Source organism: Chenopodium album, chromosome 18 (assembly GCF_948465745.1).
Source record: "Chenopodium album chromosome 18, dcCheAlbu1.1, whole genome shotgun sequence".
NCBI lineage: Eukaryota > Viridiplantae > Streptophyta > Magnoliopsida > Caryophyllales > Amaranthaceae > Chenopodium > Chenopodium album.
The window spans coordinates 45,686,432-45,758,520 of record NC_137851.1 but is presented as its reverse complement, the minus strand read 5'-3'; the positions used below and the strand labels follow the sequence as shown (position 1 = coordinate 45,758,520).

At 36.7% G+C, this 72,089-nt stretch overlaps 2 protein-coding genes and 1 long non-coding RNA gene across 4 annotated transcripts; all 3 read right to left on the bottom strand.

Annotated features, from left to right (window-relative positions):
* Positions 1-1,991: 1,991 nt before the first annotated feature.
* On the bottom strand, positions 1,992-4,748 carry LOC145592450 (uncharacterized). Of its 2 annotated transcripts, none has more exons than XM_081648898.1 (3): positions 4,466-4,748; positions 2,827-3,297; positions 1,992-2,721 (listed from the first exon to the last, which is right to left on the bottom strand). In XM_081648898.1, exons 1-3 carry the CDS (start codon positions 4,574-4,576, stop codon positions 2,068-2,070), a joined length of 1,236 nt encoding a protein of 411 aa, XP_081505024.1. In that variant the 5' UTR covers positions 4,577-4,748; the 3' UTR covers positions 1,992-2,067. The 2 variants fall into 2 exon arrangements, with proteins under 2 accessions (XP_081505024.1, XP_081505025.1); XM_081648899.1 differs by having other exon boundaries at positions 2,827-3,350; positions 4,466-4,595.
* Positions 4,749-23,658: 18,910 nt separating this feature from the next.
* Positions 23,659-36,555, bottom strand: LOC145590934 (uncharacterized). Its single transcript, XR_014102211.1, has 3 exons — positions 36,298-36,555; positions 24,721-24,792; positions 23,659-23,768 (listed from the first exon to the last, which is right to left on the bottom strand). It is a non-coding gene; the product is annotated as an uncharacterized LOC145590934 (long non-coding RNA).
* Positions 36,556-54,187: 17,632 nt separating this feature from the next.
* Positions 54,188-55,132, bottom strand: LOC145592217 (uncharacterized). The gene is made up of 2 exons (XM_081648676.1): positions 54,733-55,132; positions 54,188-54,675 (listed from the first exon to the last, which is right to left on the bottom strand). The coding sequence occupies exons 1-2, from the start codon at positions 55,130-55,132 to the stop codon at positions 54,188-54,190; spliced, it is 888 nt and encodes a 295-aa protein (XP_081504802.1).
* Positions 55,133-72,089: the final 16,957 nt, after the last annotated feature.

Genomic DNA, 72,089 nt, shown 5'->3' with positions numbered 1-72,089 from the left:
AATTATAAGTACTTACTAAAGGATGATTAAGCTCCATGATCAAACAATTTAATCGTTTGATTCCGAATTGTGAGGAAACAACAATGGAAATAAACAACTTTGAGAGGGCCGAGGACCTGAGGTTGAGAAACATCATGGTCGTTATGGAGACCTAAAATTGAGAAGGAAAGCCTGTGAAGAAAAAAAAAAAGCACTAAAGAAGCAACAACGAGCCAAAGGGGATCGTCCTACATCCAAGTGCTTCTGTATCTAAAGCAGCACAAAAACTAATCAAAAAACTAATGAAGCCAATGCTCCAACGCCAGGCAATAGCAGTTCACCTCACTCGAATGTTATTAGTACTGAATACTGATAGCCATAATTGATAACTGGTATCATTAAATGTGTCAACAAAACAATACAGAGTAAAAATTATACCATTAGGTTCAGCATAACATAAAATTAAATTTTTTACATAATTTTCTGCCTAAGCATTATGAGCAATAACTTAATCAATCAATCAAAGCCTTAATCCCAAAAGTGGGGTCGGCTAACATGAACCAAATATGATTATTCCGTGTAGTCATCAACATAAATCTTTCTCCTCCATCCCTTACGATCCAAAACTTCATCCTCACGTAAATCCATGCACTTCATATCCTTCCTCACTCCTTCCAACCAAGTCATTTTTGGTCTCCCTCTTCCTCGTTTAATCCCTCCATGATCCCACTCTTCCACTCTTCGCACCGGTGCACCCACGGGTCTCCGTCTTACATGTCCAAACCAACGCAGACGATTTTCCCTTAATTTATCTGCAATGTCTGCCACACCTACTTTCTTGCGAATAACCTCATTTCTGATTCTATCTCTTAAAGTGTTTCCACACATCCACCTTAACATGCGCATTTCCGTAACCTCCATCTTTTTAATATGCTCTTTCTTAGAAGCCCAACATTCTGTACCATAGAGCAACACTGGTCTTATGGCAGTCCTGTAGAATTTTCCCTTCAACTGTAGGGGAATGCTGCGGTCGCATAACACTCCCGTGGCCGCTCTCCATTTAAGCCACCCTGACTTAATTCTGTGGGTTACGTCTTGATCAATGTCACCATTCTACTGGATGATCGACCCAAGATACTTAAAACATTCACTCATGGTCAAATCCTTTCCATCCAAACTCACCACTTCATTGCTTGTCCCCCTCTGAGTGCCAAAACGACATACCAAATATTCAGTCTTACTCCGACTTAGCTTAAACCCTCTAGATTCCAACCTTTGCCTCCATTGCTCCAACTTAACATTAACCCTGTCCTTAGTCTCATCCACCAAAACGATATCATCCGCGAACAACATACACCATGGAACCTCATCTTGAAATGGTCTAGTTAATTCATCTAGAACCGTTGCAAAAAGAAAAGGGCTTAATGCAGACCCTTGATGCAATCCGATTGTAATAGGGAAATCTTTTGTCAACCCTCCGCATGTCCTCACATTTGTTGACACATCCCGATACATATCCTTAACTAGGTCTACATACCTTCGTGGGATACCTTTCTTCAACATTGCCCACCAAAGTATCTCTCTTGGCACCTTGTCATATGCCTTCTCTAAATCAATAAAGACCATATGAAGATCTTTCTTCTTTACCCTATAAAACTCCATCATTTGTCTTATCAAATGGATTGCCTCCATAGTAGATCTCCCAGACAACTTAATAACTTAATAACTGTAAAAATTTCACTTTGAAAATTCTGCAGGCGTTACAAAACGAAGATTAGAGTGAGTAATATATGATCAATATCACTGCCTCTATCACCAAATTGCAATGAATGTGGAAAAATATCACTGCCTCTATCACCAAATTGCAATGAATGTGGTAATTTCTTTGGAAAATATCCACAGAATCTAATCGACAGAAGTAGTGAGGATCAGACAAGACCAGCACAAACTTTTTCCAACTTCACTCACAGTTCTTGAGATACACTATGATGATGCATCCAAATAAAATTGGGTATGGAAAATTAGGATAATAACTGACTGTTAAACTTGGTCAGAAAATGTCACAATCACAGGATATGGTACAAAAAATCAAATAGACCAAGTTGAATTTAACATTAAGGCAGGAATTTGCTTATTCCCATCCATGAAGTAAACAAAAGCTGGTTGCAAGCTCAACCTCTTACCCAAATTGAATTTCAGAAACGCTTCAACCTGAAAGTGGTCCCACCTTTTTGGACCTTGGATTGTCCCGCCCAAACTTAGGCCCCATCCAATCTCATCTTCTGGAAAATCAGACATGCTAACTGACCACTGAAGATGATTGGGATTATCGTTCTTCATTTGTAACCACCCTCGAACTCTGGTGCTTTCATCAAGTTCAGATTCAAGCATCATGGCAACTGAGTCTCCTGCAACTGGGAGTGAGACTGATATTGGCTCCTCAGAATGCTGCTGGCGTCGCAATATGCCAAGTGGTATTGCCAAGGCTCCAGCACTGGCCTGTTGTCTTGGTTTTGGCACCTGGTGAAGGCCAAAGAGGGAGAGCTTTGCACTCCTTGGGAGCTGACAGACGATCTGACCAAAGGTGCTGAAGCAATGGCCAAATGAACCTGGTAGATCAACAGCTAACTGAGCTAAAGAAGCAACAACATTTGATTTTTTTACAGTGACACTAATTGCACATCCATGATCTTGATGCAGCAGAGGTGGTCCAAAAGATGAGTAATCAGTAAGGCCTTTCTCCTGTCAAATAAAAGAAGCTAAAATGAATAAAGAAGTACAAATTAAAATTACATTAGAAAAGAGCGTCCAGCAATTTTCTCTGCATAGAAAAGTTATTGCATATACCTGATATGAAGAAAAATCCGTTGAAGCTGACAAGTCTCTACATCTAGCCCCCATAGGAATTGCGACCATTGAACACCAGTCAGATATATTCGCTGTGTAGCTTACTTTAGCAAGGGAAAGAGCACCTTCTAGAGCATTGCTAGAACCTGTATGATTGGTCTGACAAGAAACGAACTGAGCCTCAAGAATATCATTCTTGCGGACTTTGGTCTCGAAGGAGATTTTCGCTTTTATTCCTGTTTTAACTCCAGCCCTTTTGATTGCATCAACATTCTCCTGGTCGAGATAATCTGCTAAGAACAAAGTTCCCATCACATCAATTTCGCCCCTCACATTGGTCCCATAGTCTTGAAATGGACTCCCCTTTGAAGTCCTAGAGAAAGTAAGCATTCTTTCCACTTTGTCCTGTCTGTCTCTAAGTTTCATCAAGTCAGAAAATGCTTCTCGCTGCAAACGCTTCAAGATTTCAATCTGAAAATTATATCATGGCAAGAGTTGTAAAGCCCCATCAGACGGCTTGTTACCTATGAAAGCAACAAATCTGTCAAACATCAATTCCCACGCCATGACATCTAAAGCCATTCAGCCTTTATAGACGCCACACTAGGCAATGGTTGGCAAAAAGTCACATAGCCCAAATCAATATAATCATTCAATGGGAAGACAACTTTTTTGACAACAATTCATTTCATTTTTTACACTTCAACATCTAATCCTGCATTTTTTTTTGTAAAAGTGGCAGCTTGTTTTTCCCTGACACAAGTCTTAATACAAACCCTTATGAAGATTGTCTTAATTAGTGAACAAAATGCTGTACATACATAGTGTTTGTATTATATATTATCATGCTAGTAGGTACTTTGATGACTATGATGAGTGGCAAATAACAGTCAATTTATGCTAAAGCATTTGCAATAGTTGTCGCTTGGTAGATGGTTTGTACTCATCTATTGAAACAAAGAGCCAATCACTCACATCGACCCACGGACAATACAAGGGTCTAAATGATTATGTTCAAAGCTTAAAAACATACAGCTACTTCGTTGAAAGGCTAATTGACATCCCAAATCCCTTAGACAAGGGCCTAAATGATCATATTCAAATTTTAACATAAGCACGAAACTTCGATACCACGGAAAGAAAAGAAAAAAAAAAAATCCTTACAAACAACAGGAAAGCTACCATACTCAAATACTTACCTCTTTCAACAAGGAATGTCTCAAAATTGTGCACCCAACCAACAACATAGCCAATAAAGAATATAAACGTGGACCAATGATAATGTCCGCGTAAAATCGGCCAAAACAAGAGCAATTCAAGCAATTAAGATCGAAATTGACACAGTCAAAGCAAAAATAACTAAAGACATTTGTAAATTCGCATACCATAGTCCATAAAGCAGGAAACAAGATCAAATTCAGCATTTAACAACATTGCAGCATCAAATTGGAGAAATTAATAAGGCCTATTAATGAACAAAAATATATACGTCGACTAGCTCGGATGATGATGCCCGCGTAAAATTGGCCGAAACAAGAACAATTCAAGCAATTAAGATCAAATTTGACACAATCAAAGAAAAAATTACAAAACAAATTTGTAAATTCGTATATAATAAACTGAATTGAGAAAAAAGTACCGGGTTTTGATGGGACTTTTTCAGCCGGCGGCGAGTAATGCCGGAGATAAAATCTTGGCCGGATTTTGCAAATGATTTTAAATTATCGACAATCGAAGCAACTGGGTCCATTTGGAAAACCCAAACCCTAAAAATAACAGAGTTTGAAGAGTGGATTGGAAGTAAAAATGGTGTAATTTTTCGAATTTAAACTCCGTTGCGAGTCGTACGATAGAATAATGTTGAAAAACTTGAAGAGAGAGAAAGAGCGAGAGCATGAGGCAGGAGAGAGAAAAGAAGTGATGAATGCAGAGTGATGGACTGATAGGTTGATTAAGGCCCATTTTCATGGGCTTTTGTCTAGTACAAGAGAGTTCTCTTTTCTTTCCTTTTATTCGTTACTTATATACTTCATCCGTTTTTATTTACTTGCAACACACCTCTTTGGCACGCATTTTAAGGGAGATACTAGTTTAAGTCCCGTGCAATGCACGGTTGTTATTAACTTTTAGGAAAAGGTTATTGTATATTTTTATAAAATAAATTATACTCATAATATTAATTCAAAAATAGATATGACTTTAACTTTTATACCTAACTATATCAATGTCTTAGATTAGCTAGTGACACTTAGAAAAAAAGAGGCTTTATTCATTATTATTTTTTTTTTTAAAAAAATCTAAGGTTATATAGTACCTTACAACTTTTAAGAGTAGAAAATAAAGTGTGTATTATATATGTCTTAACAAAATGATTTTATTTTTAATTGAGTTAAACATTATTGCAAAAGTAAAAAATTGGATGAAAAAAAGTTAATAGTATTATCAAAAACTAAAATAATGTATAGCAATATTGTTTAATAATGCTCACCTCATTATTTTTATAAAAATAATACCTAATATAAAAGACTACATGTATGTAAAAATATATCAGTTAGGTTTATATGGAGAATTATTATTGTTAAGAATTTTAATTGGAAGAAAGATATTTTAAATTATTACAAAATGATTTCTTTCAATATATAATCTGCATAAAAATAGAAAGTAAAATTGGGCGGGAAAAATTTTAATGACATTGTGACAAATGTCATTTTAGATTCGCTTTTAGTATATGTTAATTGATTAGACTTGGTAAACGGATAAATTAAATCACAAATTTTTACCACTGATAAGAAGAAATGGATAAGTTGCTACGGTTAAAATTTCATAGCATAATTAATTCGTTTACCTAACCTAATCACCTCCTTGAAAAGCGTGATAAAAGGTGTGTTGCAACTATTAAAAAACAGAGGAAGTATTAGTTTTTGTACCTTTTTTTAGGGGTTGTTAAATATCGCCCTCAAATATCTAACTAATGCCCGCAAAATAAAATAAAATTACGTATTTATCCTTATAATAACGATTGTAAAAATAATTAATTTTACCTCAATTTCACACTTTTACTGCACACAAAACTTTTTACCATTCTCTCTATTGGTCAACGGCCACTAACGCTCATCGAACAACCACCCCAACCACCGTGAGTTTCAAAATCAAACAAATTTTTTAAATTTTGCAAAATCAAATTCGTTAGATCTTATGGACAACGACGAAATACCAGAAACACAACATTAGACACTCGCCAAAGGCTCGTCAAACCGTACGGAATCGGTACGTCGCGATAATTTTTTTAAAAAAATTCGAAACCCAAGAAACGCCTAGAATTTTCGATTATCCTAGGCTGAAACGCCTAGTTTTTCGAAACATCCTAGGCTATTCGAAAAAACTAGGCGTTTCAGCCTAGGGTATTCTACAAAACTAGGCGTTTCAGCCTAGGGTATTCTAAAAAACTAGGCGTTTCACCTCAAACGCCTAGATTTTTCACACAACCATACGGTTGTTCGCATGAACTAGGCGTTTGAGCCTAGGACGTGCGAAAAATCTAGGCGTTTGCCGCGAATTCAGAAAATAAAAAAAATACATTTTCTCCGCCAGCGACCGCTTGTCCTTAATTACTCGTCATTACCGCGGCTGTGTAGATCGTGAAACCGGAGGTAAGGAGTTGGTGGTTAAAAGAGGAGGAGGAGGAGGAGGTGGTGGTGGTGGTAGTGGTGGTTAGTATGAAGAGGTGGTAGTGGTGGATAGTATGAAGAGGGGGTAATTTTTTTTATTATAAAAGGGTAAATTTGTAATTTTAGTTTATTTTGCGGGCGTTAGTTAGATATATGAGGGCGACGTTTAGCTTTCCACTTAATTTTCATGTTTTTTTTTATGCAAAATAGAAATACTATACTATATCAAAGTGATCTTAGTCACTTGAGCAAAACCAGAATAAGTAGGTGCATGAGTAGCAACCCAAACCTTATCCCTAATAACGTTTACAAAAGCATATAAAACATTAAGATAGTAGTTAGACTGGATTATAACTATAGACTTCCTAACATTCATAATTTGAGCAAAAGGTGAACTAGGATCAAATAGCAAGACATAGCTAATTAGTTAGATGATAGTCAGGGATCTCTGTAGCATAGGTTTCAAACACATCAGCAGGAGGATAGAAGTAAGTTTCCTTCTCCCCCTTCTTTACTCTAGTTCTTCCAATCATAGCCAGCTTGTCAGCCACAACGTTAACTGTCCTCAGAGCATGAAGAATATTGACAGTCCATGTCCTTTGGAGAAGAGAGGCTACATCTCTTATGATGTTTCCCAGATCAGTGTCCTTGTGTTTATCTGGGTTTTTCATCATTTTGGTCAGAGCATCCGCATCAGTTTCCAGATCAAGATGAGTAATATTCCTTTTCCAAGCCATAAGTAAGCCTTCCCTAATAGCTATAAGTTCAGCAGAAGCAGAAGTTATGGCATTGAAGTTCAAAGCAAACCCTTCCTGTGATATTCCCTTGTCACACCTGATCACACCACCTCCCCCTGCATTATCTAAATTCATCCATGATCCATCAGTGTTAAGTTTGAAGCAGCCTTGTTGAGGTGGAGCCCAAGTTCTCATAGCAGCAGAGCTTGAGGAAGAAGCAATATCTGGGTGGCCCTGTTTTAATTTCAGACGGTAGTGATAATCAACTAGGAATTTGTTAAAAGTGGATTTGATGAATAACATTTTTTGATCAAAGATAGCCATATTTCTAGTTTTCCATAAATGCCAAATAGCAATAGAGAAAATGGTTTTCCAAGAAGAATTTCGAGAGAAATTAAAAGCACGCCAATCTTGAAAATTAGAATTGTAAAAGGAGATAGCAGTAGGAAATTTTTGAAATATCAAGGACCAAAAAGAAGTTGTGTTAGGACAATCCCTAAAGATATGGACAGAGTCCTTAATTGGAGCTTCACATCTAATGCAAATGGGGTCAAAACTGATAATTTTCTTCTTTAGAGTATAGCCAGTTGGAAGGATATCCCTAACAAAGTTCCACAATAGCATCTTATATTTGTAAGGAACTTTGATTTTCCACATGTTCTTCCAAGAAAAATTAGACAAGAAAGTAGTATTAAGGTTGCAAATAGGGAGGGTGCTGTTGTAAGCAGATTTAATAGTAAAGGTACCACTTTTATCCTTAAACCATCTTAATCTATCTTGAACATCAACAAGTTTAGCAAGGGGATAGGCATAGATTAGAGCACAGATGGAATTAGGAATTATGTGTTTAACATCATCTAAAAACCAAGAGTTATTTCTAATAATGTTAGACACCCTCCAATGACCCTTAGAGTCAGGGATATTAATATTGGGAATAAGGTAGAGGGGGCACTCCCCAATCTAGTGATGATACCAGAGGGAGGTATCCTCTCCATTACCAATATTAATGATAATTCCAGCTTTGAGAATGTTTCTGCCAGCAAGTATATCCTTCTAGATGATAGAATCAGTGATTCTTTGGTTATAATCTATAAAGTTACTATATTTTAGATACCTTTTGGTTAAAATTTGGACCCAAAGTTTTGTTGGTTGAGTTAAAATCTTCCACCCCAATTTAGCCATAAAAGAGAGACTCTATCTTTTTAAATCTCTTATCCCTAAACCACCCTTAGCCATAGGATCACAAACAACTTTTCAATTAGTTCTAGGAATATATTTAGACCTATTAACACGGTTCCAAAGGAATTGTTTGCAACTTTTTTGAAGATCATTCAAAACAGTAGAAGGAAGAATATTAGTTTGCATTGCATAGACAGGATAGGAGTTTAAAACAGACTTAATAAGAGTGCATCTACCTGCCAAATTCAAAAGTTTAGCTTGCCAACCCTTGATTTTAGACCATGTTTTACTCAGAAGAGGAAAATAGTCAAGATGTCTTAACCGTTTATGAGTGATGATGATGCCTAGATACTTACCAAAATTAGTAGTGTTGGCAATGTTACATATATCACAAATTGATTTTGTCACATTATAGTTCATTTTTCTAGGAAAGATGGCAAAAGATTTTTGTATATTAATGGAGAGGCCAGAGATACGTTTAAAATGTTCAAGGACTTCCATAATTACATTTATATTTGAAGAAGTTGCTTTTCCTAAAAGGAACACATCATCAGCATAAAACAAGTTAGAAATATTAATGTCCTTAGCAAATTTAATAGGTTTCCAAGCTCCTTCATTAACTTTGTTTTGAATCATACAAGAAAGGCGATCTAAGCAAAGAACAAAAATGTAAGGAGAAAGAGGATCTCCTTGATGAATACCTCTTTGAGGAGTAAAAGAGTTGGTAATTTCACCATTCCACAAAAGGGAAATGGAGGGAGAGTATATGCAACTTAAGATTAGGTCAATCATATTTTTTGGGAGGTTGATACTTTGAAGAGTGTCCTTAATGAAACTCCATTCAAGACTATCAAAAGCCTTGGAAAAATTAACCTTTAAAGCCATTAAGTTATCTTTTTTAGAAGCCTTATTAAAATGATGGGCAACTTCTTTAATAATGATGATATTTTCTTCTATGGATCTATCAGGGATAAAGCTAGATTGAAAAGGACTAATAAGGTTGTCCATAATGGGTTTTATCCTATTAGAGATACACTTAGTAATAATTTTGTAGATAGTATTACAAAGGCCAATAGGTCTAAAATCTTTCATAGTAGTAGGGTTGTCACACTTAGGGATTAAAGAAATATAAGAGTTATTAATAGCACTAGGGATAGATCCTTTTGAAAAACAATCTCCCACAAAGTTGGTAATTTATGGAATTACTAAGTTTTCCCTAGTTTTTTTGATAAAAAATAGGTTGTATGCCATCAAGTCCAGGGGATTTAATAGGATCCTTGTGAAAAAGAGCATTTTTGATTTCATTTAAAGAAGGCAGAAGCTCAAAACTGTTTAAAACATAACTCTCTACTGTTTTTGGAAATGAATAATTTTGAAGGAGCACATGATCAGTAGGAACACTTTTAAAAACATTGACATAGTAATCTCTAGCCATTTGTTGAAGCAAAACTAAATCATTGATCCAATTTCCAGAATTGTCTTGAAGGGTTAAATCTTGTTCCTTGTGTTTTTAATATTAGCTAAAAGATGGAAGTACTTTGTGTTGCAATCTGCATTTTTTCTCCAATCCAAACCTGCTTTTTGAGCCCATATAATTCTTTCTATTTTGTAAATATGATTAAGCTCAAAAAGTAGGTCTTTTTCTAAAGAAACAAGAAAGGCAGAATAATGATTGGAAAGAGCAGTTTGTATACCATTGATTCTAGCAACTAATCTCTTTTTATTATTAGTAATATTACCAAAAACATCATAATTCCAATGCTTAATATTTAATAAGAATTCTTCTCTTCCTTTCATGAAGTCAAAATTATGAATATCCCAATTATTAATGAAAAAAGTGTTAAAATCAGGATGTTCTAACCATGCAGCTTTACATCTAAAAGGGAAAGGGTCCACCTTTATGTTTATCAAATAAAGAAATGAGAATAGGGTTATGATCAGAATGAGTACGAGCAAGATGTAATACCTTTGTGTTTGGATAGGTGTTCAGCCAGCTAGGATTTCCCAGAGCCCTGTCCAACCTTTCTTGAATCAAGTATAAGCCTTCTCTAGCATTATGCCAGGTAAAAGGGTTCTCGGAAAAACCTAAATCAACTAAACAAGCAGCATCTTCCAAACAGTTCAAGTCTGCACATTGTGATTGCCTAACCGAAGGCCACCTGACTTTTCTGAGGGTTTTGTGACTTCATTCAAGTCACCAAGAAAGAGCCAAGGAGTGTCATCTGGAGGAAGGAAAGACCTTAGATCATTCCATAATTTGTGCCTCTTAGAAGCGGTGGAAGGGGCATAGACAGCAGTGAGTAAGACTTCCTTACTATCAGGTGAGAATTTAAAAAGAGCATGAAAGTAATTTCTAGTATGCCCCTGCTGATAATCAATTAGCTCAATAGTGCTCTTGTACATCATCCAAATACCCCCACGCAAGCCATTTGGTTTAACAAATTCAAAAGCATTAAAGCCTAGTAATTTAGCAACTTCACAAGCACGAGTCCCATCACTCTTAGTTTCAAGAATAATGAAAATGCTAGGATTATGGGAAGTGATAACTTCCCATGCATATGGGATAAATTCATTCCTAGTAGCTCCTCTAACATTCCATAAGACAATATTCTTATTAAGATTTGGAAAAGATGGTACTGGATTACCATTTGGGAAAAGAGGATCAAATTTGTCCCACTCCTTCCAAGATGATGTTCGATCCATCATCACTATGTCATGCATCTTCAATGGGATGACCATCGAATCCAACTCCCTGATTGTGTTCGTTGTCTCCCAAAAGTTGACTTTGACTTGTAATCCCACCACCCCTTTGGTGATGTTGAAGATTTTCATATGGTGATCTGGGTTTTCGAGGTCTCCCTCGCTGTTTTTCGAAGAGAGATGGATTACCTGAGGATTTAAAGGAGGAAGGACCAATTGGTGGGGCTGGTAATTCGACCATAGTACTTGCTGTTGGTACCAAGGGCGTAGAGTTGGTTGAGGTGGTGGAGGGGGATTGGTTGGCTGGGTATTCACGGGTGATGGTGGGGATTGGTGGTTGTTCATTATTTTGGTAATTTGGAGGAGTGTGTTGTACATCAAGGAAATCTTCTCCGGTGTCGGAGGGGTTTCTATCGACGACCATAAGAGAGGTGCCGATAGTGGAGTCAAAAGAGGACGTGCCGAAAGTGGAGCTGACATCGGAGGGGGTTGAACCAGGCTTCGGATCTGAGATGGTGTCATTGTTGGAGTTAGTGAAGGATTGAATGGGAAGTGAGGTGGTGGAGACGGAGGGTGGGGGAAGGGGGTGAAGGGGTGGCGCATGGAGAGAGGTTGAGCGGTTGTGATCGAGGTTCCCTGGAGAGGGTGGGACTGGTTGGAGGATAGAGATAGATTGGTGGTTGGAGGCCTCCATGGCGGAGGAGTGGTTCTTTTGGTGAACCTTGCCGACCGGCAAGGAGGGCGAATTGGGGTTAATTTTCCTTTGTTCTCCTCCATTGGAAGGCAAATTCAAGGATTGGGTTTCAGTGTTTAGGTTTTCCTTGGTGAATAAATTCTAAGAAGAGGAATTTTAAAGGCAGGAATTGGTAGGAGAAGCTTCAATTGCCGTTGTTGTTGTCGACTCCATGGCTGCCAGATGGCTAATTTTTTCTGAGCTTAGGCTAATGGAGGGGGGGAGAGGAAGCGTGTGAAGCTAAAGAAGAGGGTTTTGTGGGATATGATTTTTGATTTCCAATGTGCATCTCATCATTGATATTGATTATTTTATTATTTAAATCATTAGAAGTGGGATCCTTTAAATTATCCAATAAAGCAAAAGTATTAGAAGTAGAAGGTTGAGCTGGAGATAGAGGAATGGAGTGAGTAGCAACCTTACTGGATTGTTTGGCAGAAATGGGTTTGGGCTTTGATTGGATTTTCATATTTGGGCTTATACTTGGTTTAAGGGAAAAAGAGGGGGTATTTTTCTTAGTTGGTTTAGGTGGGCTAGTTTTCCTTTTGTTTGAAACCATTGTCCAAGGGCCATAATTAGGATTTTGAAGGGGAACCAAGACCCTTGAATCATGGGATGAAGAAGTTGAGGATGAGTTAGGCAGCTCCTCTTTTGAGACAGTTGTAGTAGTTGAGATACTAAGGTTAGAGTCAACCTTTTTTTGTGTGCATTTATCTTTTGTGTGTCCTATTTTTCCACACAAAAAACAAAGACATTGGATATTTTCATACTCAATTATTTGCCAACTATTGCCAACCCAAACATTTGGAACCAAAGGACTTGTGAGATCAATTTCAAGACAAACTCTAGCATACCTTGCCCTTGTGAGGTGATCCGTAGCATAATCAACTCTTATAGGATTTCCAGCAAGTTTAGCTATATCAAATAGAGCTTCTTTGTCGTAATATTCAACCGGTAATTCTGGAAATTGAATCCAAACTGTCATCTTATCAAAAGGGTTCATAGATGGCTTAAAATTTGGCTTCCCTTTTGTGATCATTAGGTAATGATCAAGGACAAACCATGGTCCTCCTAAGAGGGCCCTTTCATAATCATCCTCAATAGAGAAGCAGAAGAGATTAACATCCTTGCCAAGATCAATAACCTCAAGAGATCCATTAGGTCTCCACATTGCTCTTACTCTTTGAGTTATGAACGAAGGTCTAACCGAAATGCCCAAACACTTCCCCATAAGAGTTAGTCTCCAAGGATGCCGAAGCTTATGAAGAGTTTCTTTGCCAAAGGAGATGGCCTTTGCTGAGACTAGTGGAGTAAAATACTCATCCTTATCCCATTCAGTTGATGTTATAACAATCTTCCTTGCTTAAGAAAACCATTGTGATGAAGACTTAACAGCTTCCCTGAACGAAAGCTTTTGAGCTTTTGGAGAGTTTAGAGCTTCAACAGAATTTCGATTCTGAGGAACAACAGCAGTATCTAACATAGGAGTGTCAACTTCTATGTTGTCATTTGTTAGAGAAGGATCAACTTGATTACAAGCTTGATCAACTTGATTACCAACTTGTTCATTTTGAGCTAAACCATCACCATCCAACATGTCAGAGTCATGTTTTTGTTGAGTGACCTCAACTGGTGGAAACTCCTTTAATTAAATCTAAAGAAAGAAAACTTGAAAAGAAAGGAAAGAAACAAGACAGGACAAAGGAAGAACCTATCAAGACTGAAACCTGAAAAAAGAAAAACAATTTGAGGAGAATAGCTAACTTAACTCAAACAAGAGTTCCCAAGGCCATCTTGCCTAAGAAAGATGAGAGTTCCTTGATGGCCCCTGAAAGAGAGAGAGAAAGCTAGAGAGAGAAAAGCGTACCTTTTTTTCATGTGCCATTGCCATACCCATGACTTTTCAACTTTTGCTTTGATCTTTGGCTAGAGTTTTATATTCATGTGCTTATTCGGAATTTCGGATCATACTTTTTACCAATATATAAAATAACATATGATGTTATGAAAAATATTTTTATACTAGTTTTTATGTATATTTATTAAATTAATTATTTAGACTTCTTAATAGTATATAATTGCAAATATTAATGGTCAAAGTTGTGCATTTTCATGTAGGGATGTCAATGGGGCTGGTCAAGTAATAGATCCGCCCCAATGGGACGGGAATAGATCCCGGTTTGGTTGGTGGTAGGGCGGAGATGGGGATAAAAACCATACCCACCATGGGTGATGGGACGGGGATGGATACTAGGTTGTACTCGCCCCGCCCGACCCTTCTCACTTCTTACCCACCCCACCCTCATCCCATACCCACATCTATATATTTAAAAAATAAAACTGTTTACTTTTATACTTTTTTATATTAAATTTATTATGTAAAATAAAGTAGTAAAGTACAATGTTAACAATTTTTTATTTTTTATTGTAAACTATGCTATGTAGTATTGTTGTATTTGGAGGCCGCAAATTCTTAACTACACACTTGTGCAGCTAAATATATGAACATATAGTAATTAAAATATAAACATATATGAACATATGGTAAATAAAAAATAAACATATGTTTTTTTTTTCCCTTTTTTATATCCTAACTTTCTCTCTCCTCTGTTTTCTTCTCAATTTGAAATTTTCTCTCTCCTAATTTATTTCTTTCTTACCTCACTTCCTTCAATCTTTAAACTTCTTTATCCTTCTACTTCGAATATTCTCCAATTTGTCATCTTCTTCATTGCAGTTGTGATTCTTGAAGGGTTTTTTTTTTTTTTTTTTTTTTTTTTTTTTTTTTTTTTTTTTTTTTTTTTTTGGTTTATAAATATGTGATTATGTGAATGTTATAAAATTGTTGAATTCTATTGCATTTGTGATTCCTAACCTACCATGTTATAGATCGATACTTAAAGAACCTAAAGGCTTAGCGCGGTCTAAAGAAAGAAAGAAAGGAGTGTAAGGATTTAGGTACCATATTGCGGAATTTCACGAATCATATTCGTTCGCACTTAAACAGGATTTACAAGCATAACATATAAAGAATCACATAATTCATACCTTTAACGCGTGATTTTCCACGAATGATTGACTGCAATGAAGAGAGAATAAGAGCCCCAAGTGTTGCTCCTCTACATAGTCCACGGGCAAGGATTGAACCTTCACTACTACTAGATAGTCGGACATGAAAACTTCTAACCACCTTCTACGAAAGGGGAGGAGAAAACTGGGTCACGAACAACCACGACCACCACTGTGCACCACACGCGTCATCGACGTTTACCAACGTGAGGAGAGGAGAGAGTGAGTGCGTTAGGCTTTAGGGTTTGGTTGCTTGCATATCAATTCTCAATTGACGTACTGCTTAAGTGTTATATGCAAACCGTAGGCAAGGCCTCTATTTATACATCACATGTAAAATTAGAGTCTAAATCAAGCTAAAATTACTCATCCCATATGGCCGACAATTAGTATTACATGCACCATGGTGCACCTAGAAATAGGTGCACCAGGCCCAATCCGTCGCCCAGCCTAGACGAACCTGTGCCCAACAGAAAGAAGCACTCGCCCAATAAAAAGAAGCCCCACCATTTTTTATTTGTTTCACCATTGAATTTTGATATTCTCTTTTTTCTTTGAAAATCTAAATTAAAACTTTCAACAACCATTTTTGATTTTAATATCTCCTCTTTTTTTTTTCTTTTTTTTTTTGGAAGATTATTTTTTGTTTCCCTCATTGACAGTTTTGATTTTCCCTTTTTTACCTTTAAATTACTAGAAGTTTTAAAATTTTCAACAATGGGGAAAACTCTACTTTCTCTATCCACTTTAATATAAAGCTTCTTGTATTTTGTTAAAAAAAATGGAGATTTGCTGATTTTTTTCTTTTTTTAATTTTTTTTTTTGGAGCTTTTTGACCAATTTTGGTGGATTGTGCAATAAAATTAGCAAATTTAATGTTACTCGTTCCATATCCATTATCTTCATATTTTTGTTCAAATATTTCCTGTTTGATGTTCATATACATTGTCTTTTATGTCCATATATATGTGCTATATATGGTTATGCTGATGTCAACAAAATATATATACATATATATATATATATATATATATATATATATATATATATATATATATATATATATATATATATATATATATATATATATATACATATGTGCTATATGAAGCAATAATTTGTGTATAAATTTTATCAAGTATTTTGGTATGAAATAATAATTTATTTGGATGTTGTGTATTTCTTTGTTTTGTTGTTTAATATTTATTTATAGACAACTACTGAACACCTTCAAGAAACTTCTGAACATCCTCCAGAAACTTCTGATAAGACACCAGAAGCAACACAAAAGCCCCCATAAACTTCTGATAAGCCCCTAGAATTTTCTCATAAGCCACCAAAAAACACTGAACCAACCTCAAAAACCTCTGAACCCCCTACAAAAACTTCTAAACCCCAATTACAAACCACTGAACACCCTTCAAAAACATTTTAACCACCTTCAAAAACCTCTAAACCCCAAGCACAAACCATTGAACACCCTACCAAAACCTCTGAACCCCCTACAAAAACTTCTAAACCCCAACCACAAACCACTGAACACCCTACAAAAACTTCTAAACCCCAACCACGAACCACTGAACACCCTACAAAAACCTCTGAACCCTGATAGGTCGTTGTACACCTATTAAAAATAAATTCCTTACAAAACCAACTAACAATGTAGTAGGGTAAGTAGGGTTGAATCCACAGAGAGATGACTATTTAACCTAATTTCTAAAAATTTGGTGAAACTAAACTATGTCACGAAATTCAGATAAAAAGATAGTTTAAATTAAAAATAAGAATAAAACAATAAATAAAAAGATCTAGGGTTATGGTTCACCATATTCATATCTCTAAATCTATCAAATATCAATAATAGTTAAATCAATCAATTATTTAGAGCAATTGCTAAGCCTGCGGTCGGGTCTTAACGCTCTCAATTCAACCTATGTAGTTCGGTCGCTAATATAATCAGAATTGCTAATTGTAGGTAAGCCTCTAAAAGTAAAATCTTTCGATTCAAACTTTTATTAACAATTATTACTCAAACAATTGATCAGGTTGCAGATTAACAATAAAACACTATCAATTAGAGAAATCAATCATCAAAATATCAATAATATTAATCAAGATTCATAATATAAACATGGATTCCCAAACCCTAGAAATTAAACTACTCAAACATGAAATAAATAATAAAAACTAAATCTAATAAAAAAAAGAACATAATTAAAGTGAAGAAATAAGATTACCTCTATAAATTAAAGTAACAAACTCAAGAACAAAATCATGGAGGAATCCATGGAATTGTCCATGAGAAACTAGGGCTAGAGAGAAAACTAAATGGAACGTAGGATAAAAAAAAAGATATCAAAGGCATAAGGGAAAATAATAATCCCTTGGAGTATTTATATTATCTGTAAACTAATATAAAGATAAATAAATAAAATAAAATAAGAAAAATAGTAATCACATAAGTCGTATTATGATTGGTCGACTAAGGCGACAAGTGGAATCATAGTCAAGGAAACTTGTGAAGGTGGGAAAACGAGGCCCATCACGAGCTGCCAGCCACGCCCAAACCAGCACCCGCTGGGTATCCATCGGCCAGACCAGTAGCTGCTCTGGCTGGGCGTATCGAGCTGCGGGCGCTGGTCGTTCGCTGGTTCGCTGGGCAGATTTGCAGTGGCTGTAACTTTTTTTCTAGAGATCGTATAAAGTCATGTGACCTATTGTTGGAAAGCTCTTCAAGTCTAGTTTTCAACGCAATTTGAATCGATTCAATCCAATGTGTATAACTCAAGTTATGATCAAAAGAGTGAGCAACAGTCACTTTTAATAATTTGCAAACTATCGTGTTGATTCGTTTCTAACTCGAATTCAATTCCGAAAGTTGCACAGCAACCCTTGTGAATGCCACATTCATTCCTCGTGCATATAATTCTCAACCTAAGCTTCCACAAACACATCCTTTTTTAAGCAACCTCGATTCATCGACTTTTCATCCTTTCATTGTCCGATTCTTCCAAAACCACTCCGAAAGCATCCAAATAGTTATAGAAACTACCTGAAATATTAAGAAAACACAAACGAAGCGTAATAGAGCACAAAATGGACAACTTATGCAATTGCGACCTAAAAAGCGACAAAAGACCTAAAAAACAACTATAAAACTAGCATAAGCGTGCCTATAAAACCTATAGAAATGTAATTCATCAAATTCCTCCAACTAAACCGTTGCTTGTCCTCAAGCAACACTAGACTCAAGACGGAGAAATAAGACAAATAGGACTTTTAGGGAACCAGAATAAGACCAACCTGACTCTCGAGCAAACAATCAAACCAAAGTTATTAAGACCAAAATTTAGCTCGGATACAAATAGAACCACTCAACATCATGATCCACAATTGAAACCAAACTTAGCCACAAACGATTTCCTAATCAAGCTAGTCTTCGCCGCACACCTGGTAGAATATAAATATTTGATGCAACAAAAGGGTAACTTAACGATAGCAAGAAATAACGTTCACTCAAGCACAAAACACACATGCCGACCAAAAGGACTTTATAAGCTTGTAATGGGGCTAAGGTAAAAGGGTAGGATAACATTTAGGAAAATGTGAGCGAGTAGCCAACTTGGGGAGCAATAACACAAACGCGACCAAATAATGATCTCTTCTCCAATTGACATTACCAACTTTCTCCAAACATAATAAAGAACCAAGATTGAAATCAACTGTACATCGTCATGAATAATTTTTTTCTTTCTTTTTTTCTTTTTCTTTGCCTTTTTTTTTCTAGTCTTTGCCTTTTTCAATGAAGTACATATAAACAAGCTTTTCTTTCTTTTTTTTTTATTTCTTTTTTTCTTTTTTTTTTCTTCACATCTTCAAGTAACACTTCTGAACTATAAATACAACTTTTTGTCAATCTTTATTCCACCATATTTTGCATAAATTGAAGCTTGATACACAAACAACGACACCACATCAATAAGCTCCCCAAGCTAGCTAGACTTGAGAATAGTAACCAATGGGGCTAAAGAGGCTTGTAATGTAGCTATATATCAATGAATGGGCAAGGCAACAACATGAATGAGAAAAATGGGAACAAATGTATCTAAATATCATCTGAAGGCTACCTAAAGAAAATGGCCTTTATCATATGCAGCATGTGTGAATCATAGTCAAATTATTAATAAATCTCAAGCCAAAGTCATTGAAATAACAAATTGCATCAATCACACAAACATAAAGTAAGGTGACCTAACAAGAGAATTGACTAGCTATACTTGATATGGGGCAACCAATCTTTCCACACACCATTCAATTGATTCACACAATGTCAAGCAGTCAGCAATGTATAGCACAGACTGACTGAATTTTAGAATTATAACTAAGATCAAAAGAAGCTCAAGTGAGTCAAACCAAATCCGCACACGGTTTGAAGTCAAAATATGAAAGGTAGACACAAGTATGCATAAAAAAATAAAAAATAAATAAAAAAATAACTTAAAAAAAAAACTAAGAAAGCAATACATTCTTTTTCGTTGTATGTAAACTCCCACTCCTAATGAATGGTACAAACCATACAACACCTACAAAGCAAAAGAACTAAACTAAACATAACTAACATGCACAAAGTGATGATGACAATCATCCTCCCCCAAGCTAAACATCACATTGTCCTCAATGTGAACAAAGAGGAATTAAAGCATAAATAAGGGAGAGGCACAACTCACAATGAGGTGGGTAAGCGAAGGGAGCGTCAAAGGTATAGACATACACCTCCACCACAATTGGTAGTACAGTTGTAATTGGGTAGCCGACATAGCCAAGGAACTTAGCTATGTTTGTACCTAGCAAAAGACGTCATCACTAGAACACATATTAGCATTATTATTTAAATAAAGAAAAATAATAATGAAATAAAAATAGGAAGTAGCAAAAAAATAAAAAGAAAATTGGGTTGCCTCCCAATAAGTGCTGGATTTTAAGGTCCCGCACGACCCTACTCAATTCGTCTATCGGAAGAATCCAATGCCTTAAGTAACTAATCATACGCCCCTGCAAACATATCATTGAGTACCACATATGGCTTGACTGCAAGCACACAAATCTTCACAAACAGGGGATTAAAAGAATAAAAAGAGAAAAGAGAAGAAAAATAAGAGGAAGAAAAATAAAAATAAAAAGAAAGGGAAAGAATTTACAACTTTTCTCTACTTGTTCCTTGGGCAATATAAACCTTTTAGAATGAACATCAAGGTCCACTTTGCCACCGTCATGCAATGGAGATACTCTGAGAAAGTTAAAAGAACATAGCATAGAGAATGAATTCTCAAGATCAAGACTCTCTACATACGGGGCATAAGGAGAAGGTAAGGTTGGCTCAACATCCATGATTTTATCATTAATCTCACTTTCTTTTAAAAGCTTGTCAACATAAGAGTCTTTAGCTTGAAGTTCTATAACTAATGGTTCCTCAACCACTAATTCATCACATAATGGCTCAGCATCCTCAAAAATATCACACATATCCACCTTGTTCTCATCCTGAACACCTATTAATTTATAAACGCTCTCTTGAAAATTTTCATTCTTAATCCACCCTTCATCATCATCATAAATGTATGGTAAGGAACTAGATTTTACAATAGAATGCACTTCATACTTGGGAGATGGATTTGGAACGTGCATGAAAGAGTTATTGTAAGAACAAGAAGAGGCATCGTGATCATATGAATTGCAATGGGGACAATAGCAAGGGGATGGAATATTGGTCAAATAAGTAAAGGAAGAGAAATTTTCTAGAGTTGGTTTAGCATACAATATCATTTCCCACTCATATATATCTCTAGCTAACAACACAATAAAATCCCAATCACAAGATTCTCCACTACATAATATAGACTCAATAATAAACCTAGTTTCTTCATTTAGACCCTCATAAATCACTAAGCACATATCCCACTCTTCAATTTCATGATTAGGACCAACAAAGTCACCAAGCCTATAATAATATCTCCAAAACACCTCATTCTCAAAAGAAAATAAATCCACAAAAGAGCAAGAGAAACCTGCATAAACAAGAGTTAGTAGAGAAAAAAAAAAAGAAAAAAAAATACACAGATTAGTCTCAACAAATAAGAAGCTAAATAAAATTAAGCCGTCTCCCCGGCAATGGCGCCAAAATTTGATAGCTTGTCGTACACCTGTCAAAAATAAATTCCTAACAAAACCAACTAACAATGTAGTAGGGTAAGTAGGGTCGAATCCACAGATAGATAACTATTTAATCTAACTTTTAAGAATTTGGTGAAACTAAACTATGTCACGAAATTCAGATAAAAAAAATAGTCTAAATTAAAAATAAGAATAAAACAATCAATAAAAAGATCTTGGGTTATGGTTCACCATATTTATATCTCTAAATCTATCAGATGTCAATAACAATTCAATCAATCAATCATCTAGAGCAATTATTGCTAAGCCTATGGTCGGGTGTTAACGCTCTCAATTCAACATATGTAGTTTGGTCGCTAACATAATCAGAATTGCTAATTGTAGGTAAGCCTCTAAAAGTAAGATCTTTCGATTCAAACTTTTATTAATAATAATTAATCAAATAATTGATCAGGTTGCAAGATTAACAATAAAACACTATCAATTAGAGAAATCAATCATCAAAATATCAATAATATCAATCAAGATTCATAATATAAATATGGATTCCAAAACCCTAGAAATTAAACTACTCAAACATGAAATAAATAATAAAAACTAAATCTAATAAAGAAAACATAATTAAAGTAAAGAAATAAGATTACCTCTATAAATTAAAGTAACAAACTCAAGAACAAAACCATGGAGGAATCAATGGAATAATTGTCCATGAGAAACTAGGGCTAGAGAGAAAACAAAAAGGAACGTAGAATCAAAAAAAAAAAAAAAGATATCAAAGGCATAAGGGAAAATAATAATTCCTTGGGGTATTTATATTACCCTAAAACTAATCTAAAGATAAATAAATAAAATAAAATAAGAAAAATAACAATCACATAAGTCGTATTATGATTGGTCGACTAAGGCGACAAGTGGAATCGTAGTCAAGGGCGAAGGGACGGGGGGGCTGGTGGAGGCCCAGCCTCCCCGGCCCAAATTTTTGGCCATGTTTCATAACTCTTGGCCCCCCTTAAAATTGTTATATATAGTATTAAAGACATATATAATATAATAAATAACGCTTGTCATGTTGGTTGGGTAATGATCCTTTTTCCCAAGAAAGCTGGGTTTGTATCCCATCACTTACTTGTTTTTTTAAATGAAGCTTCTTATTCAACGTGGGCTTTGATTTGATTTATTGAATGGACCATTAAATCAAATTTTAGGGTTATATGGTACTTAATTTGATAATTGTTGAATCTTTGATTGACAATTTTTCTACTATGAAAAATCATATAGTACGATTCAACTAATTTTTTTTTGTAACAATAAAATACTAGTACATTTTAATTTTTTTCCATCAATCTGTTGTTTAACAAGTCCGGCCCCCAGGACTTAAAAATCCTGGTTTCGCCCCTAATCGTAGTCAAGGAAGCTTTCGAAGGTGGGAAAATGAGGCCCATCACGAGCTGCCAGCCATGTCCAAATCAGCGGCCGCTGGGTATCCATCGGCCATACCAGTAATTGCTCGTGGCTGGGTGTATCGAGCTGCGGGCGCTGGTCATTCGCTGGTTCGTAGGGAATATTTGCAGAGGTTGTAACTTTTGTTCTAGAGATTTTATAAATTCATGTGACCTATCATTGGAAAGCTCTTCACGTCTAGTTTCCAACGCATTTTGAATCGCTTCAATCCAATGTGTAGAACTCAAGTTATGATCAAAAGAGTGAACAACAGTCACTTTTAATAATTTGCGAACTATCGTGTTGCTTCGTTTCTAACTTGAATTCAATTCCGAAAGTTGCATAGCAACCCTTGTGAATGCCATATTCATTCCTCATGCATATAAATCTCAACCTATGCTTCCACAAAAATATATCCTTCTTTAAGCAACCTCGATTCATCGACTTTTCATCCACTACTAGAAAAATGGTCTTTAGTATCAGAAATAAAGCGATACTGAAGGGCTGATTTCCGATACTCTTCTGATACTAGTACCTCCGTGGCTAATGTGTTGGTGTCAGATTTTTAATCCGATACTAAAAAGGCGTGCCTATAGTATCGGAAAAATCAATAGTATCGGATAACTAGTAACAGAATTTCTGATACAATTATCTGTTCTTGTAGTATCAAAATTGTTCAGTTACTAAATACATACTATGGTATCGAAACTAATTGATACAAAAGAGTAGGTCTTTAGTATCAGATTGGTTTCCGATACTAAACTACCCTTGTAGTGTCTGAAATTATTGATACTATAATTATTACTGATTTTGGAAAAACCCTTTAGTATCAAAAATTTCCGATACTAAAGATATACTTTAATACCACAAAAGTACTCTAATACTTGAATGTACACATATATGAGACTCTTTAATTTCAAATTCTATAGTATGCAACTAATTATTTATAAAATACTTCACAATTAAATATATAATACAAATACTTGTACAAAAGAATTTTTATTTTATATATATCTCATTATGTAGCTCTAGATTTAGTACAAAAAACTAAAGTATATGCTTGTAATACAAAGTGCATTTTACATTCTCTCAAAAAAAAAAGGTGCATTTTACATCACCGCCACCCCATAAACTATCGTACTAATTGATATCATAGCATAATGTTTTCTTAACAAAAGTATAAAACAGCTACTTGATCTCCAAAGAGCTATACACTTGCATCAACAACCTTCAAACTTGGGCATTCTAGATCATCACAAAGTTTAAGCTGTGTAGAAGGGGAAAACAAAAATCATCACATATAAGAGCCTCCAACAACATCATTAACATCATACAACAAAGGGATTAAATACTACAACTGTTTTGAACTCATATATCCATCTATTCTATCTAAGAGCTAAAACTAATACTTGTAGAAAAAACACATGCAAATTTCTCTTTAAAATTGACATAATAACTTGATGAATTACACTTATTTACAAGTTTAATAAAATTGAAAATATAATCACATGGAAAAAACGACACACATAGTTTCAAACTAATATTACAACAACAATAATGATGAAGAAATGAATTACTAATACAAGTATCATAACCACCAACGCATCAATGGTCACTTGTTTAAACTCGAAAATGAGCAGAGGAAAGTGTGAACTGAGCACTACAAGTCAACTAGCATTATTACTAAACATCATAAATAGAATTGAACACTAACATTATAGTTTCAATCAACATTCATAATCATTTAAAAGTTCAGATACCCACATCCAACATACAAATATATATATAACAATCAAATCAGATTATAAAAAGTACTAGATTTTCTGAACTAATGCTCATTTCATTTCACATCCAGATAATATCACAACAAGAAGGATGATGATGATAATAAAACATACTATTGTACCAATTAAATTAAAAACCGAAAGCGAAACTTACAGACAACAATAACGAGCAATATCAATATGATAGAAGTACCTTGATGATTTGACAATCCATTTTACAATCCTAATCACTAAAATCATGCTAAAAAGACCAAATTCATCATACATTTGACAATCCTAATCACCTACAATTCAACATAAACAACCCAATTACATTAATCCCATAAAAATTGGCAAACGAATGAATTCAGGGACAAATTGGACAACAGTTAAACATACATTAAAAATCCTAAAGCACAATTAAAAAAAATTACCCGGATTTTACAGAAAGTGAGAGCTTTGATTTGGTTTGAGACCGTCACCCTCGCAGAGCATTCTTCCCAGATCTGAACCAAAAAAATAAAAAATAAAAAAGACCAACTGTTTGGGTCCAATTTAATCCAATTGGGCCTAGTCATTAAATGATCCAATTAAAAGCCCAAGGTCAAGGTTCAACTCTCCAATTGTGCTAAAGTCAAGATTAGTCAACAAGGCAAGTCAATTGGGCCAAGGCCCACTTCTCCCATATATGCAAAGGTATAAAAGCCATCAATATCTCATTTGTACATTCATTCACACAAAGCCTCAAGCAATTAATTCTCTTGCATAGCTTTTTCTCTCTACACATTGTACTGACTTTAGCATCGGAGGGGCCTTCCTCGGCAACACCCCCGAGGCCAGTTTACGTGTGTTTGCTGTGCAGGAAACCCTCGGCCCAACATCACTTGGACCGAGCCCAGTCTTCACCACTTCATAGGACCTTCGGCAAGGTCCCATTGTTTTTACCCGAAACAATTTGGCGCCGTCTGTGGGGAAGACTTTCAAAAAAATCTTTAACCAATTTCAATCGTTCTACCTCAATCTTAGTTCCAATGGCTAAGAATCGCAAGAACAAGAGTAACGGTGCTCCTCCTTTGAGAAAACGCCGAAAGTCACTAGGAGGGGGTCCCTTAGAACGCCCCACTCCTAGTCCATCTCCTCCTCGAGATATGAGCCCCTCCGCGGGACCCGACTCTCATGAGGAGCCTAGGGAGAGATCCGAATCTCCTATCATCCAGTCCAATCATCCACCGAGTCCACCTCGGTCAAATGAGGACAACCGGTCCACTCAAAGGACCCAATCTCATGCCCGGAGTCAATCCCGGAGCATTCACACCCATTCTCGCTCTCAGCCGAGGACACCCTTGACGGGGCCCAACTCGGAGGAGGTGGTGAGAGCTATAGCGGTCCTCATGGAAGCCATGAAGGCCCAAAATATGTCGCCTCAACGCGACCGAACCCCTCTGCAAACCAGGAATCAGCGGAGGAACCTCGGCCAAGAGGGGGGGAAACCCTCCTCTTTCAAGGAGCTCGGCGAATGGGAGGAGGACACCTGGAGAACCGAGAGGGAGAGAAACAGGAACTCTCACTTCTTCAGGGAGCCTTCCACTCAGCTCACTACGAGTAGAGCCCATAAAAGCAGCAGTTCTGCCTCTCGGCCAGAAACTGTTCGCCGAAGCATTCACGACCGTCTCGGCGATAGGGAACGGAGCGTGCACAGCCGCCTCTCCTATCCTGTAGCCGAGGCCCAGACCTCCCAGCCAGGGACGAAAACCACTTCTACCTCTCTGAGAGGGCGGAGCGCGGTCCCTTCGGCTGGGAATAAGGGCAAGGCCGTGATGCTGCCTTCTAGTTCTCCATTCGAGCAGTGGATACTGGAAGCCCATGTGCCGACGGTTAAAATCCCGTCGCACATTACTTATGATGGAACTTCGGATCCGAAGGACCACATTGCCTCATACGAGGCTCACATGCACCTTTGCCCCAGGTCCGAAGCGACTTGGTGAAAATATTTTCCTACCACTCTCAAAGGGGTCGCGCAAGCGTGGATCTCCAAGGGAGTGAAAGAAGGCTCAATCACCGGGTGGGACGATTTGTCCTCCAAATTTAAGAGCAAGTTTTCTACGGCAAATCGCCGGGAGAAGACTACTGCAGAGCTTATGGGTCTGCAGCACGGGGAGGCCGAAAGCCTCCGAGACTATCTGACTCACTTCAGCAACGAGTTATCCAGCATTTCTCAGCTGGACCAAGGGCTGGAATTTTTCGCCCTTCAGACCGTTCTCAGACTTCATGGTCATGAATTCACCCAGGACCTTGGAGGAGGCACTGAATGCTTCGGATAAGTTCATCCGAGCTGAAGAGTGGAACAAAACAAAAACCCAACCTCAATCTGGGGGAGGGAAACAAAAACAAGCACCCTCGTCTGAAGGCCAAGGCCAGAAGGCAAAGGGAAAGGCGAAAGCCTCGGAACAATCTTCGGCCAACGAGTCGAAGAAAGAAAAATCTGCTCCTTTTGCGGGCATATACGAATCTTACACTCCGCTCTCTCTTCCGCGCGCTAAGATTTACAGCGTGACGAAGGAGGAGCAAAGTTACAGTAAGCCGAGACCACTCCCAGAGTGGTATCAGCGGAAAAATAAGAATCAGTGGTGTGAGTTCCACGAATCACCGGGACACAACACTGAGGAATGTATCCAGCTGAAGGACCAAATTGAGGATATGGTCCGGAAGGGGTACTTGAAAAAATATATTGCGGATCACCGCGAGAAAAAAGAGGTCGAGAAGTCCGAAAAAGACTCTCGGCAAGAAATTGACTTCCCCCGAAAGAACAGCAAAACTGTGGAAGGAAAATTCCCTCCAATCCATGTTATTTCGGGAGGAGCATGCTCTCGGAGGGAGCACAAGCGTCACCTCAGGGCTCTGACCCATCAGGTGAACCATGCTGACATTCAGCCACCCCAGTCACCGGTGCCGAACATGACGTTCACAGCCGCTGACTGTCGGGGGGTGACGTACCCTCACGAGGACCCGTTGGTGATCATCGCCACGGTGGCTAACCATGACGTCAGCAAAGTTCTAATTGACGGTGATAGCGGAGCAAATATTTTGTTCTGAAAGGCCTACAATCAAATCAAGCTGAAGCCCAAGCACCTCACGCCGGTATCTTACCCAGTATCCGGATTTAATGGGGCTTCAACTTATCCTGATGGGAAGGTTCTGCTTCCTGTCACCATCGGCTGCGATGAAGCAGTTAGGAACGTCATGACTGAATTTTTGGTCATCGACGCGCCTTCAGTGTACAACGTGATTTTGGGGAGACCCATAATTCACGAGATCCAAGGGGTTGTCTCAACTTATTATCAGCTGATGATCTATGTTTCAGACGCCGGCTTCCCCGAAAGGATCCAGGGCAGCCAAAAGGAGGCCCGAAGGTGCAACTACCTCAAGCCATCCACTAGCCGCCCGGGCGACGACGATGAGGATGAAGAGGAGAAAGAAAAAGAAAGAGAGCCGAGCACAAAAAAGCCGAAAGTTCTAAGTGCTTCGGCCCAAGGTTCTGTGCCCAAAGAAAAAGGGCCAGAAGAAGAAAAGGCTAACTCTTCATCTGAGCCGAAAGACTCAGAGAGCTAGCCGAAGAAGAAAAGGTCTGGGACGCCTGCTGATATAGACAGCAGGCTAGATTGTGAAGAGTCCAACCCATCAACAATGGACCTTGACCAGCAGACTGAAACGGTTGAGTTGACCGAAGGAGATGCTGAGAAATGTGTAACAATCGGGATGGACCTCGATCCGAGCACCCGTTGTGAACTTATTCAACTCCTTCGGGACAACAGAGATGTGTTTGCTTTCTCGGCAGCTGATATGCCTGGGATAAGTCCAGACCTCATCTCCCATAAGCTTAACGTCGACCCAACGTGTCGGCCAGTTAAGCAAAAGAAGCGGAATTACTCCGCAAATAAGAACCGAGACATCGCAGCCGAGGTCAAAAAGTTGCTGGAGGCAGGCTTCATCGAGCCCTGTCAATATCCAGAATGGCTGACAAATGTGGTGATGGTTCAGAAGGCCAATGGTACCTGGAGAATGTGCGTTGACTTCACGGACCTAAATAAGGCTTGTCCGAAGGATTTCTATCCCTTGTCGAGGATCGATCAGCTAGTCGACTCAACGAGTGGCCATGACTTGCTTAGTTTCATGGACGCATTCTGGGGTATCATCAGATCTTCATGCACCCCGATGACCGAGCAAAGACGCCATTCGTCACGAATGCCGGGGTGTACAATTATAAAATGATGCCCTTCGGATTGAAAAATGCGGGGGCAACTTATCAAAGGCTGGTGGATCAAGTTTTTACCGATCAAAAAGGCCGAAACATGGAAGTTTATGTTGATGATTCAATCGTCAAAAGCAAAAAATCTGATGACCATGTTAAGGACCTGGCTGAAACCTTCGCCACCTTAAGGAAACATCAAATGAAGCTGAATCCGAAGAAGTGTGTCTTCGGCGTGAAGTCAGGGAAATTCCTTGGGTTCATGGTTAGTAAGAGGGGGATTGATCCCAATCCCTCCAAAGTCAAAGCAGCGCTCGATCTTCCTGAGCCGAAAACAAAGAGGGACGTTCAGCGGCTCACCGGAAGAATGGCAGCCCTCTCGAGGTTCATTTCCAGAGCTTCGGACAAGGGGTTACCTTTCTTCAAAGCCTTGAAACTCCCAAAAACAAAAGAGCTCGTTTGGGAAGGAGAGCAAAAAGAAGCCTCAAGCAGCTTCGGGAGCACCTGGCTCAACTCCCAACACTGGCTAGCCCAGTAGAGGGAGAAACTTTGTATCTGTACGTGGCTGTCAGCCGAGCCACCATCAGTGCAGTGCTACTGAGGGAAGAAAATAAAATTCAGCAACCGATCTACTTCGTCAGTCACACTCTAACGGATACCGAGACTCGCTACCCTCTACTCGAGAAAGTTGCCTTTGCAGTAGTGGTAGCTTCTCGGAAGTTGAGGCCCTACTTTGATTGCCATCAGATAGTGGTTTTGACTGATCAGCCGCTGGAGAAAGTTCTCGGCAAAGTTGAAAAATCTGGTAGGTTGGCCAAGTGGGCTTTCGAGCTCACCGAATTTAGCATCAGCTACCAGTCGAGAGCAACCATCAAGGCTCAGGCTCTAGCGGACTTCCTGGCCGAGTGCTCGTACCAGGAGACGCTAGACGATGAAAAGAAAATCTGGACCGTTTTTACGGATGGATCCTCCACCGTAAATGGTTCGGGGGCAGGGGTAGTGATAACCTCTCCCGAAGGCAAATCCTTTGAGTATGCACTCAAATTGTCTTTCAAGGCTTCAAACAACGAAGCTGAATATGAGGCAGCAATCGCTGGCCTAGAATTGTGCATCTCTCTGGAAGCCGAGCATGTCTGCCTGAAAACAGACTCTCAGCTAGTTGCATATCAGATCGGTGGCAGCTACGAGGCCAAAGAGCCCTCCATGATAGCCTACCTTGCCAAGATCAAGTCAGTTATTGCAAAGCTGAGAACTTTTAAAGTTCAGCTGATCCCAAGGGGTCAGAATGCTCAAGCCAACGCACTCTCCAAACTTGCCAGTTCAACTCTCACTGAGCTGAACAGATCTGTATATGTGGAAGTGCGCCGAGAAAGAAGTGTCGACGAAGCACCTGAAGTGTGTTGCGCTGACCCAAAACCCAGCTGGATGGACCCACACTGAAGAGAACTAGCTCAAGGTTCATCGTCTTCAGGGGAGAGCTTCTGAAAAAGTCCTTCTCAGCCCCATTGCTGAAATGCGTGGGTCCAACAGATGCAGATTACATCCTTCGGGAGATTCACCTCGGCATCTATGGAAACCACATTGGGGGAAGGACCTTAGCCCACAAGGCATTGAGGGCCAGATATTACTGGCCCACCATGATCTCAGATGCTAAGGAGCTGGTCCGAAAATGCGAAAAATGTCAAAAATTTGCACCAGTCATCCATCAGCCAGCTAGAGACCTTCAGCCGATCCTTAATCCACTTCCATTCGCCCAATGGGGGCTGGATATTTTAGGACCCTTTCCAGATGCACCTTACCAAAAAAGATGGTTGATAGTAGGCATCGACTATTTCAGCAAATGGATTGAGGCTGAAGCGGCTTCGAATATCACAGAGCAAATTGTCAGGAAATTTATCTGGCAGAACATTATCACTTGCTTCGGTATTCCGAAGGTTTTTGTCTTCGATCATGGGAGGCAATTTGATAATTTACCGCTGAGGCGGTACACAGATCAGTTCGGCATCAAATTGGCATATTCAGCAGTGTGTCATCCACAAAGTAATGGCCAAGCCGAAGCCGCGAATAAACAAATCCTCAATGCTTTGAAGAAAAGGGTTGAAGATCAAAAGTCCAAGTGGATAGAGGAACTTCCAGGAACCCTCTGGTCACTTCGGACAACTGAAAAAGAGGCAACGGGCTATTCACCTTTTGAGCTGGTGTATGGTGCCGAAGCCGTTCTTCCAGTGGAAATCGGCTCTGAAAGTTTACGAGTGCACCACTTCTCGGCTGAGAATGAGCAACTTATGAAGGAATCCATCGATTTCCTCGATGAAGTAAGAGACTCAGCCCGAGACAGAATGGCTGCTTATAAGCAGAGAATCAACAAATTTTACAACCGAAGGGTCCATGCAAGGCCTCTCAAAATTGGAGACCTTGTCCTTTGGAATGCTGTTGTAGTTCAGAAAGGCCGAATCCATGGGAAACTCTCAGCTGCATGGGAGGGACCCTATGAAATTTATGATGAGCTTCAGCCAGGGACATACCGACTTCGTTAGTTAGATGGAACTGAGCTGAAAAATCACTGGAATGCTGATGTGCTTAAGAAATATCATGTGTAAACCCTTCGGGGCAGAACAATCTTTGTAAGTACATTTTGAATTATTAATGAAAGGTCTCGGAGCCACCATTTCTATAATTATTTGCAACTTTTTATTCTTTCAAGTTTTCTTTATTCTATCTACTCTTTAGGGGTTTTTTTATTCAGCCTTGTCTGAAACCTTCGCCTTCGGGTAACAGGGTTTCAGATTGCTGACAAACTCGTCTTTTTAAAGAACTCTGGTCTTTCAGCTGAGGTTAAACTTCAGTAAGACTTGTTCTCCAAAGACATGAGTCCATGGACAAGTCTGGGATATTGCCTTAACTGAGCCATGTATCCCAAAAAGCCATTATCTGAAACATTGCCTTCAGTTGGCCTTGTGTTTCAGATATCCATTTTTAAAGATAGACATAAAATCAAGGATACCAGCAACTATTAGAAATTTTTTATTCAGCTTCGTCTGAAAAGTTAAAGAAACCCAACTCAGTAATCCAAAGATTTGAGTCTTCAGATTACTGGGGGGGCAAGAAGCACTATCAGTGCAAGTTTATCTTCAGCAGAATTCTTCAAGCTTAAAGCTTTGTACTTAGCAAATTTTTGCGAAATTTCTCAAGTTAAGAAACAGTAAAGCATTCAAAATAAGACAAAGCAATTGAAGAAAATGCATCAGATTAATGAGAGAAATACTCAGAAAATGAGCTACAAGTCCAAATGTTCTAAGGGCATAATAAAGTATCGGCAGCCGCCCACAAGCGGAAAATTACAGCTGCCGAGGTACATACAAAAACAGATAAAGCAGTTTGTACATCAAGGCAAGCTGAAGTAAAAAACAAGGCAAAAAATTCAGAAGCAGCAAGTCTAAACTTGAGCGCACGATGAACCGCAAGATTCTAAAGACGACTGCCCGAGTTCCTATGCTTCAGCCCGAGGATTAGACTGATCAGCATTACTGGGTCCCATTGCGGCCTCAGTCCCAGCAGCGGAAGAAGCAGGCTTTGCACTCTGCTGAGCCTCCCTTTCTCTTTGTTCAGCCTCCATCTCCCTTCTTTCAGCTTCTTCTTCGGCTTCTTCAGCCTCAAGGATTTCAGCTTCAATTGGAGTTGGATACTGCATGTGAGGGTCTTCGGGATCCTGGATCCATTCAGCACATTTGGACCAGTCCAGCTTCGGCTCAGCATGTAGGCAGACTCTTCGGCACACTCTTACCCCGTTCTTGAAACCCATGTCGTATTCTTCCTGGGTGTAGATACGGACCTTGAGTAGGGCCTCAGCATCAGCCAACCTCTTCTTTGTCTCCTCCAAGTCTTTCTTGGATTTGTTCAGCTCGTCAGCAAGCTTGGAGGAGGAGTCTTTCTGCTCGTTTAGCTCTTGCTGAACTTCGGAAGCTTCAGTCTTTACTTAGGTCAGTTCATCATTTTTGACCCTCAGTTGATCCTCAGCCTCTTGGAGCTTCACTCTCTGAGCTTCAGCAGCAGTAGCAGCTTCTGAGAGTTGGACATTTTGAGCTTGGAGCGCCTCTTCAGCAGCCATTCTACTGGCTTCAAGAGCTTCTAGCTTTTGTTGCACTTCAGCTTGTGCAGCAGCTCCTTCTCTGATTCTTCTCTCAATAGCAGCTTTGAACTTGGAGATGTCCACTCCCATGTGCTTCTAAAGGAATTTCTCCCCTTCTATCAGTGGGGGAAAAACTTCCTTCTCCATAGCAGCGCAGAAGGTCTGAAGGGCTTCAACAACTTTTTTCTCATATTCTTCGCCCTTCTGCTGCTTCTCTTCAGCTGCTGCCTGCTTCAGCATAGTAAGCTTCAGCTCCTCATCTGCCACCTTCTTCTCATACTCGACAGCGTCAACCCTATCTTGTAGGGAATCTATCAGCTCTACAGTGAGAGTCTGATTGTGCACAAACTGGAAACAGAGGCACAAGTCAGTTTTAAAAAAAAAACTGAACTGAAGAGCTGAATTGAAAAATAAAGGCAAGGAAGGAAATTTACCTACATCATCAGCAGTTGATTAGACCTTGTTGGGTCTGGAACTGATCTTCTGGACTCGCCCATCCCAGCATTGGCCTTCAGCGACCAGATCCTCGCCCTATCTACTTCGGACAGGCCAGCAAAATTGCCAAAGTAGGCTGCAGCACCTTCTCGGTTCTGGCCCCATATGAGATCCCAGATGTGATCTGGAATAGGAATGCGGGGGGCCGAGAAACCCAATTCTCCATACTGCAGCGTCTGGAATGAAGGAAAGGAAGACGATGGAGCTTCCTGAGCCTTGGATGGCTCAGCTTCTTCTTGAACTTCTTCCTCCTTCTTCTCAGCAGAGTCAATGATTATGACCTCTGCTTCTTCTTCAGGGGTGAGGACGAAAGCCTCAACCTCTCTCGCAATATCAGCTGTGAAACCCTCAGCATCGGGCTTCACAGCATCTTCAGCATTGTGCTCAGCAGCACTCTCTTGAACTTCCTCCTCTTAGACCCCTCCCTTTGGATCGGGAGTTTTCTGATCCACCTCCATCTCAAGAGGTGGTGAAGGGGTCTTCGGCGGAGACAAGGGTGGTGGCTGGGGAACCCTCGGCGATACACCGCCTTCCTCGGGTTCCCTGATGTTGACGCCGATGGGCCTCGGCCTCGTCTGAAAGTCATGAGGGCCAATGATGGCCATTCTTCGTCTTCGTTTGAGAAGAGGTTGCTCGTCCATGTCTGATTCTTCAGATTCTTCTTGGATTTGGTCTTCGAGACGAGCAGGGGCTTTCCCTTCTCTCTGTCTCTTGCTCTCTTCAGACTGCAAAAGACAGGGGGGCAGGAAGAATGTGAGGTTAAAAAAAAAAAAAAAAGAGAGAAAAACTGAAAAGCTAAGTCTAAAAACTCACCGAGGTCTTCAGCAAAGCCTCGTCTTCTTCAGCTGCCCTGGCCGCTACTTCTTCTTCAGTAGCCCTGGAGGACCCTTCTCCTCCTTCACAAGCTTCAATCACCCGTGCAACCTCTTCGGCTGTACGGGCAGCTTCAGCTTCTTCATCTAACAACTGAAGCCAGGGATCTCTCTTCTTCCACCAAGGCTTTTGCTTCTGATACAGAGCAACAACCTCAATTTAGAGATGGGAATGATCTAGGTGAACTTCCCTGTGCTTCGGATCGGTGATAGAAGGGGCCCGATCAATTATGACTCTTTCTCGGTTGACGCCGAGACGATTGTAGTCAATGCCGACGTTAGTCTCGTTTCGCTCTGAGTATAAGAAAAAAGGAACAAAGATCAGTTCAGCAAAATAGAAGATGTTGGATTGGCTCAGCAGAAAAGTGCGAAGCAAAAACAGAGAAAAATAAATAATAAAGGCCTCGGCCCCAGCCGAAGAAACTTACGATCCCTAAACTTTCGGCTGAGGCCGACAACTGCTAACATGTTCTCTTGGAAAACGTAATGTGTATCCGGGAGCCAAGTCTCCGGGATATACTTCATTCGGCCGCCGCCCCTAGGGTTCAGCATTTTGCGGAAGATATGCTGCTGATTAAGGTTCAGATCTGGGCCGTTGTCTTCGGGAGGGCCCAGACTTCCCATTTCAGGATCAGGCTCAGCTTGATACCTGGGAGCGCTGAAGACGTAAGGGTGGTTAGGATCTGTGGGTGCCCTAACCCAAATCCATTGACCTCTCCATTCCTTGTCTGAAGAGTCGTTCGGCCACATCGTTAAATACTGGGGCCGGGACTCAATCCGATACCACCCAGGACCATGATCTCCGTGCCCACTTTGAGTGTTTGGCACTAGCCGATGGAGCTTTTTGAAGCAGTGCAGGTTCGACACATATCTGAAGAACTTACAGACCCACAAATACGTCATCACCCTTCGGATGCTGACAGGAGTTAGCTGGCACAGGGAAACGTTATAGTGGATCAGCAAGTCTCAGACGAATACGTCTAGAGGGAACCTCAGCCCATACTGAAGTTGTCTTGTGTACACCCCCACATATCCCGGGGGTGGACGATGGATTCTATCAGATGCCACAGGCATTCGGCACCAATACCCATCAGCTTCAAGGATGTCGTAATGCAATTCAATTTGCTCGGCAAATCGATATTCTTCAGCATTCCCTACCCACCACGGGTAGGGGCAGTTCTTTATAATGGAAAAAGCTACTTCGGCATCCTCTCACTCTGTAAATCCGGGGAGGATATCCCACAGGTTGGCGGGGACTTCTTCGTCCCGCCCAGAAATACTTGGCCCCTCCGATCCCTCAGGAGGCGCCGATGAAATTGGGTCGCCCTAATTCCTTTAGCAGGGTCAAGCCCTACTCTTTGTCCATTCCAAGTCCCAGTCCTGTTCCTGGGATCGGGAATTTGCCTTGCCCTTCTTGGAGCACGGGCCCTACCTCTAACTCCTCTCGCCATTGTCGAGTTTCGAAGAAAAAGTCGAAAAAAGGGGAAAAAGTTCGAATTCGAAGAAAAATAAACTAAAATCAAAGGAAATTACCTTAATCTGAAGCGGAATTTGCCGATCTACAAGTTGGTAATGACGAATTTCAGTTTCTAAGCTTAATGCTCGGGGAATTTGCGAAGTTTTAATGCGGGTTCTTGGGTTTTCTCGAGAGCTTTGGGTGCGTGTTTGTGAAGAAGTGAGGAGAGATAGTGCGCCTCTTTGATTATATTTCCAGAAATGGGAATTCTAGGAGTCCGCGCTTTAATTTCTCTTAAATACCTCACTAAGTAACCGTTAAACACATGTTCCCATGATCAACCGCCCATTATCCGTCCAACTTCCACAATTATCCATCCAACCGCCGTTATTTCATTAATTGCGGTTTAAATTCAAATTTTTGGATTAATTACATCACTTACTTCCCTCCTTTTTTCTGGTTAATTAAACCCGACCCGTCATACTTCAAAATCGGGTCTGGAGGCAAGTTGTTTGGGTCCAATTTAATCCAATTGGGCCTAGCAATTAATTCTCTTGCATAGCTTTCTCTCTCTACACATTGTATTGACTTTAGCATCGGAGGGGCCTTCCTCGGCAACACCCCCGAGGCCAGTTTACGTGTGTTTGCTGTGCAGGAAACCCTCGGCCCAACATCACTTGGACCGAGCCCAGTCTTCACCACTTCATAGGACCTTCGGCAAGGTCCCATTGTTTTTACTCGAAACACCAACTAAGATCTAAATTTTTCAAATGTAATCAACATTAAAAGATGGGTATTTGAAGAAACTCATACCCAAGAAAAATAAATCAAAACCCAAAAAATCGAAGAGAAAATGAGAGACGAGGCGACACCAACGAATTGAAGCCAAAGAACGAAACAATTTTTTCGCCATTAAGACAACAATAAACATGGCAGATTGATCGAATTAACAGAGGAAGGTGATTAGATCAAAGATATATAGGGAATAACAATGGCAAAAACCCTAGAAAACGATTGATAAGGTAAAAGGGGGCTAGAGGAAAGAGAACGAAAAGAAAATGCGAGAGAGAATTTGTGAACAACGGTGGTTGTGGATGAGGTTGCGGCTGCGGTGGTGGTTGTAGATGTGGTTGCCTTCATTTTTGAGGAGAGAGAGAAGAGAGGTGAGAGATGGCTTGAGGAGGAGTGAGGGATGGAGAACCAGGGTTTCATTTTACCGAGGTGAAATTTTAGAATGAAATGTTTCAAAATTTTCCTAAAATTTCAATGTACCGCCAACGCCAAGTAGTATATTTTTTCATTAAATGTACTAACGACTTTAGTATCGGAATAATTCGTTACCATAGGTCTCTATTTATAACAGAATTAATTTCGATAGTAAAAAAACCTATTAGTGTCGGAATGATTCTGATACTACATTGTCATTAGTATCTGATAAAAAAATTTTCGACACTATAGTAAAGTTTAATATTGAGGTTGAGTCAAAACCCAAGAAATAGTATCAGAAAAAAAACATCCGATACTAAAGAATCTTTTAGTATCGGAAATATTTACTAATACTAAATTTTCCGATACTAAAGATCATTTTTCTAGTAGTGATCCTTTTCTTGTCCGATTTTTGCAAAACCACTCCGAAAGCGTCCAAATAGTTATAGAAATTACCCGAAATATTAAGAAAACACAAACGAAGCGTAATAGAGCACAAAATGGATAACTTATGCAATCGCGACCTAAAAAGCGACAAAAGACCTAAAAAGCAACTATAAAATTAGCATAAACGTGCCTATAAAACCTATAGAAATGTAATTCATCAAACCCCTACAAAAAATTCTGAACCCCAACCACAAATCACTGAACACCCTACAAGAAATTCTGAACCCCAACCACAAACCACTGTACACTTTATAAAAACCTCTGAACCCCCTACAAAAACTTCTGAACCCTAACCATAAACCACTGAACACCCTACAAAAGCTTCTGAACCCCCTACAAAAACTTCTGAACCCCAACTACAAACCACTGAACACCCTTCAAAAACATTTTAACCACATTTAAAAACCTTTGAACCCCAAGAACAAACCATTGAACACCTTCCAAAACCTTTGAATCCCCTACAAAAACTTCTAAACCCCAACCACAAACCACTGAACACCCTACAAAAACTTCTGAACCCCAACCACGAACCACTGAACACCTTACCAAAACCTCCGAACCCCCTACAAAAAATTCTGAACCCCAACCACAAACCACTAAACACCCTACAAAAAATTCTGAACCCCAACCACAAACCACTGAACACCCTACAAAAAGTTCCGAACCCCAACCACAAACCATTGAACACCCTACAAAAACCTCTAAACCCCCTACAAAAATTTCTGAACCCCAATCATAAACTACTGAACACCCTACAAAAATTTCTGAATACCCTACAAAAACTTCTGAACCCCAACCACAAACCACTGAACACTGCACCCTTCAAAACTTCTGCACCTGAAGACACTCCTCGGAATTCTGCTCAGCCTTCAGACTTTCCTTATAAACAACTTCATACGTTCTAATTGCAATAAATAAACACAATTCATAATAACCATTACTAGAGTTCAAAAATAAAACAACAAAGTTTTATATAGGAAAAAAATTTCCATAATTAAGTTTACAATTATTTTTTAAAAAGCATATATACATACTCAGAGAATTATGTAAAATAGAAAGGTTCATTAAAGTAACCTAAATGTTCATAAAAATAGAAACTGTGTTCATAATATGATACTGCTAATAACAATTTTGATAATAAATACAATGAAAAGTGCGTTACTCGAATTATATGAACAAAATGTTCAAAAACATGATATAAACAAATTATATTCATAAAATACAAATTAAAGCACCAATTCAACAATTAAATTATAAATGAAACTGAAATCATCAAAAAAAATAAGCAATTAAAATCAAAATTCAAATTGAACATACTTTCAGCAGCTTAATTAACATTAAATCTCAAATTATTCAATAATTAATAAATAACAACTAAAATATATGAATATCTTTCAAATTGATCACATAAATTCTGTAGTAAGTAATCATATGAACCGAATGTTCAGAATCATATTAAACGAATTCTAACTGAATTGTTCAATAGTTTAATCAACAAATGATCAAATTCATCATAAATTAATAAAAAACAATGAGAAATCAAAATCTCATCACAAATTTCAGCAGCTTAATTAAAATTAATCAATCATTTGATCAATTCATCTATTAATCAATTGAGTTATATGAAATTATAACTAATTAAACCTAAAAATTATACGATCAGTTCAAATCAACAATCACTCAAAACAATATTAGAATCAATAGCAAAATGAAAAATAACTAGCATCAACAACAAAAAAAGCTAATTAGCGATAATTATCAAATAAAATAAGAAATCTAACCTGCAGTGTCGAGAACCTCATGTACATAAATTAAATCCATTGCGATGAACAATAGTGATGAACAAATTCAATAAAAAAACAGAGGAATCAACAATGGAGAAAATCGAGGAGAGGGAAATTATGTATGATGATTAAAAAATAAGAAAAGTTTAAAAAAGAAGAGAATCGAAGAGAAGGAATTGAGAAATTAGGAAATAATTTAAAGAGGAAAGGATGTACGAAATACAAGAAGAAAAAGATTGAGAATTTGAAAGAAGAAAACTACAGTTAGCAAACACGTGGCGTTAATCTAAAGGTGGACCGCATAGTTTAAGGTGCACCATGGTGCATCTTATAATTTGCCTATGGGCAATGACTCCATGAGGACCAATAATGAGCTTCTTTCTTTTGTTCAATCCATCACCTTTTATGCTTTGGACTATTTTGACTAGCCCAAAGATCATTAATCACGTCTAGGATGAACTTATTATCTCCATAATATATCTAGTAATTGCACTTGAAGAAGACATAAAAACCTTCAATTCAAGAGAGCTCAAATAGAGCTGTAGTTCTAGATCTGATGGTCAAAAGGCTAAAATTGTCTATATGATGAACCAAGATTAAATTTAAGGTGGACATTCAAATTTTAAGAGTTAAAATAACTACAATCAAACTTGTGTATAATTGTTGTAAAAAAAAAATTAAAAAATAAAATAAAATGAACACACAGTACTTTAAATTTAAACAAACTTTGCATCAAATGAACATTTTGTACACTAAAAATGAACATTTTGTACACTAAAAATGAACATTTAGTACATAAATAATGAACATATTTTAACGATTTATTTATCTTTATTTTACGTTAATAATTATATACAATGAATTTGAACGTATATGAATATATGAAAATCATGTTCTTTTTTAATATATTAAATGTTCAATTTTCTTAACGTGTTCACTTTTTTACGTGTTTATTCTTCTTATACTAAATGTTCATTTCATTTAATGTGTTCATATATTTTTATGAAATATTCATTATATTAGGTATAGTCCAACTATTCCATTATTGTATGATAAATGTTCATTTTTAATATACTAATGTTCCTAGTATAATTTTTTAACGTGTTCACCTTTTATTACTAAATGTTCATTTATTTAACGTGTTCATTTTTTTTCATGTTCATATATATGTATGTAACTAAATGTTCGTTTTTAAGGTTATAGTCTAGCAATTTTATGATTATATGATAATCATGTTCATTTTTAGTATATACTAAATAATCATGTTCACTTTTTAGTACTAAATGTTCTTTTTGTTTTACATTTTTATTTATTTATTACTAAATGTTCATTTTTTTTACGTGTTCATATAAATATATATATATATATATATATATATATATATATATATATATATATATATATATATATATTTACTTAATGTTCATTTTACAGAGTGTGATGCTTGCACTAGGGAGCAACTATTATTGTTGGGAGGCAGAGATTAGATGGGTCTTGGGTGGGGATTAAGTGGGAGTGGATATCCAAGTGTTGGGGGGGGGGAGCGGAGATGATTTTGGAATTAAACTCATCGGGGCAGGAATAGGGATGAATTTTGGGTCCGTCGCGGGGATGGGGATGAGTATGTTAGGTGGGGATAGGGATGGGAAAACTAACATAAAATCCGCTCCTTCCATTGACATCCCTATTTGCATGTGTGTGCCAGTTAAAGTATTGTGATTATTATGAAACGATGGGTGTAATTACTTTTTTTCTTTATATTCTTAAATTGTACTCCCTTCATTCATAATAATCTCAATATTTTCCTTTTTCATTCATTTCTTAATAATTGTAAGTTTTTAAAATTTGGTAAAGTACCACTAATATCTGTTTCATATTATGTGCAACATTTATTAAAAACAGATGATACATATTATGTGTTTTTTTAAGTCGACATCTTTCTCTATTTATCTCCTCATAACATGCATCTCTATATTTCTCTCTCAATTTAACACTCAAACAAATTTTGCCTCGAAATTCTTGTCAAGGCATTTGTTGCACATGATATGAAACGAAGATACTCCGTAGTATTTTATTATCTCTCTTTACCAAATCCACTTACACTACTTTTTATTATTATTATTTATATCTTTTACTAACAATTGAATCTGTAGTATATTTCCACTAAATATACTTAATATTATAAAAATTCTATGAATGCTATGGGTTTCTGGTTATGTTTCTAGGATTTACCTAAATAACAAGATCAACTATAGAAACGTAATTGAAACTCCTTAAGAACACTTAATAAAGAACAATGAAATAGAATAAGAAAGTTCGAAAGAAGAATTTCAAGTTAAGTTTAAATGGAGGCAATGAATAGTTAAATTGTTTAAACTTTAATTTTTAGCTAAGAGTCACCATTTCCTAAACTTAATTAATTAATATAGTTTGATTTTGTAATGAATAGTCATAACGATTATCTCCCTTAATTATTCGTTGAAAAATATCGGTTGCACACCCGCCCAATCAAAGTAAGCTCACTCCGTCAGGCGAATAAATTAACGGAAGTGCAATTAAACTTATATGCTCGATTTGGCTAAGCCCGCCTGATCGGGTGAATTAACTATCAAAAGTGTACGTAATTAGATTCATGCCCTACAAATTTTTCCCTAAACTCTAGTGTATGCAGCTTTCCCTACACCCCCCTTCAAATTAGGTCGTTTCACTGTTGCCAATACCACCTCACACACCCAACAACAATCTGATCTCCACGATTCCACTCACCAATGCAATAAGAGAAATTAAAAGAATTATGAGCACTAATAATAACCATATAATCCAAATATCAAAAGGAAAAGAAAAAAATAAAAATAGAAAAATAGAAAAATAGAAAAAAATAATAAATAAAAAAAAATTGCATTTTCATAAATCCGTAAAATATTGCAGAAGGATACCTAGATCAAGCAAAAAACGAGGGCAAAAATATCGAACTCTAAATTGAAATAGGAAAATGTATATTCTGGGTTGCAAGGCTATTTATTTGAGAGTCAAGTTTGCAGCTAAGCATGTTTTAGAGGAGATTAATTGTCGAGATCATTCACGCCTTGGAGCTTCGACCGTCAGATTGCAGTGATTTTTTCTTAATAATTAAGGATATTTTAGGCTTAGTTCCTAGTTTTCATTGTACTGTTTGATATTTTGCTAAGAGATGTGGAAATAGTGGGTTAAAATTAGTACTTTAGCTCATCTTCAACCTTTGGAGGTTGGGACTTGGGAGTGGAGTATAGTTGGGATACTATCTTATTAGTATTACTGAGTAATTTAATTGAGTGCCTTTCAGGATTATTTATTAAATATAATAACACAAGTTTCAAATTGAAAATGAACATTTATCACAATGAAAATGAACATATATTCATTAATATGTGAATAACCATATATATTAATAACGTTCTCCATAATAAATATCTACCAAAATGAAACTGGACGTCTATGAATGAACATATAATTATTTGAAAGTGAACATATGTGTCTTACAAAATTAATAAACATTTACAAATTTAAATATGAAATACCGTTGGTAGAAAATGAACATAGTTAAATATAGGAATGAACATAGTTAAATATAGGAATGAACAAGTATTAAAATCTAAATAAAAATATATCAAAAGCCAAATGAATATCTTTCTGTACCAGAACAATAGTTATGAAAGAACATTAGCTAATATCAAAATGAACATTAGTTTCATAAAGTTAAATTTTTAGGTTGGTGCATTATGAAAAGTTTCTATAAAGTTATTCCTTTTTCTATATTTCAGATTTTATTTTTTTATAACTGATTAACTGTTTATTTTTATAAGCGTTATAAATGTTCATTTCTGTAAGCGTAAATGTCCAGTTTCTTTTATAAAGAGTATTGTATTCAAATTATATTTTGAAATGTTACACGTTTTTGTAGAATTTTATTTGTTTCAAATACATCTTATTATTATGTTAATTTATATAAAAAGTTGTCAAAAATTCAATATTAAATAAAATTAAAAATAAATTCATAACATTAACAAAACAAGTTTCTAAAGTGTACATATCCTTCTTACCAATTGAACACCAGCATTTCTCTCTGAAAAAAAAAATGAACATCACCATTTGATAAATTAAGTATAAATAAAAGGAATATAGAATCATATTCTTGTATGGTTGTACCATTTTATAGCCATAAGATGTTCGTTTTGTGTATTTTCATTGATGCATATGTTCGTCTTCAACTTTATAACTTATTATTCTGTGTAATAAGTGACTATTGTTGTTTATTATTTTATTTTTTTAAAAAGTATTAGTAATAATCAATGCACATTATTTACGAAACGTGAATGAATGTCTATCAAAATTGAAATAACAAAATTATCAAAATAAAAAAGAACATATATCACTTTGAATATGAACATTTATTAATACGAAAATTATCAATATCGCAATAGATATACTGCGTACATTAAATGAATTGATCATGTTGTATCCATATGAAAATGAACATTTACCAATATGAAAATGAACATTAATAAATAAATAAAATGCTAATTTATTTTTTCCCCCATTTACGAATTACGACAATTCTTCTTTCCAGATTTAGGAAAGAAAAAGAAACCAGTTATGCTTATGATAAATGTCTATTAGAAAGAGAAATTAAAGTAGTAATAGAGACTAAAAATTTAAGAGAAACAAAAATTGATGGGAAAATCAATCAACGAGATTTGTGTTGATTGAATATTCCATGGAAATGACTAGGTCAAGAATAACTCACACACTTCTAAGTCACGCATTAACACATACGATTATTAATCTCTGCCATCGTCGTCGACGGCGACTTTGAAGTATTCCAGCAATGGAGTTTTGGGAATGCAGAAGTGCAAAACCATGGAGCCATGGTGGTGCGTAGTGTGGGGAGTGTTCAATTGTCAAATCATTACTTGCTAGAAATCTTAATGTTGGTGAGCGATAATTCGATGGTTTTGTGAAGCGTGTCATTTTGATCGAGGCTAAACACATCGTTTAAGAGGGAGTGTAGGTAGAGCTACATACACTAGATTCTAGGGATAAATAATTATTCATGCCCCATTACCCGATCGAAACTTATAACCAGCAAAAAACAAGTTTGGGTTCACGATTAATCGGGCCCAAGGTCAAAGTCCTTGGATTTTGTTAAAATTCGTTCATGCTCCAAATACTCAAACTAATACTCTTGTTCCAAGTTTTACTTCATTTATGACAATGCAGGACTTCTTTTCCAAAATCAAGCTATATAAAATAAGCTAACTTTTTCTATTTTACTAATGTGGGGTCTTCAATATCAAGCTATATAAACTAAACTATATATAAAAAAAATTCTATTCTACCAATGTAATTAAGACTTATTTCCCATTATTAACCCACCTATTATGATAACTACTCTAACACAACCATCTTTTATGGAGTCAATCCTTAGAAATCAACTTAATGCTAAGCATTCCCTTATTTGTCGAACACATGATGTATTGTTGTTTCAAGTTAACTTCTACTAGACATATTGCATACTTTTTATTAATTTCGATAAGTTAGGTTTTAGTCTTGAAAAAATAATTGTCCTATATATCTTTTATATTAATAATATAAAAATTCTATGAATGCTATGGGTTTCTGGTTATGTTTTCAGGATTTACCTAAATAATGAGATCAACTATAGAAACGTAATTGAAACTCCTTGAGAACTATTGAGCCTATTTAAGGTTGTATAGCTTATAGGCCGATGTTACGAACCTTACTCTCTTTAGGTTGTATATATACACTTGTGCATACTCTAATAGAAATACAAAACACTATTCTCTCTATTTCTATTCTTGTCATGGTATTAGAGCCCGGTTGGATTGTGTTGTGATTTGGGTCAGTATTATGGACAACTCACATGTGAGGGGGAGTATTGAGCCCATGAGAAAATCCACATGTGAGTGAAAGTGTTGTCCCACATTGAAAGAGTATAAAAGTGAAGAGGAATATTAGGATGTGTCACTACTACAAAAATAGCATAAGAATCCGTACAAAACATGCCAAAGAAACCAGAAAAGTTATGGTGCCTAGGTAGTAGGTCTCTTAGCCTTAGAGATCACAAAATTTGTCTGGTTTCTTAGATTAATCAAGGAGACCATTTATCACATATAACTAGTTTCTTAGCTAGATTTGAAATCTGATTATTGTTGAGGGAAATGAACCATATATTTTAGATATTCGGTTTCTTAGATGTAGTTAAGGCACCGTATATAAATAATATGTAGTCCCTTAGATTTATATAAGAAACCAACAATGTTGAAAATCCGGTTTCTTTGGTTCTTTGTTTTCATATACGTAATAATTAGAGAAACCATAATATTTATACATCAAATTAAATTTTCTTTTATATTTTTTTATTAAAATATGTATTACGTATTAATACTGTACTATACGTTGGTTAGGGTGAAGCTGTACAAATTGATAACAAATAAAATTGCTTCAACCTACTATACATATGTACCTGTAGACCTGTAGTATTTTATATTAAATAACCACAACAATATCAAATTGGGCTCAATAATTTAATACTTCACTAATTATATTTAATTACACACTGTACATTATGTATCCAACAACAAAAAAAAAAAAAAAAAAAAAAGAAGTTGATTATAAGCCAATAATTCACTAAACATCACTATCCATTTTCTAATAAAAAAATAAAATAAAACAAAATCTAAAATTCTCCAAAGTCTAAACTCTAATCATTGGCCTCCATAAGAAAAAATCCTTGTATCCCAAAATATATTTGATGTTTAAAAATGTGCAATAATCATTCATGATCATCAGCCATACCATCATCACTGACTTCTTTTTGCTTAAAAACATACGTAACCAAAGTGTTTCGTATCTCGTCTACATTTCTTGATGATAAGTAGCGGGAGCTTGGGGAAAGTACTGCAACAGAAATTATATATATTAGAAAAATGTGTAATACCTATACAATTATAGGGATTCAATGGAAAGGGCATGTAACAAGCCCCTTAAATGCGGAGATCACTGTAGTAAAATTAGCACTTGAATGGATAGAAATCATGAACTGGCATAAGTGCATACATCCTTATAACAGACTCCAAGATAGCACTTTAAGAAATTCAACAAGGAGACAACTACAATTAACTAACTTTCTATGCCATAAAATGCGAGAGTGAAGTATAAGACTAGGTACTAAACTATCATGGTTGTTGCAAATAGGGGACTCAACTTTCAGAAGTAGCAAAATGGGTACTAAACTAAGGGATAGTACTTTTCGGAGAGAATATTCTGACTATGTAACCTAGAATAACAGGTTATAACCTGTTAAACCCAAAAAAAAAAACTTAATTAAATAAATAAAATTGAGCAAAATGCCTTTACAAAGCAATACTTAGCATTGGTAAATTGGATATGATGCTTTCTCCACACACAAAAGTTCATTCCTCTTGAGATTTCAAGGATAGCAAGGACAACAAGTGATTTTTTATTAAGTTGATGAGATGTAATATAGAAATTAAACATCCAAGCAAACCCAAATGATTATAAGCATAATAGCACACATAATTTACGTTGTCACAATCTGAAAATTAAACATTGTATGTGTGTAAGTGTGTGTGAGTGTGCTTTCTCCAGCTTGATTTCTTGAACCTAGTATAGCATAACAGAGTTCAATCAGGTGCTATAAACCTGAAATGTTTCATCTTGTATACTTAACTGTAAGGGGGACAAGGCTCAAGAGTACTATAAAAGGCACATGATCTACAAGCTACAATTTAATTATACGAAGAGTCTAGATCCATTGTTTATACATCAAGAACAGCAATGCAACAAAACAAAAACCAACCGATTTTAAAATCATGCCACAATCACTTAACAAAGTCTCATAGAAACAACCATCTAACATCTACACCTTCCTACCACATTCGATCGTAGTCAAAAGAAAACAGAAAGTTCAAATAACAATACCTACAAACAAAACCATGCTTCAACAATCAACAATCAACAATATGAATTAATAGAAATATTAATTCCAATCCTTCAACAACCAACACATTTTTGGAATTTTTATAGAATTATAGCAATGTGGAAACCAAAACAACAAGATTCACACTTACACTAAACAAACTGAATAAAACATGAGGGGAAAAAATATAAAAAAAGGGTGGGAGACATACTACATTTTAATGCAGAGAGAACTTTAACCCGTCAATTATGTTTGCGTATAATGGGTAAAAGTATTGTATTTTATTAAATTAAAGTTACCTTTTCTGGAACTACTTGTTGTCTCCTTGTTATTATCTCTTGCATGTAGCGGCATACATAATATCCACAATCTTTGGTGTCTTGATATTGACGTGGACACTGTTTCATCATTCAATATAGATCATTTGTTCAAATATATAAATCATAATGAATAAAAAATTTTAAGATATGTATCACATACTTGTGGTTTAAGCCACAAAACCTCAGGATTTTTTTTTTTTCATTTTCTTGATATCCTTTCGATGAATAACGCTAAAGCTCACCATTCCGCTACAAAATTTTCACAAAAAATTAAATGGCAATTGATTATAATTATAAAATGTATTTTAATCAAATAATGACATGCACATACGCATTAATGGTTTGTCGAGCAAATTCAGGAATTTCATTTTCGGCTCCGGCTGGATCAAGCCAGAATACAGCTCCACGCCACGGACTTATGACAGCTAACCTCCAATGCCGACTACAAACAATATACGTTAGCATATCCAATGATATACAAAGAAATATATATATAAAACATAACTTACTGATCATGGAATGGAGCAAAGAATATTTGATTAATGTTTTTGCCACCATTGCACCCAAGAACATTACATAAATAGTCAGTTTGAACTCCTCCTTCTGTCAGGGTCAGCGGAGAAATAAAATTAACATCGCAAAAACCATACAACCCTGATATACTCTCCTTCTAACACTCTTCGCTCAAGTACCTTGCATATCAAATGTCGAAATATAAATTATCCAAGTATGTACCACATGAAGATCAACATGTGAGAAAAACTAACAAGGTCAATTATCTTACAACATACCTCATGAAAATCGACATGTGAGATGCCCTTACCTCTCTTTGAAAACACCAATCAAATACATCTTCATAATCAAGCCGAATTACCATCTCGTTGTAGAAAACATTGAACGGGATGTTCAAAATTATGGTCCTATTCCTCTGTCTCAATCCTATAGCTTCTTTCTTAAAAGCTTCCAATAAACCAGAGGTCACCATGGCACGATCTTTATTAGTGATGCTATACGGCTTTTTAGATGAAGCTTGTTTGGATGGCAATCTCGATATAGGGGTATTCTCATTGTCTTTAAGCTGATTATTAACCTTTAAGAATTTTGTACACCACAGTAAATAAATAAATTAGATGTAAACTAGAAATAAAATTAAAGACAAAACAAATTAGATGAGAATTGAAAAACTATTTTTTCAATGGCATTTTGGCACCAATGGAAACCCAGAAATAGCACGATAATGTATTAATTCTGCTTAGTATGTTGTCTGCTTTCGTGAAGGGTTGTAAAGAGTGGGGCTGAGAAAATATTATACGTATCAGATTTAGGAAGAAGATTTAATCATTAATGCAAAAAGGAATATACATATATATACAAAAAAGTGTACCTTTTTCTTTGAGAAAATTAAATGAGTCGGCTAGGGAACAAAACTATCCTTTGCTTGACAGACGAAGGTGAAAAGCTCAGTAGGACATGGAAGTAATGCTGTTGGCACCAGGTCATCAATTATAGAGACTCGATGAGTACCAGGGGCCAAATCAAAAAAGTGATTCTTTACCACTAATGTCGACCCTGATATGTAAACTTGCCCAATTGCAACAATCTGGATTTCTTTGTTATCTTCAATTGCTAAGCAACAGTCATGCATACCCTTAGTCATTTACATAATAATTAATCAATTAGTATGTATATTAGTTAACTACCTCTAAAAAATCGCCAAATAATTGGTAACTTATTTCAAGGAAATACAAGTATGCATCACAACACAGGTTAGATCAATATATCTTACTAGTTTAAATAAAATAAAATAAAATGTTTATAGTAGCTAATGCTATTTTTCATACCTCAGGAAGGTTGCTAATAGGTTGAGTGTCATATGTATCGGGCCAAGGAACACTACAATTTCCATGTTGTGGTGAGTTAGCATTAGTAGTATCGGGCCAAGAAACTTGGTAAGGCTCAAGCTCATGTTCTTGTTCTTCACTATGAGGCCGAGTGTATTCCGTTTCTTGAAAATCTTGAGACCGAGTGTATGGATTTCCTTGAGAAAATATAGAACTTTAGCCACCTTGATTAACACCTCCATGTAGAAGCTTGGTAAAATATCCTGTATCTGGTTCAAATTCGGATGAACTAGTAACTTGGGTAGCATTTTCTTGCTGAGCACAAGTACTATTAGGTTGGTCAGAGCCATTTCCTTGACCAGTGGGAACACTAGATTGGCTACTAACACCGCTGGCCATCAATTGCTTAAACTCCTCTATGTTTTGGCCTGACAACAAATAAGACATTATGACATTATTTTGGTTTTTCAGCATTGCCACCTCTGACCTGACACAATTAAGTTCATTGTGCAATTGGCTACGTGGTGTTGGTTTTGCAAAACCAAAGTACTGCTTCTTTGTTATACCTGATCCAACACCCCTTACATGACCTCCACGCTCCGCCTTTTTTAGTGCTCGGGCCAAAATATCATCACGTCGGTTCTCGAAAACAATTTCTCCTCTCTCTGCTTGACCTTTTAATGCATTCTAATAGCAATGCTAAGAAATCATATCATGTTGGAAGTATAATAACAACACAGATTAATATGAATATAGTACTTATGAAAATTCTTACAATTGCATCAGCTGTCTCTTGATCAATTGGATTCTTAAAAGTATATTTTCCATCTTCGAAATGTGAATGAGCTGGCAACCAAGTCTCGTGTCGAGGCACATGGTCAATATGGATCCCTTTTTTCAAGAATTATTTTGCCTGGAATTACATAAAATAAAAGAAATTACATACAAGTATTAGTTAACATGAATATACATTATTGGAAAAAGTATGCATCACTTTAACTTATACATGGAGAATTATAACGAAACTTACTATCTCATCTCGATAGTATTGGTAACCAAGTGGGCCTCCACGATAGCTTGAATTTTTAAGCTTTGACCTTGCTCGACTACATTCGCTCACCACCTTTGAATAACATTATTCCAAAATTAGAAGTATTTACTAAAAAAATGTACTTTGACATATTCCACATTCACATCTTCACACTTTTAATCCAAACTTGTATCTACTTTAACAATAATAACATTTCAATAATCATGAACTATAAATCTTATATATTGTTAACTTTTGCTAAACGAGTAGACTTCTGGCCTCTTAGCCAATGTAGCAGCAGACAAAGAAGCCAAGGCAACAAATCCAGTATCAAGTAAAGTTCGGCTAGAATTTCTGGATGACAACAGAGTTGGCAAGACCATCTTTCTCTATAGTCTGATTAAAATCAGTTAGTTGCCTGGGAAGAAATCCCATCATCTGCAGCATATAAACTCCTGTTCTAGCTGGCCTTGATGCATCAATGAAGGAATAGATATCTATATAGTGTGATGATAATTGAAATGTGAGACCATATGAGTCCCATTAGTAACCTAAGCTGGATAGAGGTTGATGGTAGTTTATCGTCCACGACTAGGCCCATCACAGGGGGTGGAGCAGATCTGCGAGCAGTTACAGCAGCAGAAGAGTCAGAAGGGGTCGAGTGGCTAGTACCCAACGTTCTTCCAACGCCTAGAATGGAACTTTTTATTTTTGTGGTTTAGGGCAGTTCTCATTCCTCCTCAAGTATCAAAACCCCTATAAAGTACAGTAGACAAACCCTTATCAAGTACAGTAGACTAGCAGAATACCAATAATGTTTATACTTCCCAAAAAATTTCACCACTATTTCTTAATAACAAAACACTAATTGCTAACCAGAATTTTCTTAGATAATCTCCATATAAAATATAAGCTAAACTCAAACTAAGTAGCATAAACATCATAATAAATTCATACCTTGAAGTTATCATCAATACTCATTGTAACAAATTTGTCCCAAATATCTTTAGTGATCCAAGGATATTTCCAATCTGGTGGCTTTTCTCTTAACCTTCCAGTTTTTTTTATGGTATAGCCAATCTCTTCTCAACCAGGTTTTAAAAGCTCTCCACCTATCATCTGCTTGCTGCAAAATATACTCCTTACGCTCTTCTAAGACTATAAAACCTTTCTGCACAATTAATTTTGAATACTCTTACTAACACATTATAAAAACACAATAGTACGTATATAGTTGTTACTAAGTACTAAGTGGATCTTACCTTTATTATGTCATACAAATCATCTAAGAGAGCTCTTGGAACTTTTTTCCATGTTTCATAAGTGATGCATACTCGTTCCCGAACAATTACACCAATATAGCCGGAAAAGGTTAGTCTATGTTCCCCGCATGGCAACTTAGTTATAGGATCCCACTCTAAAGGGATCTTGGTCCCATTTTGAATTGCCTTTCCAACAGCAGCAAGTACTGTACGACCCCTTTCATCTTCACGGCTAAGTCGTTCAACATCAGAATTATCTTCGTCCTCATTACCTTCAGATTGGTGTACCTGCTTTTTCTTTCTTGCCATTAGCCTAGAAGATGCAAAGAGTTAATGAGTTACAAGATTAAAACTAATATAGATAAATATTACATACATGTCACGACTTAAATGAGATTTTACTAAAATTCATTAAACAGAAACTATGTAGCATTTACCAACAAAAAGACTATCATAATTTGTTAAACAAAATTATCATAACACTATAAGGGAGCATAGAAACCTATATTATTTTAAGGGTGTAGTTTTGTAAAATCATGTACTTCACCTTATTTCTTTTTCCGACGACGCTTTCGAGATACACCCTCATCATCACTATCAACCCACATGCCTTCACTATGGTCATCACGCACATATGTTAATGAATCCTCCCCATGATCATCAATGAAATCATCAACTTGAATCACATATGTGGAAAAACCTTCCTCCAACTCAATGTCATCATCGTAGGCGTCATTAATTTCATGCCGGGATCTTGGTTTTATAACAGCAGATCTTTTCTTATTAGCCGGATCAGTCATGTAAAAAACTTGTTTTGCTTGGCTAACTAAGATATAAGGATCTTCCTCAAAACCAAGCTTATCAAAATTAACCAAAGTAAACCCTATATCTTCATATTCAACTCCATTGTTGTTATTAACCCATTTGCATCTAAATATTGGTATTGTAAAGCCATTGTAGTGCATCTCAATGATTTGTTCAATGATACCATAATACCACATTTTACCATAGGTAGGACTATTGTCTTTAGCACTCGCAAAGTGCATAGCTTCCACTTGAACAACTACCCCGCTATTCTGCATAGTACTGATTTTATCTTGCTCCTCAGTGTAGAATGTGTAACCATTATACACATGCAGAATAAAAGGATGTCCTGAAATTGGGTCCTTGAGCTAAACTCTTAATTCGCTCAGAAATGGAATTTGATGGATCTTGAAGCTCACTAATTGCTTGATCTTTTAGCCAGGTGCTAAATGATCTATTATGTTCACTTAATAGTGATTTGTGATTCATCTTACGGTTTTTCTGTTTCAAGAAGGCAATATGGTTCTTAGCATAAGGTGCAACTTCGTCCTCATTGAAAAGAGTATATGTGTGAGCGCGGTGCCACTCTTCATAAGACAAATCACGCTGTTTATGGCCTATGATCCCTTTACCTTCCATTCTTCCGGTGTGTCGAGATATAGGAATCCCAATAACCTTTGCATTTTCTACATATTCACTACCTAGTCCAGTAACATCTTCATAAAAGAGTCGTTCAGCAATACAACCTTCAGGGTGAAAGGCATTCTTAACATATCCCTTATAAGTTTTCATTTGCCTTTCAAAAGGCCATTGACTCCTTGAATGAACCGGCCCACAATATCTAATCTCTCTAACCAAGTGAATGGGTAAATGAATCATAATGTCAAAAAAAGAACGAGGGAAGAACATCTCTAATTGACAAATAATGACAGCAATTTAAGTTTCCCAATGATCTAAGTCTTTTGGGTCAATGACTTTATCATACATCGCATTAAAGAAAGAACACAACCTAATAATCGCATATCGAACATTTTTAGGTAAAATTGAGCGAATAGCTACTGGTAGAAAATGTTGCATCAAATTATGATAATCATGAGACTTTAGCCCCACAAGTTTCAAATTTTCCATTGAAACAAGGTTGCTAATATTTGTGGAAAACCCCTCTAGAACTTTAACTCCAGCTAAACTTTCACAGAAGACTTTTTTCTCTGCTCGTGACAATGAATAAGCTGCAGGAGGCAAATATCTTTTACTTCCATCAACAGCGTGCAATTCACTTCTAATTCCCATTTCCTTCAAGTCATCACGAGCATTGGCACCATCTTTTGTCTTACCTTTGACATTCAACAATGTATTAATTAAGCTATCACACACATTTTTTTCAATATGCATCACATCCAAACAGTGTCTAACAAAAAGGAATTTCCAATAAGGTAAACGCCAAAACTCTGAACATTTCTTGTACCCTTGTTTAGGAAGCTTTGATCTATTTTTCTTCCCAAAGGTTACCTGAATGTCTTTAACCTTTTCAAACACCTCCTCACCACTCAAGACTTTATGACGTCTTCTAAATTCTTGTTTTCCATTAAAAGCTTTTTTTCGCTTGCGGTATTCATGATTAATAGGTAAAAAAGGACGATGATCAAAGTAAACAGTTTTATTTGAAGCTGATAACCATTGCCCTTTCATACCATCCTCACATATTGGACAAGCCGTTTCTCCTTTCACTGTATATCCTGAAAGATTACCATAAGCTGGATAATCTTGAATGGTGCAAAACAACATAGCTCTCAAATTAAAAACTTCATTTCGATTTGCATCAAATACATCTACACCTTTCTCCCATAACATCTTTAAATCATCAACAACGGGTGCTAAATAGACATCAATGTCATTTCCGGGCTGTTTTGGGCCAGAAATTAACAGCGAGAGCATCATGTACTTTCTTTTCATGCACAAAGAAGGAGGCAGGTTATAGTAACCAAAACTACCGGCCATGTACTATAACTGCTACTTAGAACCAAATGGATTCATATCATCCGTAGACAATGCAAGGCGAAGGTTTCGCTTTTCTTTAGCAAACTCGGGAAATTTGGCATTAATAAACCTCCATTGAGGGGAGTCAGCTGGGTGTCTAAGCTTCCCATCTTTTTTTCGTCCTTCAAAATGCCATGTCAATTTTGCTGCATCGCTCGCATTAGAAAAAAGACGTTTAAATCTAGGAATTATTGGAAAATACCACAAAACCTTAGCAGGCACCCCTTCTTTCTCCTTGTATCGTGAAACATTGCACACTAGACAATTTTTTAATGAATCAAGATCATTTCGATATAAAACGCAATCATTAGGGCAAGCATGAATTTTCTCATAGGTTAAGCCCATTGAACACAACATCTTTTTTGCCTCATATGTGCGTCTTGGAAGAACATTATCCTCCGGAAGCATGTCTTTTATTAAATCAAGTATTTCTGTAAAACTATTATCAATCAAACCATGACCTGCCTTTAGGTTATATAGTCTCAATACTGCTGATAATCATGTGTACTTCTTACAACCTGGGTACAAGGGTTTTTCAGAATCACTTAACATCCTCTCAAATGTTGCTGGGTTTTCATCAAATTGATCTTGAGCTACTTGCATCATGTCCGCTAACCTATCACCCTCATTACAATTAAGACCACCATGACTATTATTTTCATTATCACTTGTAGAGGTTCCTTCTTTACTTTCCCCATGCCAAGTCCAAATGGTATATGTTCTATGAAAGGCCGTCTTGCTCAAGTGATTAAGAATTTCATCAGCCGGTCTATACAAAAAGTTATGGCACTTGAAACAAGGACATGGTAACCTAGATTGATCTCCAACATTTTTAATAGCAAAATTAATAAATTCCCTTATTCCAGCTTCATATTGTGGGTCACCCGGCTTAGAGGTAGATATCCAACTTTGATCCATTTCTAAGTTAAAATTTTAAAAGTTAATGGAAGCAACACATCACAGATTTTATACATCAAGGAAAGATCAGGCACACACACATATTACTCTGATGCTTCTCAAATCAATTACACAGGTATGACAAAACAAGAATGAAAAGCAAAGAGATAATTGTCTGACAATAAGGCCTTAAAAGTTACTCTTATATTGACAAGAATACAATAAAACAAGAGCACATAGTCAACCAATTGACCAGGAAACGAATGCATTACACACATAGAGAAAACCTAAATAGAGCTATCAGATACTAGTAGATAAAATCATTGTTTAAACATTCATTTGATAACCAATCTAATAAAATAACAATTAAAACCAACAAATATCATAATAAGACAACATTTTTTTTTCAATCTTTTCCAAATGGAAGAAAAAGTCCATTTTATTTCAATTTTCAATAATGCGTAACTAACAAGTCAAATAGCCACATCTCAAAAGGTTGGCATAAAACAGTAGTATTATCATTTACAAAGAATAGGCTAACTAATTATTGTTGGGGGGGGGGGGGGGGGGCGCTCCTTTAACTGAGAGTCAATCTAAATACATTATCCTAGGAGTTCTTGTCTCCTCATAGATATATCTAATGGAATGTGCACCTGTACAAGTGCTGCTACACAATCACTAGTTAAGAAAAGATGAAGGCATAATAAGAGAAAATAATGAAGAAACAAAGATACTTCTGATTTCTCCTAACATTTCTTATGTTGTTTTTATGTAATTATCCCCTGTTTGGTTGCACGCATAGTAGTACTCTTAAAACGTTACAAGTATAGAGCTAATACTGCGCTTCTTTATATGCCCTTTAGCAAGGCCGTCTCAACTATTTTGAAGGCCCTGTTCTAATTTTAAAATTGGGCCTACAAATTCGTATATTTTTTTTTTAATAATGCACCAAACAAAGTTCCTTATAAAATGAAGCACCAAATAAAAACTCAAATACTTCATACTTTATCTAATAATTCTTGTGCCAAAACTTAATACTAGATTATCATAAACTACATTATAAATTAGAGCTTATAATCATATGGAACCAATGTATAACATGAGTAACATATTATCAAGAAGTATGACAGAAGTTGATACTCCATACTTCATCAAATAATTCTTGTGCCAAAACTCAATAAAAACTAGCCCATTATTTAAAGAAAAAAAAAGCAAAATAAAAAAATTAATGAAATAAATCAAAAGCTTGGTCGCAACTTATTTGTTCAGTCATCATCTCCTTCCTTTCAAAAGCAAACAAATTTCCCAAACTAAAGAGGTAAATGGAATATTTATCGAAATTGGAGAATAGTGGAAATCATTGAATGATTATATGAAAGGTTTGGGAAATCATTGAATTTGATTGTTTGAACGAAAACAGAAAGCTCGTTGAAAATTAATGAGAAGTTAGAGTGATATGAATATGGAGTGTGCTAAGTGGGCCATGCTTGTTCAATTTCCTTACTGTAAGAGAACTTGAATCAACAAACATCTCCTTGACATTCCTCTTCAACACAATTTGTTTCAGTACACAATTCTAATATTGATAATTTCCATCTCAAGATCAATTGGACCAAATTACTCCTAATACCACTAGATAAATACCAATTTTTTAAAACAAAATTAATCATACCATTGAATACCAAATCTGTTGTCATCTAAAAAGGCTACTTTTTCCAATAATCTTACAAACAAAGTCCTATATATCGACGGCAATCAACGTTTCAACTTCACATATTATTTCTAATCAATTAATCTAACATGCAATAAAAGAAGGCAATTTTTCTAATCAATTAATAAGATGAGTTAATTAAGATAATACTTGTGGAAAAATTGGGATTGGTGGCTGGATTAGGCAATTCGACGAGTACTGGTGGTAGTGGTAGATTAGGCGATTACGATTTATGAATGCAGTTGAAAGCAATAAACCCTAACTTTTGAAATACTGAATTGAATTATGAAAGAAATAAAATTTCCTTTAATGGAGTACTAGGATCACCAGCAATAGAGCAGCGGTTGGAAAAGTAGCAAGAAGTAGCAGAGTTGGTTTAGGCTATGGCGGAAAAGCAGCAGGGAGTAGCAGAGTCGATTTGGTCAATTGGAAGTGAAGAATATTTTCTTTTTCTAAATTAATCTAATTAGGCCCCGTTCTTTAAAGCTGCTTTGCTCTGCTCTGCTCTGCTAAAATCTGCTCTGCTTTGCTGAAATCTGCTCTGCTCTGCTCTGCTCTGCTTCAATCTGCACTGCTCTGCTCTGCCCTACCCTGCTCTGCTCTGCTCTACTTAAAATTAATACTTAATATTGAATTATTATAATAATAATGTATATTTAATAATAATAATAAATAATTATTACTTAATGATAATAATAATTAATATTTAATAATAATAATAAATAAATAATATTTAATAATAATAATAATTAATATTTAATAATAATAATATATAATTAATATTTAATAATAATAATTAATATTTAATAATAATAATATTAAAAATTAATATTTAATAATAATAATATTAATAATAATATAATTAATATTTAATAATAATAAAAATAATAATAATATAATTAATATTTAATAATATTAATATTATTAATAATAATTAATATTTAATAATAAAATTTAATGATTATAATAATAGTAATAGTAGTAGTAGTAGTAGTAGTAGTAGTAGTTGTTGTTGTTGTAGTAGTAGTAGTAGTAATAATAATAATAATAATAATAATATTAATAATAATAATAATAGTAGTAATAATAATAATAATAGTAATAATAATAGTAATAATAATAATAATAATAATAATAATAATAATAATAATAATGAAATCTGCTCTGCTCTGCTCGGCTCTGCTTTTCTCTGCTCTGGTTCAATCTGCTCTGCTCTGCTCTGCTTTGCTGAAATCTGCTCTGCTCTGCTCTGCCCAGAAGATCAAAAGAACAGGGCCTTAGTAAGTTTCTAGAGGGAAGGGAATTTTTAGTAAGAGGGAAATTTTAGGGTGAATTGGCACTCTATTTTTTTCCCAAAAATAAAATAAGAAACCAATGCTATTAAATTTACGGTTTCTTTGACCCTCAACATTATCAACTTGATATATGGCACCGGAGTTTATGAGTTTGTGGTTTCTTTTATTCAAGTCTAAGAGACCAGATGTTTATGATATATGGTTTCATTATTTAAGAAACCGGTGTTCTAACTTTTCTGGTGCTAAAGAAGTGGTTCCTTAGGCCATTTTTGTAGTAGTGTGTATTCCACATTGAAGAAAAAGGAAAAGTTGTGTCCACTTTATAAGCCTAAGGGGACACTCCCCTCATTGCCATATGGTTTTGAGGTGAAACCTCCTTAGTCGTATAAAGTGGACATTTATGACAGGTGTGGCCCAGACCCGTTTATCATGGTATTAGAGCCAATCAAATTCTAATCCCTAAAATTCTAAATTCTAAATCCCTAAATTTTTAAATTCTACATTCTAAATCCCTAAAATCAATTTCTGCAATTTTTTTATTTTATTTTTTATTTTCTGGTTCGATTGTTTCGTCTTGGTGTTGTTGTGCTATGGTATTCTTTGGTCCCTAATCTCTGTTTTACTACTTTTCCTTATTGATCGATCATGGTGAATGACAATAATATTATGTCTTCTTCTATTACTTCCACAAGCAAGTCGAATCTCTATTGCACTCATTGTAATCGTACGGGTTACCATTATGATGGTTGTTTTCTTGTTCATGGCCTACCCGAATGGTGGATGAACAAATATGGTAACCAAGGACGCTCGGCTGCTGCTCCATCAGAGACCGACACTGCCGTTTCTACTGCTCTACCTGCCGCTTCTTCTCTGCCTGCTACTGCTCTACCTGCTACTGCTACTGCTTGCTATTTCTCTACCTGCTCTTGTTCTCCCTACTCAGCCTGCCGCTGCTACTGCTCTCCATGCTTAGCCCGCCGCTGCTACTACATTCCCTGCTCAAACTATCACTTCTTCTACCATCTCTACTGCTCACTTTCATGACACTACTCCTAATTTAGGTGATGTGTTTGCTCTCCCTAACGATCATGCTAATGGTGCCTATTTTTCATTGTCATGGATTGTTGACACCGGTGCATCCCATCATGTTACTGGCGATGAGTACTCTCTACAAGATGTTCAATAAATTATTCCTTGCCCCGTGGGTCTTCCCGATGGTGCTAAGGCCGTGGCTACTAAGGAGGGTCATGTTATCTTGGCGGATGGCATTATTCTTGAACATGTTTTATTTGTTCGGCAATTGAATTGCAATTTAATTTCAGTGTCTAAGTTGATCGATGATTCTAATTGCTTTGTCCGATTCACTAATTCTCTTTGTGCTATACAGGATCAACAATCGAGAAGCTTGTCCCACAAGTATGTGTGCGACCACAAGTCTGGAGATATCTACATTTGAGTTGTGGCATCGTCGTTTGGGGCATCCATCGGAGAAGATTGTCTCATTGCTCCCTTCTATTCGAGGTAGTACTGGTTCTAAATGTTTAATTAAAGCATGTGAAATTTGCCCTCTAACTAAACAAACCTGAAACAGTTTTCCTGATAGTAATAGTCGTGCCAGTCGTATTTTTGAAATGATACATTGTGATTTGTGGGGGTCGTATAAAACTCCTTCAACCTGTGGTGCTCATTATTTTCTGACTATTGTTGATGATTATTCAAGGGGTGTTTGGTTGTATTTATTGAATGACAAAATCGAGGTCTATTCTTCCTTTTGTTCCTTCTTTGCTATGATTAAGACCCTATTTGATGTGACTGTGAAATGTGTCCAGAGTGACAATGGTACAAAATTCAAGTGTCTACTTCCTTATTTTAATGACAATGGTATTATTTTCCAAATCTCTTGTGTTGGTACACCTCAACAAAATGGTCGAGTAGAGCGTAAACATCAACGTATACTAAATGTGAGTCGTGCATTGATGTTTCAAGGCAATTTGCCTATTAATTTGTAGGGTCAGTGTGTTCTAGGGCCGCTTTATTTAATCAATTGTACTCCATCTCGTTTACTAGCAAATAAAACTCCTTATGAAATGCTTTTTGGTAAGGAACCTGATTTGATGTAATGCGCATATTTGGATGTCTTTGTTTTTCTCATAATCAAAAGGCTAAGGGTGACAAATTTGCTCCTCGAAGCCGAAAATGTGTGTTTGTGGGGTATCCTCATGGCAAAAGGGTTGGAAATTGTATGATTTGGAATCGGGTGATATTTTTGTCTCTCGTGATGTTAAATTCTGTGAGAATGAATTTCCGTTGCAAGACAATGATGGTTCGGTTGATACTCAAATAGAATTAGATGTTGTGTCTCCTGAAAATGCAAGGGTCGACAATGATTTTTTGGAGGATTTAGAACACGTTTTGGAGGTGGGTGAGACCTCCCTTGACCCCGGCACTCCTCACGCCCGGCAAGCAGTAGCTTCGGCAGCAAGCAATCCTGCTACTGCCCAGGATGTTACTGCTGCGTCTGCTACCACTGTTGTTGCGGACAACCTAGATCGCAGCCACATCGCGGCCTCCAACGCTGCCCGCAGCCCACCCGCGGAGCCTACTGCTGCTACCTTCGCATCTGCTAGCACTACGGACAACAACTTTGTGTGGCTGTTCCGAGTTTCCCTTCCTCCTCTTCTCTTGATAAGGGTCGTGGTCACCGCCCAAGACATGCTCCGGGTTGGCATCGTGATTATGTTGCACATACGGTTTCTATTCTGAGTCTATCTATTTCTCCTAGTTCACCGTCTACTCCAAGCTTCTTAGGTACTCCTTACCCTTTAGCGCACGTTGTGAATTGTGAAAAAATTTCTATGCGACACCGTGTGTTTATTGCAGCTGTGGCTACAATGGTTGAGCCTCGTAATTTTAATGAGGCAATGTAGCACAAAGGTTGGAGAGAGGCCATGCAAAAGAAATTACAGCTCTTGAAAATAATGAAACATGGGTGATGGAAAAATTACCTCCGGGGAAGAAAGCCTTGTGTAGACACCCATTTGTGTCTCCCCAAAACCAAACCCAGTGATGAATACCTTTCGCGTCGAACCATAATCGAATGAGGTGAAAGTGTGAAAAGTCAAGTGTTGCGGTTTAGTTTTATTAAAATTCTCTTCTTTCTGTTTTCGAAAACCCACTCTATTTTATGAAAACGTCAAATTCAGTTTATTTTGGTCCATGATAAGGGTCCAATAATGGTGTAGTTGGATGGGGCTCGAAAAGACCTTTCCAACGATATATTATAAGCCCAATTCCGATGAATAATGAGGAAGTTATGGCCAAAATACTAAACTGGGCCCAAACCGGATTTTACCTACGACCCGATGATCATGAGGAGGGTCCAAAGGTTTAATCCTATTCCTAAACTAATTAGGATTGATTAGAATCTTATATAAGTTTCTAAAATATCTTAATTATCCTTTTTTGAAAAGATAAGATCAAGGAATTTGATTTGAATAAAACTTTCCTTCTTTAAAAACTTTCCTAATTCTATTCGGATTTAAAGATGTTCAAAGATAGTCAGATATTATTTTCTGCCTCATATTTTTTATCCAAATTTTATATGGTTGGATAGATCTTGAAATTATCTTTCCAATGATATATTATAATAATAATTCCGAGCTATAACGAAAAAGATATTAAAGAAATACGAAACTCTATCCAAAACTGACACCCTTTCACTATTTCGTCCATATCTTTTTATCTACAAAAGATTTTAATCTGATTCTAATTGCATTAGAAAGTAGACTTCAAGAGCTTTCCAACGACATATTATATGACTTATTTGGACTTTTAGATCAAAAGATATGATAAAAACAAAATCCGCAAAAACTGTCTCTGTCGCCAAACGACAGTTTTGTCGCCTCGCGACAGACTCTGTCGCCTCGCGACAAGATAGATTTCTGGCAACAAGGTCGGTTTGTTAGCGACAGCGTGGAGTTTTATTCCTCTTCAAATTCTGACTATTTTCTTATAAATAGGGTCCTCGGATCCCCGTTTTCATTCATCAATTCATCAACTATCAACTTTCATCAATTCTCTCTATTCTCTCATCCTTAATTCTTTCTTTTTCTCTCTCTTTCTAAACTAGATTTTCAAATACAATATTCAGCATTCACAAGACTTAGAGTCACCTAGCCAAGTTCGAAGTTGCCTTCGCCCTAGACGTGAAAGGTTGATAATTTCCGAGGGTTTGGTCCAAATCTAGTCAAAACTTTATTTAATTTGATTTCAATTTAATTCTTTAGTTCTTTAATTATTCTTTATTATTTTCATTGAAGTTTACTAACTTGTGTATTTTGTTATTAGAAAGAGGTACGAGGCTTCAAAGTATGTAATCTTAGTACTCTCTTTCAATGTAGAAAGCATGTTTAGATTTGCTTATTATTGCCTTATAATTCCTAGAATCATGTTAGGATGCTTTTAATGCTTTCTAGTATCATGTTAGGATGTTTTTATTGCTTTCTAATATCATGTTATCATGTTAGTACCATGTTAGGTTTAAAGCTTTGATCTTTATTGTTTAGTGACATGCTAGGGTTTGTTATTAACCTTGTTAGTAGCATGCCTAGGATCTTGCTATTATTATTAAGCTTTATTATGCCTTATCATGCTATTATCGTTATTATCATTATTGTTTATTATTATGTTGCTTGATTTATTTTTTATTGTTATTGCTTGATCACACCTTTTATGATTGTTAAAGGGAATTTGTACTTGAAATCACGCTTAATAAGATAATTAATAATTTGGTTTAGGCTAATGTGATTTTAAGTCAAGTGATCGCCAATAATAGTATTATTTGTGCATTAATATTCAACCAACATAGATTAAACAGGGTAGGATTAATATAATGTTTGTATGTTATTCGAAAAGCGCACATGAATACGAGCAGAACAAAGTAGAGGCCTATTTTATAGGGCGGGTCCTTTCTTTTGTAGATTGGATTCGTACCCTCATCCCCGGACCCTGTTTGGTTCAAGACCTTATGGAGTAGTTGATGGTCCTTTTGGATTGTCTTTTGGGTTTACAAATTCCTAAAACTTGTTGGCGACTCTTTTTGCTTTTTTTCTTTCCCTTTGGAACGCCACCGTACTTTAGTGTATGATCACAGTGGGGTTCAAGTTTGGGGTTATTGTAATGCTTGAAATATTCCCTACAGTTTTTGGCGACTCCGCTGGGGAGGATTTCTATTTATATTCCTGAAATTTATTTAATTTTGGCAATTATTTAGAATGAGCGGATGAGACTCGAAAAATTCTAAGTATTTCATGTGCGTGATTTGATTAACATTATTTTCATATGCATTAAAAGGTCCTCATGGGAGCACCCCATGAGTCAATCCATAGGAATTTTACACGTAGGAAATTTGAGAAATATCTTTCATGACTAGAATCGAAAAGATGATGCGAAATCTGGAAAATTCGAAGAACACAGAAACTTGCCAAGGCATGTAGGAACTAGCGTCTAGAAAACAGGGCTTGTCGCCCGTAAAAAGTTTCTGTCGCCTGGCGACAGTTCTGTCGCTTGGCGACAGGAGCTTTTTTGCGGCGACAGTCCCTGTAGTCTGGCGCCAAGTTCTTCCAATACCGAGCCAGGGGTCTGCCTTCTTGCTTTGACCATTTCTAGCATTGTTGGCTTGATTTTACTTATTGATTGAGTCCTTTTCTCACTTTTCTGAACCCATATGTGTTCTACATATGGAAACAACCCTCTGGGGGTTCCTGCTTCACCTGCCTAATGGAATATCCCACTATCATGTGCAAAGTTCAGATTTGGGTACGTGCAAAGTTTGTGAATCCACCAAACCATGGAGTCGAGTTCGATTTCATCACGAACTCGCGGAATCCTGTCCATTCGCTCCAACCCTCACGGTAGGCTTGTGTGCAATGCATATGGATTCATAACCATGGACCTTTTTGACTTAACCCATATCCTTGAACTTTAGAGAACTAGAGCCATGGTTAGGTTGCAAACTCATCATATTGTGACAATGTGAACTACTTGTGCACCCTTACTTGTATATATTATATATGTGTTAACCGTTTGTTTGACTTGTGGTTAAATCTAAATAAACTAACCAATGACTAAAGGACTTTGTTTAATTAATTAATTAATTAATTTGAACTAGTAAATAAGCCTAAAATCGAGTCATAGTTCCTTTAAGTCAACCCGGAATTTTATTCCCGTATACTGCACATGCGTCAACTTGTTTTGGTCATACCCGGAGTTCTAGGAAGAACCACGAGTCGTATAACCTATAGATCTGTAGCCCCGAGTTTTATCTTTAATTTGGCGTTGGTTTCATCCCAATCAGACTCACAGATTAAAAGTAATGACTAAAATACCACAGCCTGTCCAGTCTAGTGCACATGCGTGAAGTCTTAATTTAGTCTTTGCTTAAGTCTAGTCACATAGTCTAGCCACATGGTCATGACACAAGTCTTAACATTTCACCTACACTCACTAGTTTTAGCACACACTTTGTACATGTTACCATGACCATGTCTTAGGTTCATGCATGAGTCGATTTTTCCGTCATTTGAGTGGGGGTCCATTCTATTCCTATTTCTTCAATATTTCTTCATCTACATCTTCTTCCTATTCTCCACATACTTTCTTTCATATTTCTTCATCTACATCATCTTCCTACACTCCACATACTTTCTCCACACATATCATTCCCTTCATTCTTTCATGATCTCTTCCCATCTATGCATGTTGAATCGAGTTCGAGTCATGTGATTGACAATAATAATAATAAAAAAAAAAGTAATGATGAGACAAAACACAAGGCAAGCTTCTCACTAAGATTTCATGCTTTCTTTTTCTTTTTTCAAACCTTTCCCCAATAAGTCTAGCATAGGCACCCTTTGTCTACCTTAGATTTATTACATAGGTTTTTTTTTTTTTATTTTGTTCCCCTTTAATAAAATGAGCATTTTAATTTCTTGCATATGATCGTTGCATTATTAAAAAAAAAAAAAAAAATAACGCCGAATTAAGCACAAGGTATACCAATGATTTGAGGCACCCCTTGTAACCATATCATATTACCTTTCACCCTTCAAATATATAATTCCTTTCTAAAAAACCACTTTGAGCCTCGTCTAACAATGGACCTTTCATTTTTTCAACCCACATCTACTAACCTTGGGATGGGATGGTGTGTAACTTATGCAAGTTCCAAATATGAAAACTTGAGTGATTTCAAAAGAGTAAAATAAAAATAAGCAAAAATGAATAAAAGTGTACAAAAGGGCAAGTGTTCCAATGTCTTTGATATAAAAATATCTTTGATAAGAACATGTCTCAGATTGCGTTTCTTATCGAGTGCTCGGTACCGTGCCTGAGAAACATGAATGCCAAGTGAGTGATAGACCGCATGATCGAGATTTCTCACACTTATAAAAAAAATGCGAATATGAAAAATGCAAAAGCGAAAAAAGAAGAGCAAACAAAAAAGAAAAAAAGCTCAAAAATGAGAAAACTCAAGCATAAAAAATACAAAGATTCAAAAGCAAGGTTGCACACCTTGGGGGCTTATCTAGGATCTTGAGCCTTTATCCCCTTCTTCTCTAAATTTTAGCCTAACCACGTTACAACCCTTAAAAGACCTTTTTGAGGTATACATACACTTGTGCGAGGTTCGGCTAGAGCTACGTTTGGCCTGATTCCTAACGGATACGTAGGCAACCTCATATTGAGGTGCGGCCATAATAAAAATGCATTCATTTTCACATTCACACACTTACACCATGATCATATCAAGGGATTTCCAATGCTCATCCCTATTTACTTAGAGCTAGACTTGGGGGCTTGATCCTTACATCATTAGCCTACCTAGCCTAAGAGTCATCATTATTTGACTCTTATCAAATAATACTTTTCCATACACTTAGCCTTTGCAGCCTAACTTTAGTGTCACTTTCACACACATCACAGATACATGGCCAAAGATACTTCCCTTAGGAACCTTTTGTCATGAATTCTTAGCATAATGTTGAAGCATGCTTTGTCATATCACACATCACTCATCACTTATAATCATCATTGTATCAAAGTATGAAGTGCTTAGCCTCCGTGCCTAAGTTACCTAAATACTTTCATAATCGAGTCAACTAAGATAGTTTAGGAGGAATTAATCCTTGCACCTTGAGGGATAGTATCAAATGCATATACTTGATCAAGCTCATTCAACATGCACCATCAAACACTTCGATTCTTTTTCGCGTCTTTCTTTTTCGGGAGAAAGTCGGTACCCTCCACAAAAATGACGGAAAATTTTTGCTTTTTTGCATTTTCAAGTCGCACTTTACACATGAGTCATGTACATTGAGTCATATCGTGTCATATCACATCGAGTGGAGTCTAGCTAACACATGTGTCAAACGATTTGAGTTAAGTCATGTCAAATCAATGAGTCAAGCAACACTAAGCCTTAGGTCAACCCTAAGATAATAAAAGATGAGCAAAGTCCTATAGTCATAAATATAGATGCAGGTACATTCCAGCGAGCAAGAATGTTTCTGGATTTTTTCGAAAAACCGCGAGTATAGATATATGAGATTCTTTCGAGATGAGAGAAGTTTGAGCAAAATTATATGGAGATGAAGAGCCTTAATTTGCAAAAGAATTGAGCAGATTTGGTTGTAAGGAAACGACCAAATTGAAAGTTCGGAGCGATATCGCGGCGACAGGCACTTTTGGCTTGCGCTGGTGCAGCGACAGGTCACGTGGCTTCATGATGTGGTCATATAGACCTGGCTCAACAATTTTGGGTTCCTTAGTACGCCAGTTAGCCCCTATAAGAAATTTGACATGATTTAGTCAGCTTGATTACAATCACAATAAGTGATCGACCTGACAAAAGATCATCTCACTTAGCTTAAAGTGCCTAAGTATTGGCTCATCGCAAGCACCAAAGTAACGGTTCACAATGATTTCCTAGGATGGAAGAAGATTTGAAGGTTCAAGAAGACGAAGCCTTCAACAGGGGGCTTTAAGATTAAAAAGAGTCTATTTCTTGGATTTAAGAAGGGCAGTTTGAGATGAAGCGACCTTCAATAACTTTTGCTATGATTGGGGAGGTTATTATTAGATTTGAAAAGAACGATTCAAGATGAAGCGGTCTTTGATAGCTTTCGCTAAGATTGTGAAGGTTATCACTTTATTTGAGAAGATAGCACGAGATGAGCAATCTTTGACAACGCCCGCTAAGATTGTGGAAGTTGTCACCAAGATTTGAGAAGATAGCACAAGATGGGCGATCTTCGACAATGTCCACTAAGATTGTGGAAGTTGTCACCTAGATTTGAGAAGAGCAGTTCGTGATGAGGCGGTCTTCGACGACATTCGCTAAGATTGTGGAAGTTGTCATCTATATTTGAGAAGAGCGGTTCATGATGAGGCGGTCTTCGACGACATTCGCTATGATTGTGAAGGTTGTCACCATGATTCTAGGAAAAGCTCGAGATGTAGCAGCAATGATAGACAGCGTTCCCTAGGATGTGGAGTGTTGTCTCAAATTTTGAAGATGGCGAAGCAAGGTCAACTTCGACGGTCCCTCAAGGTAAAGAAGAGATTGTCTACAGCGGCGATGCACTGCCGTGGCGACATACGGCCACAACCCTGAAGATGACGACATACAGTTATTTTCGACGATGTTCCCGAAATACTGTGGAGGATTGTCACCAAGAATATTGAGGACGACGACATATGGTTATCTTCAATGATGGCGTTCACAAGATACTGTGGAGGTTGTCACAAACAACAAAAGAAGCAACAAAGATGGTTACTTTCAGAGATGTGTGCTCGACGGTGCAAGATACGCGTTTCTTAACTCTTTTATCTATTTAACTAATGATTAGTTTGCAGGTATCGGCGTTATAAGAATGATTTGGAATCGCAGAACGTTCTGAATCATTCTCCGTCCCTATCGATACTTTGACTTTCGTTTTCGAAACATAAGTTTCTTCAAACTCAGTCAAAGTGGGGGCTTCTGTAGACACCCATTTGTGTCTCCCCAAAACCAAACCCAGTGATGAATACCTTTCGCGTCGAACCATAATCGAATGAGGTGAAAGTGTGAAAAGTCAAGTGTTGCGGTTTAGTTTTTATTAAAATTCTCTTCTTTCTGTTTTCGAAAACCCACTCTATTTTATGAAAACGTCCAATTCAGTTTATTTTGGTCCATGATAAGGGTCCAATAATGGTGTAGTTGGATGGGGCTCGAAAATACCTTTCCAACGATATATTATAAGCCCAATTCCGATGAATAATGAGGAAGTTATGGCCAAAATACTAAACTGGGCCCAAACCGGATTTTACCTACGACCCGATGATCATGAGGAGGGTCCAAAGGTTTAATCCTATTCCTAAACTAATTAGGATTGATTAGAATCTTATATAAGTTTCTAAAATATCTTAATTATCCTTTTTTGAAAAGATAAGATCAAGGAATTTGATTTGAATAAAACTTTCCTTCTTTAAAAACTTTCCTAATTCTATTCGGATTTAAAGATGTTCAAAGATAGTCAGATATTATTTTCGTGCCACATATTTTTTATCCAAATTTTATATGGTTGGATAGATCTTGAAATTATCTTTCTAATGATATATTATAATAATAATTCCAAGCTATAACGAAAAAGATATTAAAGAAATACGAAACTCTATCCAAAACTGACACCCTTTCACTATTTCATCCATATCTTTTTATATACAAAAGATTTTAATCTGTTTCCAATTGCATTAGAAAGTAGACTTCAAGAGCTTTCCAACGACATATTATATGACTTATTTGGACTTTTAGATCAAAAGATATGATAAAAACAAAATCCGCAAAAACTGTCTCTGTCGCCAAACGACAGTTTTGTCGCCTCGCGACAGACTCTGTCGCCTCGCGACAAGATAGATTTCTGGCGACAAGGTCGGTTTGTTAGCGACAGCGTGGAGTTTTATTCCTCTTCAAATTCTGACTATTTTCTTATAAATAGGGTCCTCGGATCCCCGTTTTCATTCATCAATTCATCAACTATCAACTTTCATCAATTCTCTCTATTCTCTCATCCTTAATTCTTTCTTTTTCTCTCTCTTTCTAAACTAGATTTTCAAATACAATATTCCGCATTCACAAGACTTAGAGTCACCTAGCCAAGTTCGAAGTTGCCTTCGTCCTAGACGTGAAAGGTTGATAATTTCCGAGGGTTTGGTCCAAATCTAGTCAAAACTTTATTTAATTTGATTTCAATTTAATTCTTTAGTTCTTTAATTATTCTTTATTATTTTCATTGAAGTTTACTAACTTGTGTATTTTGTTATTAGAAAGAGGTACGAGGCTTCAAAGTATGTAATCTTATTACTCTCTTTCAATGTAGAAAGCATGTTTAGATTTGCTTATTATTGCCTTATAATTCCTAGAATCATGTTAGGATGCTTTTAATGCTTTCTAGTATCATGTTAGGATGTTTTTATTGCTTTCTAATATCATGTTATCATGTTAGTACCATGTTAGGTTTAAAGCTTTGATATTTATTGTTTAGTGACATGCCAGGGTTTGTTATTAACCTTGTTAGTAGCATGCCTAGGATCTTGCTATTATTATTAAGTTTTATTATGCCTTATCATGCTATTATCGTTATTATCATTATTGTTTATTATTATGTTGCTTGATTTATTTTTTATTGTTATTGCTTGATCACACCTTTTATGATTGTTAAAGGGAATTTGTACTTGAAATCACGCTTAATAAGATAATTAATAATTTGGTTTAGGCTAATGTGATTTTAAGTCAAGTGATCGCCAATAATAGTATTATTTGTGCATTAATATTCAACCAACATAGATTAAACAGGGTAGGATTAATATAATGTTTGTATGTTATTCGAAAAGCGCACATGAATACGAGCAGAACAAAGTAGAGGCCTATTTTATAGGGCGGGTCCTTTCTTTTGTAGATTGGATTCGTACCCTCATCCCCGGACCCTGTTTGGTTCAAGACCTTATGGAGTAGTTGATGGTCCTTTTGGATTGTCTTTTGGGTTTACAAGTTCCTAAAACTTGTTGGCGACTCTTTTTGCCCTTTTTCTTTCCCTTTGGAACGCCACCGTACTTTAGTGTATGATCACAGTGGGGTTCAAGTTTGGGGTTATCGTAATGCTTGAAATATTCCCTACACCTTGCGATGTCGATGGGTGTACAAGGTCAAGCTTAATTCCGATGGCACACTTGAAAGATTGAAGGCTCGTCTCGTTATATTTGGTAATCATCAGGTTGAGGGTATTGATTATAACGAGACTTTTACTCCCATTGCTAAAATGGTTACTGTTCGTGTCTTTCTTGCGGTGGCCTCTGTGGAAAATTTAGGAATTACACCAAATGGATGTCCATAATGCCTTTCTACACGGTGAGCTTGATGAGGAGGTTTATATGAAGCCTCTACCTGGTTTTCATGCTTGTCTATCTGGGTTGGTATGTCGTCTTCGAAAGTCTTTGTATGGACTACGATAGCACCTAGATGTTGGTTTTCTAAGTTGGAAAATTCTCTAAAAAGGTACGGTTTCTTGCAATCGTACTCTGACTACTCTTTATTTACTATGCAAATTGGTACTATTCAACTTAGTGTTCTGGTGTATGTTAATGATTTAATAATTGCGGGCAATGACCCTTCTGCAATTTCAACATTCAAATCATATCTGAGTGACTATTTTCATATGAAAGATTTGGGTGTGTAGAAGTATTTTCTTGGTATTGAGGTTGCTCAGAGTCCGGAGATTATATTTTTATGTCAAAGAAAATATACTCTTGATATTATTGCAAAGTGTGGTTTATTAGGGGCACGCCCGGCAGGTACTCCTATTGAGCAAAATAATACTCTCGCTAGATCAGAGACGCCTCTTATTTCTGATTCTAAAATGTATCGGTGTTTTGTGGGTCGTCTGATTTATTTGTCATTCACTAGGCTTGATTTGGCGTATACAGTTCATATTTTGTCTCAATTTATGCAACAACCTTGTCAAGATCATTGGGAAGCTGCACTGCGTACGGTCCGTTACTTGAAAGGATGTCCTGACCAAGGTATTCTTTTGAGTTCAGATTGGAACTACATTTAACAGGTTAGTGCGACTCGGATTGGGCTAGTTTTCTTTTGACGAGACGCTCCATTTCTGGGTGGTTGGTCTTTCTTGGTGGTTCCCCTATTTCTTGGAAGACTAAGAAACAAGATACTGTTTCTAAATCTTCTGCAGAGGCGGAGTATCATTCGATGTCTAAAATCACAGATGAATTAAAATGGTTTAAGGCGCTACTCTACAGTTTGGGAGTGTCCTATCCCCGTGCGATGAGCTTGTTTTGTGATAGTCAATCGGCTTTATGCATTGCGAAAAATCCGGTGTTCCACGAACGTAAAGCATATTGAGATTGATTGTCATTATATCAGGGATGTGATTCAGGATGGAGTTATTAGTCCGTCTTATGTGAAGACCACTGATCAACTTGCCGATATATTTACTAAGGCATTGAGTAAGAATCAATTTTTGTATTTACTTGGCAAGTTGGGCATCTGTGATTTGCATGCTCTAACTTGAGGGGGGTGTTGAGCCTATTTTAGGTTGTATAGCTTATGGGCCGATGTTACGAGCCCTACTCTCTTTAGGTTGTATATATACACTTGTGCATACTCTAATAGAAATACCGAACACTATTCTCTCTAATCTCTATTCTTGACAAGAACACTTAAGAACAATGAAAATAGAATAAGAAAATTCGAAATAAGAATTTCAAGTAAGTTATAATTGAAGGCCATGATTAGTTAAATTGTTTAAACTTTTTTAGCCAAGAATCACCATTTCCTAAATTTAACTAATTAAGATAGTTTGATTTTGTAATGAATAGTCATGATGATTATCTTCCGTAATTATTCGTTGAAAACTAT

Bases quoted from the DNA above. Each gene is read 5' to 3' on its own strand.
- LOC145592450 (XM_081648898.1), bottom strand. From the start codon at position 4,576: ATGGACCCAGTTGCTTCGATTGTCGATAATTTAAAATCATTTGCAAAA. The intron at 3,298-4,465 runs GTACTTTTTTCT...TATAATTTTCAG, and splicing joins AAAAGTCCCATCAAAACCCG to ATTGAAATCTTGAAGCGTTT. The intron at 2,722-2,826 runs GTATATGCAATA...TTTATTTGACAG, and splicing joins CGGATTTTTCTTCATATCAG to GAGAAAGGCCTTACTGATTA.
- LOC145592217 (XM_081648676.1), bottom strand. From the start codon at position 55,132: ATGGATCAAAGTTGGATATCTACCTCTAAGCCGGGTGACCCACAATAT. The intron at 54,676-54,732 runs GTTGTAAGAAGT...ACCTAAAGGCAG, and splicing joins TGAAAAACCCTTGTACCCAG to GTCATGGTTTGATTGATAAT.